Genomic DNA, 53,451 nt, shown 5'->3' with positions numbered 1-53,451 from the left:
TTTTATCATGAGGCCACTGGAAAGTTTTTTTGATATCTCTTTGAAACAGATGTCAGCAAAAGCTTCCAGCACAGATCAAGGGCAGGTTAAGGCCTTTGAGATGGGTCTGAATGTCCCTTTAACATCATTCAATCTAATACCCAAATACACCTCCAGTCATTACCCTGTTTTTATAAGAAGCTCTGAACCATATGTTGGGGAACTAATTAAGCATACAAATCAAGCCCCGGGATCAGGTGGCGCTCTGTTTAAATATCTTAACCTTTTATGATTATCTTAATTTAGAGAAAATTCAAAACACATTCAGAAGTCTTAGAAAATGAACTAACGAGGAGTTTACTGGCCGGCTTCTTTTCTTGATGTTGGGATCGTTTCTTTACGAGCCCAGCCTGGATTCCTGGGGAAGTCCTCGGAGCTCATGACTTCCGGGAAATGTAGACGTTTGCCGGCCTGGGAGGCTAAGAAGGGGCCACACCTGACTTTCCCTTCCCCTCGCAGCTTCTCCCGGCCTGCGGCCCCACCCTTCCCTACCTCCCAGCCCAGATGTCTCCCGTGGGCCAGAAAGAAGGGGAGGAAAAGAGTGGACTCTGTGCTTGGAAGTTTTATCTTCTTTTTAAATAAAACATAGTATGAAAAGGGTTGGTGGGAAATATTCCTGCAGCCCATGCTGTCATGGGGCGGGGGCTGAGATGTAAATTGCACAGACCTGGCTCCGTAGTGGCTGCAGGTGGCTGAGAGAAAGAGACGAGCACAAAATCAGCCTCCTTTTGTATTCCAGGTTTATTCTGGGATTGGGGAGCTTGGCTGGGGTAGTGGGTGGGATCTGTCTGCTCACCAACCTCAGGTAAGGGGGATGCTTGATCTGGAAGGCGTGTCTACACTGTGTACCCCTACCAAATTGAACTCACTCATGACAAGGTCCTATAGTCTTTTCACTGCTCAGTCAATACATCTTTGTTGAGCACCTACTATAGCCAGGTCTGTTCTAGGCACAGTCTTGACAAGGACATTCAACTGCTTCTGACACACGTGTTCAGTTTAGTGGACCAAGACTGGACTGGGTCTCAAAAACACTCTTTCTTAATGTTCTTAGGACCATTTAACCTTTAGAATAGGGTTTCCAGATAAACTACAGGCTGCCCAGTTAAATTTACATTGTAGATAAAGAACAAATCCTTGTTTACTATAAGTATGTCCCAAATATTGCATGGGACACATGCATCCTAAATAATTATTCATGGTTTATCTGAAGTTCACATTTAACTGGGTGTCCTGTATATTTGTTAAATCTTGCAATCTGACTTTAGAAACAGATATAAATCACTATGGGTGCTGTCTCAATCCTGTATGTTTAATACTGATTTTGGGTGAAGGCGACTAGAAAACACCCTTGTACCCGGCTCCTTTACCTATGTTATTTCATGTAGGCCTCAGAAGTAGGTTCTGTTATTGTCCTCATTTTGTCTATGGGTGAACTGAAGCTCAGAGAGGTTGAGTGACTTACCCAAGGTTGCCAGCTGGATCTTGAGCCCAGCTCTGCTGGCCTTCGAAGTCTGGACTCTATCCATGGCACTGCAGGGCCAAGCTGATGCTTATCTTCCCAGAGTCCTTATTTCCCTGGCTTGCCCTGGCTTCTCTCAACTTCTTCCCCTTTTTTTCCACAAACGATCAAGGAGAGATTCACTCCCGTCAGATCAATGTCACTGCCCTAATGAAAACCACCACCCAAGCCCACGAAGGAGGAGATCTGTGGAACCCTAATGAGAATGGTTCCGATTATGCAAAAAGCAACCTCATGGTTATTCTAATGTTACAAGTAAATATAAAACATTTAGAAATACTTGGCTTGGGCTTTTTTCAAGTACAGATGTCTGACTCCCTGCCAGTTTGTTATTAAAAATGCTACGGTGGTTTGGGTACAAAGATTGTTGTAAAAATAAAAGCTGATGCACTCAGAGCACTCGTTTTGACTGTGCGGGGAAGTCGGCAACGGGAAGGCCAGAGCAGATGGCGGCTAGTGACGGCTCACAAACGGGTACTCCAACACTCATAGCCAGTCACTGCCCTGCTTCAAACCTGGAGGGGCTTCCCTTTGCCCCTCAAATTCCCAGTCGGCTCCTGCCGGGTTCCAGCCCCATCTGTCCTCATTCCCCCTAGCTCTGTGGATTCTTCCAGCTCACCACGCGTTGGCACTGGCTGTGTCCACTGCTTGCGGGGCTTCTCCCCAGCTCTGCATCCCACTGGCTCCTTCTCCTCTCTGGTCTGCAGGCCCTCTCCGACCACCTTCTCTGTGTGGCCTCCCTGCCTGCAGTTGCCCTCTGTCATGTCTCTCTGCTTAATTCCTTTATTTTCCTTACAATTCTCTGAAATTATCTTGCTCACCTTTTGTGTTTCCCACCAGAAAGTCAACTCCATGAAAGCGAAGACCCTACCTGTTTTTTTTACACACGTCATCCCCAACACTTAGAGCAATATTAGGCACCTAGTAGTTGCTCAATAAATATTTGTTGAACAAAGGAATGAAGCTACCAAAGCACCTGAAGTCTTGCATTGGTTAGTCCCCGCTGGGGCCATGGGCCAGAGGGAAAGTGGCAGCTTCTACAATTTGTAATCAACTCATGGAAAACAATAAAACTTGGGAGAATCCTAAACCTCTGCTAGTGATGGTTTTGAGCCCAGCAGGAATTTCCAAGAACATGCTCCAAACCGTGGCAATGGAAAACGCTTAATTACTATAGCATTTGCCTAGGTGTAGAAGTATAAAAGAGAAAACTGAAGGAGTTCAAATGCAGCAACATAAATATTGTCCCTGTAATAATCTTCTTATTGTAGGCAAATGTGTTGATGTGACCAGAACAATTTTGGGGGCGTGGGAGGGGGAGCGCTCCTTAGAGGCTTTTCTCCTTGGCTTGGCATTCAAGGCTCCTCGCACACTTTCTTGGACATCCCTCCCCTGATTTCTTCTCCTGCCTCTCTTTACGCAGTCTGCCTTCCACTGGGCCTGAAGTGTCTGTCACACCCCCTCCCCTGCATGCTTTCCCATGTCTGCCCCTCTAGCCTGCTCTGTAGAATGCCCTGCCCCATGTGCATGTATCCAAAGCCTAGTCCCAGTGCCCTGGTTCAAAGATCATCTTCTCCTCAATCTTCTATCATTTCCAGCCCTACCTGGCAGCCACCTCTCCCTGCTATGAACTCTCTGGGAACTTTTTTTCTTTTCTTCATCACCTTCAATTCAATATCAAACCTGACTTCATGCTGCTCAAGGGCAGGAATGATGCCTCATTTCTGTGTCCTCCACTGCCCCGGCACAGTCATTGTTGTTGAGAATGAGTTAATGACGTTTCTTGGGACACACAGCCTCAAGTCATTAGCTCCAGGCAATAATGATGCAGTGTCAGGAAGCTATAACCAGTGGCCCCAAGACATGAAGGACAAGTGATGTGGTTCGCAGAGTGGGCCATCCCCGCCAGTATTAACATGAACCCACATGTCCAGATGAAAGGTCCAGTAGACCAAAGATCCAGAAAACAAAATGAACTTTCCCTCTTCCATTCAGATGTTTTCCTGTTGGGTGGCCCAAAGCCTGAAACAGCTGAATTCCTGGGCACTCTACAAACCTCTCTCATTCCCAACTTTCCCAAATGTTTTATTCCAAAACTCTGTCCAAACAAACAAACAAAGAAATCCCTCAAGAAACTCAAGTGCTAACACTGAACATATGAATCCAAGAACCAGAGATCCAAGTAGAAACAAATACCGTGTTTTTGCCAGGTAAACGTTGTCAGATACATGGACATGGAAATACATTTATCTCAAGTGGGTTATAAACAGAGCAAGCATCTCACACAGGGTCCAAAGCCACTTGCAAAAGATGGTAATCGGTTTTGGAGAATCTCACACATATTGAGCCAAGGATCCTCCCTTTCTGCACCATCTAGGAGATTTGGAAGTGCTCTGCGAGCAATGTGGTTTTAAAAGGAAGCCCAGTGCAGGCTTTTGATCTACATAGGATAGTATGCATTCATGTGCAACGCTGCTGCATCGACAGGCCACGTTCAAACACTCCCCTCACGTACACAATCTGGAGTTCTTATTTTTGTTTGGGGGCATATATATCTTTTGAGTTTCTACATCTGTGGCGTATGCAGAGGTGAGGTAGGAGCCCTTGGTGATCTTTCCAAGTGGGACGTTGGCTGCTTTGGGACTATTGTCATATTTTTGACAAGTGCTCGCTGTTAGAGAGCGAGCTGGTAAAAATGTCTCCCTGAACTCATCGTGGATTGCAACAGGAGGAAACACTCCATCACTGAAAAGTGACACTAATGCATTCTATTAGATTTGCTTATCATGTTAAAGAGCATATTAAAAGGAAATATTTGGGAAAGGGATGCCATAACTCGGTATGATGGATTGAGAATTCCTAATTTGGAAAAAATGTGCTAAGACAACATGATTGATGTGAGTGACCTACTTTATTTCATAAGAAAGTATGAGTCGCCTCAGGCCCATTGGTACACATATTTGGAAAAAGTTGTTTTTTTTCCACATTAAGTTTTTATTAACATTTTCAAAAGAGCAAAAATACCATAGAAGGATATAAGTTGCAACTTGTCAATGCAGATGTGTTTGTAGTCCTGTGCTGCTTAGAAAAACGTATCCCCTTGCTGGAAGGGTTTCTGAATTAGTTGAGTTCCTTGCCAAGCGAACACCTGATGGGGAGAAATATGACACTCTTTTCCCTGATAAAGAATGACAGGAAAGAGGAGTTTTTATTTAAAGCACAAACGAATCTTCTGCTACTTGTAGGTAGTGATCTCTTAGAATAGGACTAACATTTCACGGAGCCCCCACTGCCACCTTCCCAAGTGCAGGCGGCAAAGGATTGAGGCTGCATTAACCATTTCAGTTCTACCTTGGAAGATGGAGCCCCAGACTGAGGTTCCTTGGGCTGGAAGGCAGGAACTCTTAGGTTTATCCCAGGCAACAGAAGGGACTGCTGAGGGTTGGTGGCTGGCAAAACACTCCGTTACCGTTAAAACAATGTTGCCACTGAGTTCAAGAACTGATGAAATGTCTACGTGATAATGTTTACTGAAGAAAGTGGGATGTAAAGAAAAATGTATATTAATAAGTGGAGGTGGGAGAGTACATTGGCACATGCTTTCTGAAGGGCAATTTGTTAATTGGTCACAAAAGCTTAAGGTATTTGTATGTCTTTGGACCTAAAAATTCCAGTTCTAGAAATTTCTCCTAAAGAAATAATTATTAATATTCACAAAGATGTACCTAATCAGATGTTCACCACTAAACTATTTCTAATATTAAAATACTCAACCTAAATGTCTGAAGTTAGGGGATTGTGTAAATAAATTCATACAATTAGTGTAGCCATTAAAATGATAATATATGAGAATAATGTGGAAGAGGGTTTATAATATTTTACCAAGTAGGAAACGTGGCTTATAAAACATTATGCATATTATGTTGCTGTTTGCAAAGCTATATATACATATGTCTACTTAATTCTTAGACATTTACATAGGTCTACTTCAGTATAATATATATATTATGATACTTTTTTAACTGTATACATATATATTTGAGGGACATTTATCAAAATGTTAAGACTGATTATTTTTGAAGAGTAGGTTTTACAGGTACTTTCTGTCTCTTTCCTTGTGTATGTTTCCATTTTCTACACTAGCCATGCTTTACTTTGATATTAAGTAAAGCAGTTATTAAATGGAAAGTCCAAGAGACTCAACTGATTACTTAATAGAAACAATAAGAGAGTTGACAAGGATTCCCAGACCCAAACTAAATAGTTTTCTCACATAATAGTAATAACAAGTAAAAATATAAAATGAAAAATTATTCCATTCACTACAGCTAAACAAAACAAAACAAAGCATAAATCATCCACAAAACTAAAAACACAATAAATAATTCATGCAAGAAATATCTGAGACCTGTTTAGAAGCAAATAATGAAGTACATCAAAGAAAATCTAAATAGATTATTGTGTTTCTGGTTGAGATGACTAAATATTGTGAAGATTTCAATTCTTTCTCAAATTAGCTTATAAATTTTACACAATTCCAATAAAATTTCTGACTAAATTAACTGGCAAGTTGATTTTAAATATTATCTAGGAGAATAGATACATGGGAACAGAAAATTTCCTAAAAGACTAATGATGAGAGGAGGCTTGCCCTATTGGATTTTAAAATATATTACAAAGTCAGAGTAATCAAGCAATATGACAATGTTGTAGGAATATCAAATATGCTAATAAATAAAACAGAATGCAGAATAGAATAAATGGAAGAAAAGAGGTTAATGGACTAAAATATAGGAATCTAGTATGTGATAAAGATTGTATTTCCTATTAGTGGAGCAAGTCTAGATTTTTCTATAAATGGTGTTGAATAATTGGTTATTCATTTGAAGGGGGGAAAAATTGAATTTTCACCTCATACTACATTCACAGAAAAAAATTACAAATGTATTAAAGATGTACATTTTTTTAAATTATAAAAGTTATAAAAGAAAGTAAAGAATAATAATTCCATAATCTTGAGAATGAGAAAGGCCTTTCTTAAAAAGAGGTAAACCTCAGAATCCACAAAGGAAGAAACAAACAATTTTGCCTGCATAAATATTTAAGTCTTTGGGATGGGAAGCACATACTATACACAAAGGACAAACTAGGAAAAAGAATGTAACTTTTATGACAAGCAATAGATTAAGAGCTTTACTATATAAAGTGCTATTTTAAGATAAGAGAAAGACTATCACTCCAATAGAAAATCTGTGAGCAAGCTTTTTATAGAAAAAGCAATACAAATAACCACTAAACATGCAAAAAGATGCTCAACCTCACTAATAATCAAACAATTTAAAATTAGAGCAATAAAATATTATTTTCACTCACCATTGTCAAAGTTTTAAAAGGGAATGATAACATTCAACACATTGAGGGTATGGAAAAATACTTTGATCCTGTAATTTCATCTCAGGAAATTTACCCTGTGTAAAGATCCAGGAAGTGGTCCAGAGAGGCTGGAATATACTGTGTGGTTGACTGAACAAATGAGGCAGACCTGTACATTGTCAGAGGCAAAAAGCCCGTGGTGTATCGACAAGGAAAGAGAGCAAGCAGGAGAACAATACATCTTTGTGACCCCAATTTCTGTCTAAGGAGCATATATAGCTATTTGTATATTTAAAAGAATTTTTATAGCGGACTGTCAATGGTGGGTAGGATGTAGGGCACCTTTATTTTGACTCTTTCCTTTTCTGTCATATTTAAGGCTTTTTTGATCATGTATCAGTTTTATAATAAAACAATGCATATCTAACAAATCTGCCCAGAGAGGTGAGGGGACTTGCCTAAGGTTAACAGCACATGAGGACCACAAGGAGCTGAGTCTCCTGATACTCAGGCTCTTGGTGCCCGAAAGAGTCTCTTCTTTCTACTGAGGAGCCTGCAGGACCACAACATAGCCTCTCCCTGCAAAGAAGCCAACAAATGCCCTGAAAATGCCACTTACAGCCACCTGTGGGGCTGCAGATCACCCCATGCCCTGGGTACTCTTGGTTGGGAGCCGCCCACATACAAGGCATCGGTGTAGTGCATTTCAGGGTGGGACCTGCACCCTCAGCAGTGATGGGCTGCTCAGCCCATGTCAGTGGCAGCTCACCCGCTCACCTTGTATGGGACTCTGGGTGGATCCCTCCAGCCACAAGTGGTGAGCGGAGCTGGGATTCCTCCCCCCACCTCAACCCCCACACTGCTCCTGCACTCACTATGCTGGGAATCCTCACACCGATGACCTGGCAAGGGGTCGTCTTGGGGCAAGGGGTGAGGAGGGGAATGCAAGAAGATGCATCACCTCAAAGTGTACAACAGCATCAGCTTATATCTTAAACTGTTTTGTAATTCACTTTTCCACTCATTACCTTGTATCTTCAGAGTCATCCTCCGAGAAAAGAACAAGCATAATTGTTATTATTCCCATTTTATAGAAAAAGAAACTGAGGCTCAAGAGGTTGAGCCCTTTACCTGGTCACACAGCAAGGAAGTGTGGAGAGAGAGGGGGAGATGGGCCAACTTGGCATAAATTCTCTGCTCCTGCCATGTGGACTCTTCTCTTCTGGGTAAACACCAATCCACAGCCCATGGAAGCAAGTTCCCCTTGCTCCAGCTTGGCCTTGACCTAGGGCACTATGGAGCTTCCTACCACAGTATAGTTTGACTTCTGACCCCCAGCTCCTGACTCAGTGTCTGGTGCTCCTGGGCCTCCTCCAGCAGCTTTCTGATACGTGGGGGTCAAGACTGGTTGGGCTGATTATTCTCTGGGGCCCCCAGAGAAGGGCACAGATCTGATCATTCTTTGAGGGTATCGTCCTGCCCAGGAAGTTTCCACTCACTAATGCCCTGGTCTGTAAGCCCTGTGTTTGACTGACTCACACCTGTGCTCCTACAGTCTAGCAAGGTGCCTGGCATGCAGTAGGTGCTCAATAAAAGTTTGAGAAATGAGTGGACTGGCCAGAAGATCTCCAAGTCCCATCTCCAGTCCTTCTGGAACTTTTGTGACCTCAAGCCATTGCTGGCCCCATGCTGAGACTCTTTTCCCTACCCTAACATGGGTGTGGGTTAGTATCTAGGCCACCCAGCATGGCTAGAGGCTCTACCAGCTTTATGTTCAGAACTAAGGGGCTGGAGGAGGGCCGGTTTTTCCCAAGAGATCTACAGGCAGAGACTGCAGAGAAGTGGAGGAGGATCCCCCATGCTTCTATTTTGAGTCTAGTTCTGAGAAACTGGCAGAGTTTCCAGCAGATTCACCAGCTTCAATATCTTCAATAATCTGACTCCACCACGAGCAGCTCTTTAACACTGGGGACCTTGTCTCCTTGCGGCTCTGTCCCCAGCACACAGCAGGTGCATGTGAATGAATGTATGGAAGGTGGTCTCCTGTAACAACTTGCCATAATAGCAATTAGAAGTTTAGGACTGGAAATGACATTCTAGGCTATACAGTCCAATTCCCTCCATTAGAGACTCAGAAAGAGCAAAGACTTGCCCAAGGTCACAGAGAGAGACAACAGCAGAGATTCGGATTGGATACATTAAGCAGGTTTTCAGAGATCAGCCAGAGCTAAGGTCAGTGTGCTTGGTTTGGTTCAGAAACCAGGAGGACCCTGTTGGGAGCCACTCCTCACACACCAGGACCCCACAGTGGCTCCACCCAAAGCTCAATTACTGCTCGAAGAGGCCTGATGCTGTCATAATGAAGTCATATCTATCACAAAGATCCTTGAGGCTAACTTAACCGTGAAATAATTACATGTCCCTCAGAACTGGGAGATCAAGGATTTCTAGCCAACATCCCATGATGCTCTTAAAAAATGTTTCACTGTAAACTGCAGGTGGAGTGGGGAGAGGCAAGATTTCCATGCCAGGTTACCATGGTTTAATTCTATCTTTTCTGTTTTGGCATCATCCCATCTATGCATATATATCTCTCCATGGACATATTAAAGCAACATTAAAGGAGATTAAAAGAGTAACAGTTGTCATCCATAATCATATTGCAATAACTAAATTGTACCCACATGCTTGTTTAATTACAGAAGCAATACATGAATGCATTCTCATCATCAGAAATTAAACAATCAAGAAGTATACATGGTAGTTAGTAAAAGTGGTAAACATGCCCAGTTTACACAATTCCCCACTGGTTTTCCTCTCCTCTCCTGACGCAACATGGTTGTCAGCTTGATACCTTTCCAGAACTTTTCTCTGAGTTTACATCTAAGTATACACATGTAACCATATATTAGTGTTTGAATACACACACACACACACACACACACACACACACACACACACAAATAGAAACAAGCAGTGTTTATTATTATATATTGTTCTAGAACTTGCTTTTTTTCTCCCTTTAATAGGTCTTGGAGATACTACCAAGAGAGAGCTACTTCCATCTTTGCAATAGTTACAAGGTTTCTGTAGTATGGAAAGATCATAATATTTTTTTTTACCTGTCTCCATTTAGGTTGTTTCCAATTTTTCAATATCCTAAACAGTGCATATATATATATATATAGATTTGTTCAACCTTAAGTTCGCTGCCTCTCTCACGTGGCTGATCAATCTTTCTCTTCGTGCCAGTGGACTGTCCTGCTGCAGAATGTCAGCTCCAGGAGGTAAAGATTTTGTCTGCTTTTCCCCCTGCTGTATCCCCAGTGCCCAGAACAGAGCCTGGCTTACCACATGCACACAAGAAATATTTGTAGAATGAATAACTGACCAGAAGGGGAGGGCATAGCTGCAAACCATTTTAACAATTAATGCTTGTCTGATGCCTGCACTTTACAAAGGCATTTTGACTCCCTAATCGCACTCCATCTTCAGAACAACTGTGTGAGGTCAGTACCTTGCATTATTATTGCCCCCTGATGAGTTGTGGCTTGAAGTCAGGGCTTAGGAATCAGACAGACAAAAACATTTGAATCCTTGCTCTGTCACATTCTGTGTGTGTCTTTGGAGAATTTCCTTAACCCCTGTGAGCCCCAGTGTTTTAATCTGTAAAAGAGGGATACATATACCTCCCCTGGAAGGGTTTTATGGCAATTAAAATGTGCTAGTATATGTAAACTACCTGATACACAGTAAGCACTTAATAAATGGTTGTTCCGTTTTTGTCTCTTGCTCCATGTATTCTTTCTACCGGCCTAGGTTCAATCACACATCCCCCTCCTTGCCATGTCTTACTGCCTACCAGTTACTGAAATACCTTACTGTTTTTCCTAAAGAATCTCCTGGGATATTGGTCTTCCTCCACCCACAGGAGTTTCTTGGGAAGAAATACAGGAAATATTTCCTTGTCCTGTGTCAGCATCTTTTTCCTGAGTATTTTATGTTTGGGCACTTATCATATTAAATAATAACTAGCTGTCTAGTTTCCCAACTAGTTCTTAAGGGTAAGCACCAACCCTGTTAATTACACGTCAATTGCAGATTTCCTTATATATGTTAAATGCTCAATATTGGTAGAATGAAAAAGTGATCTGAAAATGCTATAAATACCTGATTTTAAGTGGTCCCATACTTCCCTACTTCTGAGGGCACAGCGGCTCCTAAGCCACTCTGTTCTCACGGTAGAGACAGCACCTAAGCCACCCTGAGCCAGCTTCACCCTCCGTGGCTGGTGTGGGGAACTTGGCCTTTCCTTTCTTCTCCAGTGCTGGGGTTTTTGCTTTTTCCTCCTTCACTACTCAGTCAATCCATTTCTGGCAATCCTTCTCCTAAGTTTGCATACCTTTCCTTTTCCCTTTGGAATTGTAAATTTTGCCCACTTCTACTCCCTTCAAATAATTTGAAAGTCAAGAACAATCAACCCACCTCAATAGTGGCTGAGAAGTTAAACTGGGATGCTGTCACAGAAAAAGAAAGACATATATTTGGAGGTAGAATCACCTTCAGGGCCATTGCCTTTCAAAGTGCCCATGACCCCTTAGAGTCTCTCTAAAGGTCTTCATCTAATTCCTACCCCCTCAACCCTCCCTGCTCAAACATTTGTTTTCCCTTGCCAACCAACATTCTCTTCTATTTGTCTCTTATGTTTAATTATGACGACCTTTATCACAACATGTATAAGATTTTACTGCACTTACGTATTTACAAGATAGTCTTCCTCCACTAGAGCGTGAGTTTCTTGAAGGCTTTTGAATCCCAAATGCCAACACAGTGCCTGGCAGGTAGGTATATATTTGGAAAAAAATGGATATTGTTTTCCTCTCTTTTTTTTTTTTCATGGCATGCAACCACTATCACTCAATACACTAAAGGTCACACAAAGTTGAAAATTCTATATTTTTGAGAGTAAGCATATAATAGGTTTTTTTGGTGGAATTTTGACCACCATTGATAACATTATTTTTATGAGGGATAATGTTCTGAGCCCAACACAATGACTAAGAAAAAAACTTTTGGAATCTGTTTGAAAGTTAAAGCCTTCTGTCTTCTTTCCTGACTCAAGTATGGATTCCTGTTAGGCTCCAAAGGAGCCCTGCCTATCAGGAAACACAGTGCCTCACTAGGTCAGGACAGGGTAATAGCATTAAAGCAGAGGGACTCTGGCTAAGATGGGCCCCAGCAGGATCTTAAGATTGCATTGCCCTTTTAAGGAACCAGCCTTCCTGGATTTAACAAAGGAGAGCCCTGGGGAGAGGCTGGAATGAAGGTAACCCCCCCCCCCCCACCACCAAAAGCTCTGGATGTCCTGTGGCTGGTCTTAGCTCAACATCTCATGATTTTTAGCTCAGTCTTTTGCTACAACATTTGTTCAAGATTTTTTTCCTTTCTTTGTTTTTCTTTACTAACGTATAATGATTTACAGTAAAATACTTAAAAATCTTAAGTTTGATGAGTTTTGGCAAGTGTATACATCCGTGTTACCGTCACCCAAAGCAAGTTCTAGAACATTTCTAGCACCCCAGAAAGTTCCCTGTGCCTTTCCCCAGTCAACCCCTGCCAGAGGCGAACACCACTCTGAATTCCATATCCAGAGATTAGTTTTGCCTGTTACTTTATATAAACAGAATCACATAGTCTGCTTCCTTCTTTTATTCACTGAAACAACAATAACAAAAATGTGTAGACATAATCTAATTTCTTTTCGTTTCCAAGATGTCAAAAGTCAACATCCCAAAATGTATAGCATTGGTGGCCTCTGGGTAGGGGGAATTTGCATGATGGTTACTGACTTCTTCACACTTTCTGGTATGATATAAAAATATACATATATATACTTTTATAATAATGAGGGAAAAAAGCTTCTTTATGGGGTTAGAGGGGCATGGCTCTTGTGGGGTTGTGAATAAATGAGATTCAGAATAAGCCTGGTGAGGGGCCTCTGGTTGTCTGAAGGCTGAGAACATCCCTCCCTGGCAGGCTCTTGCTAGTGTCTGGGGACTTGGTACTTTACCTTGAGGTCAGAGACCCCTTAAGCCACTTCCTGTCTGGATTCTTGGTTATCTCTTTGAATGTAGAACCATTTGACCAAGGGATCATTTCTACCTTAAACTCTTCCCCTTGGATCTTAGCAAAGAGAAAACATTATCTAAAGTAAGGGTTAAAAATACTATGAAAGTCATGAAAAAAAATACACACACACATAATTGGAAACTCTTGATCACACATTTGAGTTTCAATGACACATGTAAGGCAAAGGGTCATAGGGCAGAATATACAATTACAGATAAAACGTATACACCATGGTCTCTGAATATCACCTGACCACAGGTAAGGGGCAACTCCTTGTTCTGTTTCCTTGGTGGCTCTGCAATACAGATGGGTGTACACATGGAGAGGAAATGAGTGTAAGCGAGGCATAAATGCAGAGAAAGTTTGGATCCTGAAATAGAATTTGCAGGAACAGTTAAAACACAAAAAAGAGAAAACCTAGCAATTTCACAACAGAATGCAAGGCCTAACTTCATTGGTTAAATGGTCCCATATGTGGTAATCTACAAAGCTGGGAGGCTTGGAATGGGCTGGCCTGGGTGGTGCCAGGGTTCTGCACAGACTGGCTGGGCAGTGAGCGAGCGAGTTGTGCAACCTCACAGAGCCCATTTCTGCCTCCCTAAAATGGGGTGATAGTGACAGTGTCCACCTCACAGGGCTGGTGAGAGAGGTGACTGAAGTGGGTGTGATCAGGCTCTTTGTAAACCACACATGCTATCCCAGCATCAACTGTCTATTATCTCTTCTGAACCTGGAATGAATGCTGGAAAGGGGGTGGGGGATCCAGGTTCTGTAGCTGATGGTCGTTGATTTTTTGGAGGACAAAAGAGCCAAGTGTTATCTCTTTCCTCGCCCCTGTGAGCCTTGACTTCCTCATTGGGGAAAAGCGGGCATTTTGAGTGAAGAGGGAGGAAAAGATGTTGGAATCCAGACTCCCTCATTTATTAGCTGTGCATGTGACCTTGTGTGAGCCTCAGTTTTCTCACATGGAAAATGGGAATAGACTTTAATGGATTAAATGCATTGCTGCAAGGACTGGATGAGACAAGTCCTTGTAATAGGAGCTTAGCACAGCACATGGGGTAGGTGCCATCTGTGATAGAAGTAAATTATCTCTCACTTGAGGTGCACTGGCAGCAGGTGAGAAAGGAAATAGACCCTATCTTGCTTTCAGCACACATGAGCAGCTGCCCTGTAAACTAGGATCATGAGGGCTCAGAGAAGGGGGAAGAAATATGGAACGCTGATGCTTGCACCATTAGAATAAAGTTTTCCATCACACAGGGTTGGGCAAGATGGATCACCTGGGTGAAGAAAATGCTGCAGATGGGCCAGATGTGCCCAAGCCCATCTGGAGAAATCCAATCCACATGGTTGGCATCATGATGCACTCCTCATCTGTGCAGCCAGGCCTTGGGACTGCAGCCATCCCGGTGGGGGGAGTAGGTTGTTTTATTTTTAGCAACAAGACATTCTGTTTCCTCCTACCTGGGCTCCCACTCTACCGTCCCCAGCTCGTCCCAGCAGGTACCTGGGAACCCCTTCTGGGACAGAGCAGGGAGGTACAGCCTGCACTTCTCTACATCCACAACAACCTTCCCCCAAGGCTGGGGACTGGACCAGATCCCAGGCAGGCTCTGGGCCTCTCTGAACTCCCAAGTTTTGCTGGAAGTGGGGAGCCCAAGCGCCTGCTCTGAGTTTTAGCCATGTTTCACTGTTGTGTCCTACAAGATGTTTACCCAATAACCACTTTGGGGGGGGATTGCTTTTGAGAAATAAACAGCCCACAGCATGGCACCCTGACAGTATCTGCCTCCTCTTTCTCCTTTGCTGGATCTACCCCCACCCCTCCCCATTTTCCTTTCCAACTCCCAGGCCTCTGAATTAGCAGCCTCCAGTTTATTTGGCTGTAAAGTTAGGACGTTTCTCATCTCTTACATTTTAGTTGACTATACCTGACTTCTACTTCTTTTAAAAATTTCTTTGCTACTTCAACTGAATTCCTTGAGCGGTGCTTGCCTTTTGTAGGGGCGATAAGGCGCCAGGGACATCTGAAATCCTGACTTTATTTTTCTCCTGCATGCCTGGCCCCTGCCCTCCTATGGGAACTCCCGACTGCCTGCTTATTTTAGCCCTTAATTGATATTAAAAGCGGGCTGCACGTGGGACCATCTGATCTGAAAGCGGTCCAAGCCCGGGACAGCTTTTCTTAGCTTGGGGTCCGGGCGGTGGCCAGCGGGGCGGGCTCCTGCGGGAGCCCGCACGCTCCTCCGCTGGTCCTCTCGCTCGCTCGCTCGCGGGTCCCCTTGCTCGTCAGCGTCAGCGAAGCCGGCGTCGGCAGCGAGGCTGGAGCCCCGAACACGAGGTGCAAGGCCTCCGCTGCTCTCCCAGATGCCTCAGCTGAGCCTATGTTGCACTCCTCAAATTCATTTTTAATTCATGACATCAGTTTAGGGACCATCGATGCCTCTAAATGGCCTCTCTCAAAACCAAAAGCATCTCCACAACACAAGCGAAAAGAGGCAGCGTCCAGAGCATCTCCTCTGTTCCCAGGGAATGGACAGTTGGAAAACACCTTTCCAGAGGGGACCTGCTGTCCCTGCCCCTCCTTTTCCTGGAGCCGAAATTGGACACCGGAGTATTTGTTCTAAAGACATAGCTGGTCTCAAAGTGGTTTCCATTAGTACTCTACAAAGTTACATTAAAATGATCAAATATGTACTTCCAGGGAGCCTAAAGGCTCCCTCAAATACCTTTACACACACAAATAAATATAACCTATATATACAAGATACATTATATAATGTACAATATAACATTAGATGTTAAATAAGTAATACAATAATGTAATATAGGAACTAGATGTTAAATATATATTAAGCAACATATAATACGATGAAACCATATAATACATATTGTGTGTCAACCAGTTTTCAATACAAAGGGACCATATATGTTATAGGTCGTATATAGGACACAGAATGTCCTCTGAAGTATCCGAGGTGCTGTGCTGGAGCTCCTTGTCGAGAGCGCCAGCTCAGTACAGGGCGCCAGAGAGGACCGAGGGACGCACACCATGGTCTCAGACGCTGCCACCCCAGCCCTCGCCCTATCCCAGCTCCCGGCACGCCCACGTGTCTTGGGGTGGATGCAAAGATCCCAAATGGCCAGCTCCTTATTGAGGGTAACGGAGTCAACGGATTATCTCTTATAGAGGTCAGACTGCAAATTGGGGGGAGGGCACAAATTTTGTAAATGACACCCCAGGGCACACTCACTAGGTTCATTGCAAGCCCTGTGCATTTGGCATTTGGTCCCCAGAGCATAAACCTAAAGTATTCTGTCTCCAACATGTAAAACAACTTAAAGTGTCATTTTCCAATGTAGGCATTTAGAGGCAATTTGGAAATTGAAACGAATCTTTATGTGCAAGACTGGAGCGTTGCAGAGGCCCTTTAAAACTGCGGTTAGCAAGGCAGTTAGAGGACCCAGTGCTGGGCTGCAAGGAGGCGATTCAAAGCACAGCCAAATGCACAGTTAGAATTTGATATTACCCACGCACTCGCAAGTAATGCAGTTTAATGATAATTGCTGCGTGTGTTTCCCTTCTCAGGCTAGGGAAATAGGAGAAATACTTTGACAGAAAAGTTACCCGAAAGAGTTACACCGTTTAAAGGCAGAAAGTAGCTCAGTGGCCAATTTTGACTTACTAGCAACGTAAAAGTGTGTTGCACGAATTAGTTTGTCTCCAGAATTACTTAGAAGAGAAACCTCAAAATCAATCGTCTGGAAGATGGCAGCGTGTGTCAAACGAGGGCTGTTTTCGATGGGAACGCGCAGTGCCCCTCCTTAGAGCAGCCTCGGGACCCCGAGACCCTCCCACGACCCTTAGTTCCCGGGTCCGAGGTTCTGGGCGCACGCAGTGGCCAGCGCCCCACTTCGGGGACCGTGGGCGGCCCCGCGGCGCGCTGCACCGGGAGCGGCTTTTATTTGCAGTCTCTTTAACTCTCTGCTTCTGGTTCTCTTCCCTCTGAGCGCCCTGCAGCGGAGTGTTACACAAGCTCTCGTCTGTGGGCTCTCACCTCAGAGTCAATATTATCTCAGATGGGCACAATAGACTGGAATGAAAAGCTAATATTGAACCACTGTGGTCCCTGCCCGCGCCGCCGCGATGCCACCCTTTGTTGCGCAGCCCCAGCAAGCCACTAGCGGCCGGGCTAAGCGGAGGGCGGCTGTAGTCTGGCCTCTGCCGTCCCGGCTGGGGGTCGAGGGGACACTTCGGGCCCAGCATGGAGCCCTCGGAGGCCCAAGCGGGCTTTGGCTGCTGCAGGCTCCCTCGGGCCCCACTCGCGGCCTCTCCTTCAGCAGCCAGGGCTGGCGGCGAAGCGGAGGGCTCTGAGTAGCCGCGGGGAAAGCGGGGCACACGCGAGTCCCCAAGCCCAGACGCCAGGGCGATGCACACAAGGGAGCGGGGCCTGGTGTGGACAATTTCCAGGCTCCAGGGGCCCCAGAATGTGAATGTGTTGGGAGTGGGGTTGGGGGAGATGCGGGGGCCAGAACCAGAGGATTCCTTCTGCCTCCCCCGAGGAGCTGGGACCTAGCGAGATGCCAAAGAGGACACCTGTAATTAATGGCCTCCAGGGTTGGCCTGGGTGTGGCTACTCCGGGAAGAGTGGGGCCTTAGCGGGGCACGACGGGAGACAGGGAGCTGGCCGTGATCAGACCCTCTGTGGGCATCTTTGAATACTCCCAGGCCCTGTCCGCTCCTCTGTCCGCCGGCTCACTCTTCGCAGGCGGCAGAGCTAGGGAGGCAGAAGACACCGGACCAGGAGCCTTGGGGTCGCCTTGTTGGCTGCGATGGGAGCTCGGCCCTCGCCCTGGTTTTCCCGCCAGCGGGCGCAGGCGCTGCTCTGTGGCCACCAGCAGAGGTTTCAGGGTAGCTTTGAGCAGGCCACGTCAGCAACTTGGGGCACCGAGTCTCGGCCGCCGCTCCTCCTCCCCCGCAGGGCTGCATTTCCAGCCCTGGGCGCGGCAAGGACATCCACCGCCCTCCAGTCCTAAACCCGGGGCTTGAGTCCGCAGGAGACAAACGGGAAAGAAAGAGGGCGTGGGGCGAGGCTGAGGCCAGGGAAAGTGGCCTGGAGGACAGCGGTGGGCGAGTGCATACGAGGCGAGCTTACGAGGCAAGCGTCCGAGTTACACTAAGTGAGGAGGCCTGGACCGGCCTCGCTGCGGGCGAGCTTTCGGGTGCCCCAGTCCACCTGCGGGAGACTCTTCCCCGCCTTTTCTCCCGGCTTGAGTGCGGGCGTCTGACGACTCTGGGCGGGAAGAAGAGGCATGCCCTCCTGTCTCCTCCCGGAGTGAGCACAGCACCGGTGACCAGGAAGTGTGCAACCCCTCTGAGCCTTAGTTTTCTCATCTGAAAGATGGGTATCCTGACTCCTTCCCAAACCTACCGCACCAGATGGTGAGGTTCGCTGAGATCATGGGTATAACCTTCTTTTTTTAAACTATAAAACTCGACACAAGTGGGAGGAATTGTTAGTGTTCTCGGTCTTCCCTGAATCCTCCCCAAGTTTCAAGGAGTTCAAAGGAAAAAGCCTCAAGTTTCCTTTTTCCTCAAACGGCATGATGCCACCCCTTCTAAGCCCCAGCCCAGTCCCAGAGTCCAGAAAACAGGGGAGGTACTGACAGAAGGGTTAAGTCCCCTTGAGAAGGGCTCCGCGGAGGCCAGCGTGTCAGAAGCGGCTCGAAGGTGGATTGACGCTGAGAAGCCCAAAGAGTCCCTTATATTGCCGGCGAGGACCAGACTCCAAGATAAGAAGCCATCGGTGGTGGACAGTCTCAGACACGAAGATGCCAGGGAGCCCAGTAGAGCTGTCCACAGGTGCACCCCGCTTCGCACTCTGGTCCCAATGGAGATGCGCTGTGGGGGCAAAGGGATGGGGGACACCCCCGCCCACCCATCGTCCCAGGAGCATGCGGGAAGACAAAACTGTCTTCATCCCTAGCCGGTGCACTCTGAGCAAGAGTGCCCCTGTTCCCGGCATCCCTGCGTCTGTCTGTCCCTTGCCTGTCCTTGCTTGGTCTTAGGCTTTCATTTGAAGGCAGCTGAGGGAGAAAGAAACGGGGAGTCCCTTTGATTCTGTTTCCTAGCTTTCAGTAGTGAATCGGGACAACGTATGTGCTGAGGGATCAACGCGAGCGTCACCGTGATGGAGATAAAACCTGACGGCCGGGTCCCGAATGTGGCTCCGGGCGCCAGCGCGGGAGTTTCTAAGTCTGAAACGTCGCATCTTAAAACAGATGGCTCTCGGGAGACGCTGACGCTCGTAGGGCTCCCGCCGACGTCTGGAGAAGGGCAGCGCCTCTGCAGCCTCCCGGCGCAGCAGACGCCAGGACCAGGGTGGAAACCCTTCCGAGGGCTCGGCGCTCCGAGCGGTTATGCCGAGGGCGCCGCTCCGGGTCGCCTTCATATCTCACGGGTTTCCAGTGAAGCCCAAGCCGTTCTCACCAGAGAAGCCAGGCTGCCCCGGGACCGATGGGGTCCGCGCGCTCCAGGAGGAAGGGGCGAGTCACCAGAGCCGCACCGCAGCGGCCCAACGGTGCGCTGTTCCGAGAGTGTGATGGGTAATCAGCTGTCATCTCCTCAAGAACCAAGGACCCCCCCCCTGGCTCGGGGCGTCCTCGGCCCGCCGCGAGGGGGCGCGAATCTCGGAGAACCGCACCCTGCGATTCCACCCCAGGCGGGGCCGCGCAGGCCGTCGCAGGTCGGTTCCCCGAGCCACGGCGGTCGGGCGGGGAGATCTGGGACCTCAGGCATGGAGTTGTGAGCGCATTTGCGCAGTGACTGGCCATCTCCCTGGCACAGGTGATCACGGCGGCCGCCTAGTCCTTCTTAGAGCACAGTCTGTCCCGCCCCTGTCCCCCCCCCCCCCCGGAAGGGAGCCGGACTCCTAGAGAAGCTGGAATTCGAGCGTGGATGGTGAACTCTGAAGCTGGAGCTGATGGAGGGAACAGCATTTCCAAGTCGCCCGCTCTCCCCTGTAGCCAGTGAGCCTCTTTAGATCTCCTTCCCTGGCCTGGATTGCGGTCTCGGCGAGACCCTGGCAGCGGGGCGCAGCCCCAGCGCTCCTCAGCGCACTGGCTGCGGGACTCCGCGGGAACCGCGCCCGCGCCGCGCCCTCGCCACTAGGCGCCGCTGCGCGCACGCCGATCGGGGCCCCGGGCCGGCGCCGCACGGACCTGGCGAGAGGCCTCTGGGGAGGCCGCCAGAAAGAGATTTCTCGTAATAATTTTATAAAAACGTTTTTAAGATATTAATTCTACTTTTCGTTTTCCTACGCCCTACACTTTCGGAGAGGCCAGAGTGCCTGGGAATTACTGTGGGTTGGTGCAATTCTTAACTGGCCCGAGGCCGCCCCAGCTCAGGTCGCCTTTCGCGTGCCTTGGGCGGGGGAAAGGGCGCACCCTGCACTGGCGTTAGCGCTTCCCGCCCTGAGCCGCGGGCGCACGGTGCGGGCTCGCGGTACCGGCTCACTGCGAGGGTCCAAACTGCGGCGACCTGGACGTGTTCAAGTGTAGTGGGTGGGCAGGACCCCAGAAGGCCATGACCTAACAATAACAAAATTTGATGAACGTTAACAGTGTGCTAAGCATTAGCTCACTCACTGCTCTCAACAACCGGTAAGATATCGGTATTTCCTTTTCAATGAAGAGATAACCAAGGCTCAGGAAGGTGAAAGTCACACAGGTAATGACCCCAGGCAGCCCCTGAGTACCTCTTCTGAGTTGCAAGAGACCGTGCACCCACCCTAGATACCTCACAGGCCTAGCACGGAGCCATAAGAGGGTAAGGCACCGCCATTTGTGCCTTTGAAGCACAGGGTGCTTGCAGGAAACTCGGAGCAGATGGTTATCAGAGATCCCCGGGAATTCCTGCCCTTTGATGCCTCCCAGGAGCCAGAAATCCAGGCCTCGCTCAGCCCAACATCTCCCTAGGGAAGTATGAGGCCTTTGGGGGAGGACGAAGGAGCGTGGCAGGAATGTGAGACCAGCATCAGCTCATGTTTGTATAACTTTATTGTTCGGTGCCTGGAGCCCAGCAACAAGCCCTGGATGGGGTAAGTAGTAACAACAATAACATCAAGGACAGGAGCACTTATTGTAGTTCAGTATGTGCCAGACGGACAGTCTAAGCACTTTGCTTATCTCACTGAACAATCCCAAGGGCCAAGGTACTACTATTTATTCCCATTTCAAAGAAGAGAAAATAGAGGTGTGGAGACGTTAGGTAACTTGCCCAAGGTCACGCAGTTAAGCTGTAAATGCAAGCCTCTCGTATTGGTATGTGTGTGTGTGGAGGAGCAGATTTATTAAGGTATCATTACATACAGTAAAATTCACCCTTTGTAGTGTACAGTTCTATGAGTTTTGAAAAACATATACAGTCATGTAAGTACTACCACAATCAGGAAGTAGAACTGTTCTATTGCTTGCCCAAAACAAGCCATACTGATGTCCTCCACTGCCTCCCAGGCAGCATTGGCTGCATTTTTACATACGACAAAATGAGGGCTGGAGGGGTTTCAGTGTTGTCCGAAGTCATTCAGTAAGTGACAGATCTGAGATTAGAACCTTCAGATGAGTCTGCTAGTCCAGCTGCCTGCAGAGTATAGACTCCTGAGCCTACAGAGCCCAATAGGCAGCCGTGCCTTGGGGAACACATGGGGCAGAGGGAGGAAGCCCTTTCTCTAAACTGGAGTCTCAGAAATTCTCCCACCTCTCACTGCACACCTGGTACTTAACTAAACACCCACTCCTTGGGCGGCTAAGGAACAAACGGGGTCTGCGTCCTGCAAGGCCCAAAGCTACGAGTAAAGTGAGCAGCAGCCATGGAGTCTAAGAGTTCAGGGTCTGAGTCCAGACCAGAGTGCCCAGTGCCTTGGTGCGCCTGCACTGGCCACTATAGTTAATGAGTTACTATCCTAGTTAATTCCCCGGCACATCGGGCCAGACAGCACAAACCTTCCTGGGCTCCTTAGGTCCGGGCCCATCAATTAGCATAGATTACCCCCCTTCCTGGGCTTCTGCACTGCCCCGGACTCACCGGAAACCCGGAAACCCGTTGCTCCTTCAAGAGGGCTGGAATGCCACTTGGGGCAATGGCTCTTGGGTCAGAGGAACTGTCATGCCCTTCTCCCTTGAGGAAGGCGGTACCAGACCTTGCTGCTTCCTCACCCTCCCCCACCTGCCAGATGGCCAGCCAGAGCCCCTGGGACAAAGCAGGCCATAGGTGGGGGAGTTTGTAAAAGTTGGTGGCTTGCAGAGGATGGCTCCACCTGTTAGACCTGGGAGCAGTCAGGTCTTCTGCTCCAGACAAATGTTCCCCACCTCAGGCAGGAAGCAAAGGAGTCCTGTCTCCAGGCTGTCACTCTGTCACTTGCTCCTTTAGGAGATTCTCCCAACACCAACTGGTGGAAGGGGGGAAGGGTTAAGGGAGTATGGACTATATTTCAGCACTCACAGCTGAAAGTTTTAAGAGAGGGGGAGCACCTAACACCCTTCTATATCACGAACCATGAGAGGGTTCTCACCCTATCTCCCAGACATAGACTGAATTCCCCTTGCCCTCAAGGTCAACAACTTTTATCCCCCAGCCAAGATCAGTACTGCTAACTGTGCAGTAAACAGCCATTCTCTGCCCTGAAGTGAAGCTAGAGCTTTTAGTGGTCTCACTTTGCAACCCCGACATCTCAGGCCCGGTTGGAGGGCCTGGCCTGAGGGTGCTTTCAGAGCCTTGCCCTCCAGTCCTCTTTCAGAGGTTCGTGGGAAGGTGCTCTCTTCTGCTTGCCAGGACGTGGGATCCATGGCCTGCTTAAATTGGGTATTTGTTTCCAGCTTCAGAAATTGGAGGGCCGACCTCTAGCTCCCCTCTGGGCTTGCTGGCTGGACTCATCCAAAAGACCTCCACCCTTCAGGCTTCCTGTCAGCCCAGAGGAGATGGGGCCTCTGTCCCCACAGTCTAGTTGAGGGAGGGATATCCAAGCCTGAGAAAATATTTTGGGAGAGAGTGGTTCAGGCTCAAAGGAGGTGCGTCTGTCTTCCAGTGCACCCCCACCCCAAGGAGCTGAATCTAATGCCCAGAATCTTTGGGCCTGGAAAAAGGAAGGGGGCAAAGCAAGGACACTTGGAACCAACTCAATGTCAATACCAGGCCAGGACCCCAGCCCAAAGTTGTTGTCACAGAGGTCCAAAGCCTAAAGGACAGAAAGGTTTTTCACACTGTGAAGACAAAGCTGAGGCTCACACTTGTCTGGTGTGTGAATATGTGCATCTGTGTGCCCTGGGAAGGTTGGGGGGCAGAGAAGATGATCTCTATCCTCTTCCCACTAATCTGTGTGGCACCCTGACAACCCCAGAAAACACTGCTCCCAACTCCTCTCTTGCTTTAAAGGGTTTCCCAGAAGAGGTATTTGGACCCTCTCTCCCGGCCAGCACTATATCTGGAATTAAGTAGAGAAATGGACACAGAAATACACAGCAGATGAAATCAAGGGAGGAAAAGAGTAGCTGGGGAAGCCTGGAGCATGTCCTAAGTCCCGGACCCTGGCTGTTGGGTCTGGTGGCCTTGCAGCCTTGCTCACTGTGAACTTCGCTCTTCTTCCCCCTCCCGATCCACTTCTCACGGCAACCTAGTCACCAAACACAGGCATTTCTTCCTCCTTAAGAGAAATAACATGGGCCTGGGAGTAATAGATTTAAAGGACGCTAGATTTTTTATCATTAATTGTAAACGTGCAAAATACCTGCTGGTACTTTACTTTAGAAGATTGTAATTGGCAAAAAGAAAAAAAAGAAAGAAAAAGAGAGGCGGCTGATGAATAGATAATAGATCTTTAACCACCAATAAACAGAGAGCAGAGCCAGCAGCCTGGGGGATGTGATCATAATTATGCCGCCGCGTGAGCCAATGGGGACGAGGGAACTCGGCCCTAAAATCATCCCAAAACCGAGGGCGAGCTCGAAAATGCGGACACGGCTCAGGACCGGAGACTCAATCCGCAGTCCCTGGTTGCGAGCCCTGGGTTTGCTCAGCAACTCGTCCCTAGGACAACAGATGGCAGAATAATAATAGAAATAATAATAATAGCAACAATAATAATAATGACAACACTATCCAAAATAACTGCAACGGAACCATAATAGTAGAGTAGCACTACATTGGGCTCTCCCCTGACCTTGGACTCCCGGTCCCAGATATTCCAGAAGGAACTGTTTTGGGGAAGGAGGCGAGCACCCTCCCAGACGGAAAAAGCGAAAGACTGTGGGGCGAGAGCGGGCGCGAGTTGGAAGTCCACCGCTCCGGCAGGGTTGGCGGCTCCGTCTCGACTTGCAAACGAACGAGCGGGGTCACGGATCGCGAAAGCACAGACCCTGGGACCTGGAGGCTACGCGCGGTTGGAGGCGTGGAAGGACCCCCACCCCCACCCGAGGCTCCCTCTTCGCCTAGGAAAACGCTGGGAGTTTTGCTGAGTGTGGGAATTGGTACAACCGGACAGTACCTTTAGTCCACGCCGGGAACCAGCCCCCGCCCGCTTACCCTCGAGGTGCTTCCCGGGGCGATCCCAGTTCCCCCGACGCGGGGCTGCGGGTGGCAGCAGCCGTGGAGCGCTAGGCGCGAGGAATCTGTCCGTCCGTCTGTCCTATCAGCTTGGGCGCTGCAGGCTCGGGATCCAGGGGGCCGCAGCGGAGGCGGCGCCGACCCGGGACTCTGCAGGGACCCGGGTGCCCCGGAGGGAGTGGTAGTGGTGTTGGAGGAGGAGGCAGTGGCTGAGGGGGAGGAGGTGGGGAAAGAGGAGGAGGAAGAAGAGGAGGAGGAGGAGGAGAAGGAAGAGGAGGAGGAGGAGAAGAAACCGGAGGAAGAGGAGGAGGCGAAAGAGGAGGAGGAGAAGCCGCAGCGGGCGCCGCGGGAGCGAGTGAGCTGGGAGCGCGGGGCGCGGGCGCGGAGAGGCCGGGCGGCCTGGCGGGCGGCGGGAGGCACGGCCGAGGCTGCGGCGCCGACTCCGTTCCACCTGGGCCCGGATCCAGGCCTCCGGGTTCCCAGGCGCTCGCGTCCCTCTGACGCACTTTAAAGAGTCTCCCCCCTTCCACCTCAGGGCGAGTAATAGCGACCAATCATCAAGCCATTTACCAGGCTTCGGAGGAAGCTGTTTATGTGATCCCCGCACTAATTAGGCTCATGAACTAACAAATCGTTTGCACAACTTGTGAAGAAGCGAACACTTCCATGGATTGTCCTTGGACTTAGGGCGCCCTGCCCGCCTTTTGCAGAGGAGAAAAAACTTTTTTTTTTGCCTCCCCCGAGAAACTTTGCCCCCCTCTCCTCCCTGCCTCTAACTCTGATCCCCCCACGACATCTCTCCAAAAAAAATATTACCCCAATCCACGCCTGCAAATTCTTCTGGAAGGATTTTTCCCCCCTCTCTCCAGGTTGGGTGCGTTTGGTGCAAGATTCTCGGGATCCTTGGCTTTCCCTCTCCCTCTCCCTCCCCCCTCCTTTCCCTTTTCCTTTCCTTTCCTTTCTTTCTTCCTTTCCTCCCCCCCATCCCCCGCCCCCGCCCCCACCCCCACCCCAAACAAACGAGTCCCCAATTCTCTACCGTCCTCGCCGCGGGCAGCGGGCGGCGGAGGCAACGTGCCGCGGTCGCCGGGAGCTGGGAGCCCAGGGCGCCCACTCCTCGGCGCAGCATGTTCCAGCCGGCGCCCAAGCGCTGCTTCACCATCGAGTCGCTAGTGGCCAAGGACAGTCCCCTGCCCGCCTCTCGCTCCGAGGACCCCATCCGTCCCGCGGCGCTCAGCTACGCAAACTCCAGCCCCATAAATCCGTTCCTCAACGGCTTCCACTCGGCTGCCGCCGCCGCCGCCGGTCGGGGCGTCTACTCCAACCCGGACTTGGTGTTCGCCGAGGCGGTCTCGCACCCGCCCAACCCCGCCGTGCCAGTGCACCCGGTGCCGCCGCCGCACGCCCTGGCCGCCCACCCCCTGCCCTCCTCGCACTCGCCACACCCCCTCTTCGCCTCGCAGCAGCGGGACCCGTCCACCTTCTACCCCTGGCTCATCCACCGCTACCGATATCTGGGTCATCGCTTCCAAGGTACGTGCCACGTCGCGGGACTGCAGCGCGCCGCTCCCGCCGAATCCTTCACTGCCCCCGGCCTGCTCCAGGTGGGCGCTTGGCAAGGCCTGCACCGAGGTTGCTCCGGCTCGCGGGCCCGCGCGCCGGGTTCGGGGCAGGGCGTGGTGTCGATCCTCAGTCTCCGAAGCTGTGGCCGGTTTGGAGTGCTGGCCTGCGGGCCGCTTGACCCTTGGGGAAGGGGTGTGGACGGAGAAGTTGTCCCCGAATGCGTTCGGGTCGGGGCAGGCTGTGACAGCCTGCTCTGCGTGCCCGCCCGCCAGGAAGCCCAGAGCCCCCAGAGTCCCCAGGCTCCAGGTCTCCTGGAGATGCCCCCAAGCCTTTCTAGCTCCAAGGGGCACGGACAGGGCCAGGCCGCCAGGTTTGCCTTCTACTGCGTTCGATCCTGTTCGCCACCCACTTCACGCCCCTTCAACCCAGACCCGCGACTTCTTGGTCTTCCACCCTGTTCCAGAGGCCAGGGACCCTCGTGCCCCCGGAGCAAAGTATAGGGGTTTATTCTTTTCCTGCTTTTCTGAGACCCAGGGAGGGGCGGGAACCCGCGCGGGTGGAAAGCTCCGGGGCTCGGCGCTCTCGCCGAGAACTGCTTAACTGGGGCGCCGAGCCGCCGCGGCGGGAAGGCAGGTTCGGTCTGGTTTTTGTTTTTCTTTCTTTTAAGAGAAATGAAACGGGTCTAGAGACAGGCTGGGAGGGAAAGATGTTTGGGTGTTTTCATTTCTTGCGATATTTTTGATTTGTTTGTTTTTCCCTGGGTGGGGAGTGGGAGGAAAGTTAAAACTTCAGAAAAAGGGATAGTTTACCGATGTGAGTCGGTAGAAGATCTTTCTCTGGCGGCAGCCGATCAATACTCAGCGGCTTGTCCGTTCATTAACCCTTTGCGTTCTTGCCAGAGCCTGGAGTCGGGTAGATGTCACCCCCCTTCCCACAATTAAAAAAAAAACAAACCAAAAAAACAAAACAAAACAAAAAAAACCTTTCACCCTTACTCCTGAACTGGATTTGTCTCCATTCCTGCCTGGACTGTCGGTTTGTTTTTCTTTGTTTGGGTTTTCAGTGAATCGATTTCCTACTCTAACGCGTAAATCCGAGACTCTCTGGCTTTGCTCGAAAACTTTAGGGCTCCCTTTCCTCATTCTCTGCCAACCACACTCTTGGTCCCCCCACCGGATCCGGAGCACCCGGGATCTTGCGGGGCCGCAGACAGTCCCCGCGGTGCCTGCCGATCGGGAGCCCCCGGGTTTCGATCCCTTCGCTCGCGTCTCTCTTCTAGTTCTCTGGAGCGGGGCAGCAGCGGGAGAAGCCGGGCATGCACCCGGGAGAGATTTTTGTAGCGGTCGGGCTGCAACTACTCGCCCGGCCTCTGTAATTTCCCGGAGGGGTAACAAGACAATTTTTAAACAAAACTCTGGATAGCAGGCCGCCGCCTCTCCACTCTGGGTCAAAGTTCCCCGAGAGGTTAGAAAGAAGAGAAAGCCATTTCTTTGGGTCGTGGGCGCCAATCCCAGAGCCGGGCCCTGCGGCTCCCTCCCCTGCCCCCGGCACCGGGCGCGGAGGTGGCGAGGCCCGCGGCGCCAGCGCGGCTGCGGAGCCCGCAGAGGTCAGAGCCTGAGCACTGGCCCAGCCGGGGCAGCTGCTGGTTGGGTGCCGTACAGGTGGAGCCCTGGAGGTCCAGGCCGGGCAGCTGGGCCGGCGTACCGTTCGTGCGCCTCGGGAGGATCACCGGCTCCCGCAGGTCGAGCAGCACGGGCTATGCGGAGTTCCTGAGCGCTGTGCCCGGCCAGCCCGGCTCGGGAGAAGCGAACGGCTCCGGCTAGAGTGGCCCCCCTAATGGAACTTCTGCTGTGCCCCCTGCAGGGAACGACACTAGCCCTGAGAGTTTCCTTTTGCACAATGCGCTGGCCAGAAAGCCGAAGCGGATTCGAACCGCCTTCTCCCCGTCCCAGCTTCTAAGGCTGGAACACGCCTTCGAGAAGAATCACTACGTGGTGGGCGCGGAAAGGAAGCAGCTGGCACACAGCCTCAGCCTCACGGAAACTCAGGTGAGTGTGGCCCAGGCACCAGAGACCCTTCCAGGCGTGGGCCCGCACCGAATCCGACACCCAGCACTGGTAAGTGCGGAGCTCTGAGAGGGCCTTTGGTGAAGGTCCTGGTAGCTGGTTCCACGCTTGGGCTCAGGATTTAGGTTTCAAGGTGCCTGGCTTTGTTGGACTCCAGCAAGGGGCTGTAAGAGCCGACCCACTGCAACTTCTGGGGGGATGTGCTGAGTTGTTTCCTCCGTCCGGCTGGGCATGCTTTGTAGCTCCTGGCTAAGACATCTCCGCACTTTTGGTGAGACTTTTGGTGAGATTGCGGGACCCTGCTGGGGTCCAAGAAGAAGGATATCACAGTGGGGTGTCCAGGTGTTTGGGGCTCAAGACTGGAGAGGGCACGATGTGGGTTAAGGGAGAGTTCTGAGCCACTGCGGGCCCATGGCTCACACCGTGGGCTCCAGTTACTTCCCTTAAGGGGTTGGGAGAGTCAGAAGGTGGAGGCCAGGCATGATGGGTGCAACCTAAATTAGAGAAATAAAACTGGAAGGCTGCAGAGAGGGTCTGGCTCAGGGGACCGGCCTTCTGCGCAGCAGGGTCTCAAGGCAGGCCTGGCTTGGGCTTGTCCCAGGGTGGGGAGGAGGCTCAGGGCTACAGTAGGCGCTACTGTACATGGAGCCGCAGGACAGGGTCAAAGTTCCCAGTAAACAGTAACGTTTTCGGGGCAGATTAACTTGTAACACTTTTTCTGGGCAGTGCAAGAAGGTCGAGGCTTTTGTTTTAAAATGTCCCTCCACCCCCAAAACTGAGGAGGGCCTCGCGGGTTTGTGCCGGGCGGCACAAGGCGCGGCCGGGCTGATTTCTCCCGGACAGCCGAGGCTGCGGTGGTCTTTGTCCGCCTCGCTGCCCACGCTGCCTGGAGTCTTTGTGTGCGTGTCAAGCCCCGAGCGCACTGACGCGCGCCTTGGGCGAGCGCCGGGGAGAAATGAACCATCCTCCCCCTCAATTAGCAAACTCAAAGCAAATTAAATTCAGCCTTGTTCCCGCTCGGCTTTTTCATGGGGCACTTTGGGGGACTGGGGCATTCGGGGAGAGCAAGTCGGGACTGGCTGGCTTCTCAAAGGAGGTAGTGGAGAGTACCTCAGGGGCTCAGGGATCGGGACTGGGCCGGGCTATTGCTATCTATATAGGATTGGCTGTGCGTATGGGAGGTGCAGTGACCACCATCTCCCTCATCCGTACCCCAGTGCTGAGAAGCTTGGACAACGTTACTGTCTGGTCTGAGAATGGGGACCCCCACCCAGCTTTCCCAAGGGGCCATGGGATGGCAGCCGACTCCAACCTCATTGCGCCACAGACCTCTAGCAGCTGCTCTGGAGAGGCCAGGCCGCCAGCCCCACCCTAGTGGGAAGTGATGTGACCAGTTTTGAGGTCAACTCTGGCCAGTTCTAGGGCCAGTTCAGAGGAGGGAAGAGAAGGCTCACTCTGGTCTCACTTCGTCATTCTGTTTCTCTCTTACTTTCCATCTAGCCCACGATCTTTCAGAAGCTTTCACTTTTGAACCCCTTTTCCTAGCTAGAAAGGTACATTTGGGTTGGTCCAGAGGCCTGTACATACTCCACTGTCCTTCCTGGCTTCCTCCATCCCCACCTCCCTCCAGCTCACCTGTAAGAGTCCCCACCAAGGAGGACGCAGCTCAGACAAACCCTGATCGTCTACCCAGGAGCCCGGCCTCGCATAGGAGGCGCTATATTTAGGAAACGCCGCCTAGACCAAGAGAAAATAGAAAGCACATTGGGCCCTGAGGGACGCTGTAGCAGCTGACGACCGGGTCTTTCTTGCAGCACGCTTGCCGGAGGGAGTTAGGGATATATCTCCTTTTATTTTTCATTGTTTATTTTTTATAAGTGTTTCCGATGCTTTGGAAAGCCTTTGCTCTCAGTATGGTATGGATGGTGCCCTGTGTAGGGCCGGGTGAGAAGCTCAGTGCACTCTGGGCCATGGGACCCCGGGAATGGCTCCCAGGAGGGTTCAGAAGGGCAGGTAGCCAGGTCTCCTACCCGCCCAGCAGTAGGGGCCCTGCTCCAGAGAGGAAGCCAGGGGGAGGGCAGACCTTAGGAAATGCAACAGGGGGGCTGAGCCTTTGCAGAGTCTGGGATGGGTGTCAGGGCTCCAGGAAGGGATGGAGCACTTGGTAGGAGGGCGCTGTGAAAGAACTAACGCGCCCCATCGGCCTCTCCCCTGCAGGTAAAAGTATGGTTTCAGAACCGAAGAACAAAGTTCAAAAGGCAGAAGCTGGAGGAAGAAGGCTCAGATTCACAACAAAAGAAAAAAGGGACGCACCATATTAACCGGTGGAGAATCGCCACCAAGCAGGCGAGTCCGGAGGAAATAGACGTGACCTCAGACGATTAAAAACACAAACCTAACCCCACAGACACGGACAACACGAAGCAAAACAGAGATAGGGAGAGCAGGAGAAGAAAAAGAAAGAAACCCCTACAAAACAAAAACAAACCGCACACACATTCACCGAGAAAGGGAGAGGCAATTGAGGGAGCAGCGGCGCGCAGCGAAGACTTTGGGCAGCGGGGGCACAGGGTCCCGATCAGCCGCACTGAGATGGCAGAGGACGGAGACTCCTTCATCAACATGCAACCCTCGTCTAAAGAGGCAGCTGAGTGAGTGAGTGAGAGAGACAGAGAGAAGGGGGGGAGAGAAAGAGAGAGAGAGAGAGAGAGAGAGAGAGAGAGATCGAGATCGAGAGAGATCTATCCGAATGTGGCAAACCTGTACGTGCGGTCTGACAAGGGGAGCTGTCAGTCAAACACCAAACTAGCTAGACAAGATGATTGGCAGGTATTCCGTTTATCACAGTCCACTTAAAAAATGATAATAGTGATGATAAAAAACAAACAACCCAACCAGACACAGGACTTTTTATTTTGCACTTCACAGTGTTTTCCCCCAATCTTTAAAAATAATTAGTAATTACAAATGAAAATTCCATATCTAGCCCCATCCCACACCTGTTTCAAAATCTTGAATTGCATGTAGCAGTTTTTGGGCAAATGGTGTCTAAAGACCGAAAATGAATTGTAATTTTCTTTTCCTTTTTAAGACAGGTTCTGTGTGCTTTCCATTTTGATTTATTTTCTGAGAAATGTGCAGTCTGTAAACACTTTTTGATACCTTCTGATTCAAAGTGATTGTGAAAGCTAAATGAAGTAGGCTCAGCGATAGTGGTCCTCTTACAGAGAAATGGGGAGCAGGACGGGGGGCTGGGGGTGGTGGGGGAGGGTGCCCACAAGAAGAGTCAGGACTTGTACTGGAAAAAATGCTAAATTAATTATATTTCTTGGACATTCCCTTTCCTAACATCCTGAGGCTTAAAACCACGAAGTAAACTTCTCCTTTTAGTGGTTGGAGAAATTGGCTGAGTTCAACCATTCATTGTAATGGCCATTCCAAACTTTAAATCTATCTGTTGCAAAAACTGAAGGACTGTAGTTAGCGGGGACGATGTTAAGTGTGGCCAAGCACACAGCGGCAAGTTTTCAAGCACTGAGTTTCTATTCCAAGATCATAGACTTACTAAAGAGAGTGACAAATGCTTCCTTAATGTCTTCTATACCAGAATGTAAATATTTTTGTGTTTTGTGTTAATTTGTTAGAATTCTAACACACTATATACTTCCAAGAAGTATGTCAATGTCAATATTTTGTCAATAAAGATTTATCAATATGCCCTCAGAGTAGTTGTCTTGGAAAATTGAAGTGGATCTTTAAAAATGTATCTCAATAATTTGAGTGTGGTCCTTCTCCAACTAGGCTCAAGAAACCCAGGCTCCCCACCCACAAAAGGGCCAGGCTGATGGATTCTTAGGGATTTTAAGGAAGGATGAACGTTGGAGAAGGGAGAAGATTAGGAAAACTTAAGTCCTTCAGAAAAGGGATGTGAGAAAAGTTTTTCCAACCAGACCTTTCCCCGTTGCATGCCCTACTGAGGGAGTTTAAACTTTAGGTTAAAAGTGCTTACTTCTCTTAACCTGTTGTTTTTTTTTTTAAATCTGGATATATAGTTATGCATTGAAGAATATTCCCCCAGGATTAGGGAAAACACTTAGCAGAATCAGAATCGTGGGACTTCTAAACTTTGTTTCTGACTTCAACCTCCAAAGTACAAGTCTCTCTCTTCCTTCCTTCCTTTCTTTCCTCTCTCCCTGGCCCCACACTGCCAAAGGTGATGGGACGAGCCCAAGGGCCTCAGCAGCCTTATAAGGCAAGCATTCTGAAAAACCTTCAACTCTTAATTTTAACATTAAAGAAAAAGTTGTAATCAGTCTTGGAGGAAACTTAGCTTTTTTCCCCTCCCTCCTTCCCCCTTCTGGGGGTACGAGGTTGTTTTTGCATGCTTCATTTGCTTCTTATCCTGATAGGCTGCATTAATCAGTTTTATTTCCATTGATAGAGAAACCTCGTCTGTTCTGTTCGAGCTACAAAGCGTCCTGCGAGCTTTTGTGAAAGTGCAAATCAGTTTAAGCAATTATCATACCAGGAATATGAAGGGGAAAGAGGAGGCCTTGCCCAGTGGTCTCCTTTAATCTCTTAATCCACAGATCCAGGGGGGCTGCCTGGACATAATTTAGGACAATCTCCCCACCCTTTACACTGTGATAAGGCCAAGTTACAATGCAGGGCAAAAATACAAGCTTTGTTAACATCCTGCCTTGAAAAGTTAAGATTAGACATTCCGTGCACGTGTGGGGACTATAGGGCACTATGGAAATTTTTTCTTTCTTTTTTCTCTCCCCTTCTCCAAAGTAGAATCCATTCTTGGTCTCCCTCTCTCTCTTTTCCCCCCTCTATTTCTGCCCGTCTCCCCTTGTTTTGCCATGTCTGTCCCTCTGTGGAATCCAGGCTGCTCATAGTGCATTTTCACACAGACCCCTCTTGGAAAGTGTGCCTTACCCGGGAGACTCTACTTCAGGGAGATGTCCGGCCGGAGGGGGTGGCCTCCGGAGACCTCCTTTCCCAGGGACAGGTGCAACCTGGGTTTCCTGGAAACCCAAGGGGGCTTTGAGCTGCTTGGGCAGGGCGAACCTCAGTGACCACTAGCTGTCCCGAGAGCTTTGCAGACAGCGTTATGGCACCGCATCCCTTTCTCCTAAAGAAGTACAAGTTACCTTTTCCTTCCATCCACCTTCCCAAACTCCGAATGCCTCAAACACCGCACATAGTCCCGTTAAAATTCAGACTTGCCTTTTCAGAAAACATTTTCCCGTCTTGATAAAAGGCTCATTTCTGCGGGAACCATATACTTGATTTTTTTTTTAAGTATAAGAAAAGGGGGTTGGTGGTGAAGATTTTTTCTGTAAACGTCCTATGTAGTGTAACAGCAATAAAATCATCAGAGAATACTATTAGCTTTGAAAAAAAAAACTAAAAGCTTTATTACAAACCAAGCTTTGAAAATAGGGGGGATTAGGCGGCTGAAAGGGTCCCACAATGGTAAGAAGAAAAGGTTTCATGCTAATGAGGTTAATGCCCTTTGTATCTCAGGCCTCCACATCTTCATTACGCGCTATCTCCGGCTGCACGGAGCGGCTCAGAGAGCCGCAATCCACTCCAACGCCCCCCTTCCCGGCCCAAAGAAGGATTTGATAGCAGCTCTGTTCAAACTAGATAATTATATCTTTTCAAGTCGGAATTAAGATAAAGAAAGTGAAGCAGAGGCGGCTCGCCTTGATCCACTGCAAACAAATTTGGCGCACTTTCGAGTCCTTCCCCCGCCTCAAAAAGGCAGGACAGTCAGCTTATTAGCCGCTCGTTTGCTTTATTAATTCATCTATTTAAAGTGGCAGGATTAGAGCGTCTAATGTGGACGCGGGCTGCCGTGGCGCTGAGGAATATAAATATTTGCGAGATGCCATCCCACGATGACTATCTGGGCGTGGGGCTCAGGGCAGGGTGCGCGGGGCGCGTGTGCCCCGCCGCTGCGTCCCCTTCGCAGTGCGCGTGCTGGGCTGGAGCCCACTGGGCAGGGGTGTGTGGGATCCGTGTGCCCCAGGTCTGTGTGCCCCTCGAGCCATAGAGGCAGGGCTCTATGGGCCTCGCGGGTCGGGTTCTGTGTTCCTCCTAGCATACAGCGAACTGTATGCATGTTGCCATGTGTCCTGCTTGTGACTCCAAATGGTGACGTAGGTTACAAGTTTGATCCACGACCTGTTCCCTCGTTGATTATTCGTGGGCCTTCCCTGTGCGTCCCCTTGTGCCCAGTGGATGTTCGGGAGAGGCACGGGTTCTCAGTTTGCGTTGACCTGAGAGGGTCAAACGGAATATGCAACTCATGTGCTGTGGCTACCTTCTTCTGCGAGGTACACATGGGCTCCGTGTGCGTTTCTTGCTCCGGATCCTGTTCCTCCGCGAAGGAACCAAAACTCCTGGGGCGATAGAAGCCTTGGACCTCCGGACAGCTACTTCTCCGTGGCTCTAGTTCTGGGTGTCCGGTGCTCTCAGCTCCCTCTGGCTCTGCTCGTAGCAGGCGAGCAGAGCCGGAGCGGGAGCGTTGGCTGCCGCCCGGAACCTGCCGGGCCACTTTTGTGCGAGGGGCGGATTGTGCCAGCCGGAGAGCCGCGCCAAGCCGGCCGGGCAGAAAGGGGACTCGGGCCTGCGCGCGGCTTTGGAAACCTCGGCTCCTCCCCGTCCCCGCCTCAAGTCGCAGGAAACAAAGTCCCGGACGCGCAGGCCGGTTGGGGAGGGACTCTGGCGGCTCAGAGGCCTGGCCCGGGGCCCCGCTCCGTGGCGGGGGGTTTAAGGGCTGGGTTACCCACACGTGGGCAGCTGCAAGTCGGTGTTAGGGTGACTTAGGGTGGGGATCTGTGATTGTGTGTTTGTATAGGGCGAGTGTACTAGTCTGTGATACAGTTGTGTCTGTGGATTGGGCAGATATAATTATGTGTCTTAGCCAGGACTTTGGTCACTCTGTATCGCTGCTAATAGAATGAGTTAGAGGCTGGAGAGGCCAGTGCTACTTGAGTGATTGTCAAGATGTCTGGCTGTCCTTGTGCATCTAGATTGTTATGAGTTAGGGCAAGCACGTGCACTTGTGGGGCTGTAGAGTGCCCATAAGGTGTGGAAATGCAGTTTGTTGAATTTGTGTGCCAGAGACTGGTCACAAAATGAGTGTCTGAGTTCATCGGGAGTTGTGCATCTCAGAGGATGGGGCTGGCCTCAGTGCATGTGACTGGCGGGGACATTTCTCCGTTTTTGGGTGGGGGTCCCTGTGATGGACGTCCATGCCCAGCACTAGGGCAGCATTTGTATGTCTGGGACCTAGGCGTTGTGTATTTAATGAGCAGGCTTGTGTTGGGGTGCTGTTCCCGCAGCGCACCATCAGCTCCGGAGTTTGGCAAACAACAGCCTTTTTTTTTTTTTTAACTGCATTTTTCTAGACCTGCCTTTATGATTCTAGCAACCAGCGTTTTATTTACTTCGGTGCTGCGTCCGAGCAGCCGCGGGCGGGGCGGCAGAGGATACTGGCCTGCAGCGCTGGGGTACGGCGCCCTCAAACAGAGAGAGCTGCGGGGCCGCTCAGCGCGCCTAGCCCTCAGCTCCTGACCCGTGCCTGCAGCTCGGCCGCCTGATTTTCTTCCCCTAACCAGTCCGTAGCAAGAGAAAAGTGGGAGTTTTGAGAACCCTCTGGCCCCAGGCATGACCCCGATCCGGGAGGCAACTTCTCCCGGGCGTGACCGGGTGCGCCAGGAAACTCCAGGCGGTGCCACGCACTAAAGCGAAAGTCCATTCATCAGCCGCGCCCCAGCGACTAATTGGCCTTTTGTTCATTAGTGCCTGTTGCCCGGCGGGGGGGCTTGGGAAGGCCTAGGGGCTGCAAGTCCGGGTGCCCGGCGCGGACTGAGAGCCAGCGCCCCGTGCTGGGGTCTGGACCGAGTAAAGGCGCGTCGCACTCCTTGGAGGGGGCGCCAGAGCGCGCCAAAGATCACGCCCACGTGCTAAGCTGCACGCCTAGAGGCTGGTCTCCACGCTTTGGGGCCTGGTCCTCCCGGCTGCTGAGAACCTGCCCCCACCTCCACCTGCAGACCCAGCCCTCCTCTTCTGTCCTCACCCTCCAGATTTCAGACTCGCCTTCCTGCCTCTCCCAAGTTCCCGGCCCAGGCATTGGCCTCGGGACTGGGTTGGGCTCGCGTCCCGCGGTGTCCCATTGGTCTTCGTTCTTAGTACTTTGAGTTCGTTCGCCCGTGGCCCCGCCGCTTACTTACCCCAGAAAGACTCTGGGTTTCCTTCCTAGGCACCAACCCCGCACTGTCATGGAGCCATCACCGTGCTTCGCTGGGTCGGGGGGATTGAGAGAATTGTTTTTGGCACGGTAGGGATTACATGGAGAGGAAGCCCACGTCCCCACCACTCAAAATTCCACCTGCCTCTCCAAGTCAAACCCCACCTTTCTGATCTCTATCTCCCACCCAATCTCCGAATCAAGCCTCGCCATCCCCCTCTGTACCCCACACTTACTGCCCCTCCGCACACCCTCCGGAGGAGCCCGAGAGAGAAAGCGCAGGGCTAAGGTCTCCTTTTCCAGCACAGGCACAAAGGCCAGGAAGCACCTGAGGGGCCCTCGAGGTGCCTGGAGCCTGGGATGGGGTGGGGCTGCGTTTGGAAAATGATGCTACAGAGGATCAGCTTTGCTGGCAGTGGCCTGGCTGCCGGCAACCTCCCGGATCGCCTGGCTTCAGCCTGGCCCCAGGCCGCCCCTGCTACCTTCCAGCATCAGGCCCTATATATAGCGCGGGTCTCTATAGCCCTGGCTGGACCCTGACGTCAGAAAGAACTTGATCTTGCCTGCTTCGCTCCTGCTTCTGAAACTGATCCTTGAAATGAGAGAACAGACTCTACACAATTCCCATGGCCTTGACATAAGGTACAGCGATAAATATACACCACTAATGAGCAATTACCATATAATCACCTTCCAATTAGCTCGCATAATGATGAATTAAACATTCTAGCAGGCGGGATTAGGTTTCTTACTTTGTATATTATTTACGAAGGCTATAGCTTCTGCAAGGAACCAAATATCAAATTAGATAGGGAATTTTCACTTGGGGGTAATTATGCATTCAGGCCAGCGGCTGTGTTCTGGTCACTTGTCAATTGAGGCCTCCTGCAAGGTACTGACCAGTTCGTTTGGGCTTTTATTTTTCCTTTTCCTTTTTCTCTCTTTAGGTTGCAATTGCCTTTCCTCTTCCCTGTTGCCACCCTGGCCCTCGCTGGGTGGGTGGGGGATTGTGGGGAGGGTCTGCACTCTCCTGCGGAGGATGCCCTACAGGCATTACATCCCTCCCAGCCTCTGTCCTTCAGGCCCTGCCCTCCCTGTCCCCTACCCTGGTCCCGTTTCTCTCTAGCCCAGGAAGGACACCCGAGCAGTTCGCTCTGCCCTGCCGGCTGCTGGTCCACTCCCACCGGGGCAGTGCTGCCCTACCTCCCCAGGCCCTCGTGGGACCTCAGTGTGGTCTATTCCGACTTTTACCCCCACTCTCACCCCAGGAACAGGGAGAGAAAGGGTGAGCGGAATACAGAAGCCCACAACAAAACTCCACCCACTGCAGCCACCTCTCTTGTTCGGAAATGAATTTTGGCAAGAGATTAGTTCCTAATCTGATCTAACGCTGCTGACATTTGGGAAGAAGATGAAAATGGCAGCTCAATTTCATTCTGAAACGGGGTCACTTCTCAGGGCTCTGCTCCCCAGAGAATGTGGTGCCCCTCCCCCCCAAGCAGAGGAGCTGCGTGGAGCTGGAGGGGCAGGCATGGCCTGGACCGCCCACCCCCAGGTCAGCGGCTGCCCTGAGGCTTGACCCGCAACCTGCCCCTAACCCTGTTTGAATGGTGGGGGTGGAAGGAGGCTGTCTGGGCTGGGGCTACTTCCTGGGTCCTCCCCTACCTGCCTTCAGGGCACCGTGCTCGGGCAGAGGTGACAGGGGTCCTGGGCCCCCATCAAGGACTCTAGGCTAGAGAGCCTCTTTCTTGTAGAAAGTTTCAGGAGTCACACTAGACAGTGAGGCAATCAAAGCGAGGTGTCCCCAAGGCCTGCTAGGTGCTTTCCCTTGTGCTCCCTTGGGCAAGTAAAAGCACACCTCACCTCGAGGCTGGGTGGTTGGTCTCGGCTGAGGGTCTGGCTTATGTAGAAGCCACAGATCTGGAGATAGCCTCTCTGGCACTTGGCCTGGCCCTGTGAAGCTGCAAAGTCCTGGTACGTAGGAGCCAGGACTTCCCTTCTTCCCCAGACACCTGCACACCCCCTGCAGACTTAAAGAGGTGGTGGGCCAGTGCCCAGCCCTCAGCTGGGACTGCCCTGGCAGTGGCCTCATCCTGGGTCAGGTAAGAGAGGGCAGGTGGAGTCAGGTGTTAGGGAACATGTCTGGTCACTGGATTCTGTTCTTGAGGGATCAGGCACTTCTGAGGCCCTGCCCATGGCGTACAGGCCTGGGATGGGGGTTGAAGGCACCATCATCGTCAACCCAAGCTAAGGCTGAGCAGAAGCGTCTGTGCCTGGGTTCCTGGGAGTGAGCGTGCTAATGAAGAGAGTTCTGTGCTTGCGTTTGGCCTTGGACCTTGCATGCTGGTGGCTGCATGTGCATGAGCAGCTGTACGTGAATGTGCTTATACAGCCTGCACCTTTGAGCATGTAGATCACATACGTGTTTGTGGAAGTGTGGACACGGCCATGGAGGGCAGGGCTACTGGAGCCCACACTGTGTCTTTGTGCAGCTTAGAAAAAGGTATCCCTTCTTCTGGGTGGATGGTTGCCCTGTTCACCTGGTGAGTGAAATGTGAGCTGGATTTCAGCAAAGCACTCCTGCCCCCCATCCCCGTGGCCAGACTTCTTGTCACAGAAGTGCAAAATCTGTAGTCCATAAGTTGGAACTGTGGTGGAGATGTCTGCTGGGCGTGATGTCATTGACGGTGCCTGTATCACTGAGGATCAGCTACATTCGGAGCAGTCCCTCCTTCACTGGTGTGCAGCCCCTCCCACAGTGTTGGCATCTGAATAGCATCAGCCACCAGCCACCGCCATCTGCCACCTTCAGAGTTCCTGTGCATCGTCGTGCAAAGGTGAGCACAGGTCTGTTTGCACTTGTGAGTGGGTTGGAGTGACACTTTGGCAGTGTGAGTGCGTGTGAACATTTGTGTGTGTGTGTGTGGGGGTGGGTATAGGTGTGACCCTGGGGGAGGGCATGACTGAGCACATTTGTGGGAGCCACAGTAAGGGGTGTAGCAGGGGGCTTGCGACTGGCTTTTCTGTTCTGGTTCCCCAAGCCTAACATGGGCACAGCCTGCCTCACCCAAGGTGGTCTGCCTCCTGAAGGGCTCACCACCATCCCTTCTCTGCTCTCCTCGACTCACACTCTAAATGACTTCGGTTACATCCTGTGAAAACCAGAAGTGCTATCCACTACTGTAGATCACTTCAAGAGGAAGGCCGCTGCTTTGGTGAATAGACGAGGCCATGTTGATGCAGGTGTTGTTTTCCGTACTTGCTGTCTAGGGGCAGCACAGAGGGGCTTATGCAGCTTCAGGGACCCTGGGGTGTGTGCGTCATGCTGAGGTTTATGAAAAACCAGAGCACTTTAAAGACCCCTCTTCTCTGTCCACACCCCTGGAACCCCACAATCTGTTCTCCAAATTTCGTTTTCATAGCAGTAAAGGAGGTTCATTTAGGATATGCTACAGGCCAGACCCACTCGTCAGCCTCAGGCAGCCTGAGGACCAGAACATGCATGGAACTGTGTGCACACACGTGCAGTGTGTGCATGGACCGATGGCATGCGTCCACAGCTGTCTGTGTAGACCTTGGGAAGAGCAGTCTAGGGGGGTCACTGGGTTCCTGGCCCCAGGAAGGGAACAGGTGGGCCAGGAGTCTCCGGAGTCTAGCATCCAGACTGATGTTGATCCCAGACACTCTCTCCCTGCCTTTGGCCCTGGGTCAGATGTAGGCCAACCTGTGGGCAGGGGTGAACAGCCATTGCTGCTGCTACAGGCACCTTCTGTGTCAGCATTTCACAAACATTATAGCGGTCTGTCCCCACCCCACACACACGGGTCAGTTCCTTGTTACCTGCCCTCCCTGGCTTCTCTTTCTAGTATAGACCAGTGGGTGATGGAAGGGACTTTGGGAGGGAGAGGCCTTGTGCTTGCCCCTTCCTGGCCCCTTGACTTGCTCTCTTCTACCAGTGAGAGGGACCAAGCCAGTGGCTGCGGAGTGTCACTATAAAGAGATAGGACCCAATGCACCTGCACCTTGAGCCTGTGCCTTCCTCCTGCCTGTCTGACTGTGATTGTCACCCATGTTTCCAGGTCTGTACCTTGCTTGCTTGGGGCCAGGGAGGCAGCTGTGCCAAGGAAGGGCGGAAAGTCTTTCCCTGGTGCCCCACACCTTCTCAGGCATCTCCTCCTCATCTCCTTATTTCTTTCCTTCCTTCCTGCCATAATATTTATTTATTTAACTTAGTATAACTATAGATATACTCATTCATATGTGAAGTGACACATGTATGAAATTAATTATTAAGTGTTGTTAGCTATAGGGAAATATTTGAAGCAATCCAAATGTCCATTGGTAGGAGATTGTTAAAGTAATTTTCCCTAGGATGGGGTGTTATGCAGTAGTTAAAAAGAATGAGGAATAATTTGTGTTCTAAAATGGGAGGTTTTCTAAGATATATAAATGTTAATTGATAAAAGCAAAACTAGTGTGCATGGAATATCATTAGTGTAAAAGAAATGCATATAAGGTGTGTGTATTTGTTGAAACTTGCTTGTGATCTTCCTAGGAGGATGCAAAAGAAACTGGTAAAAGTGGATTCCGTAGTATTTTTTTAATTCTGTGGCATGATTTCTAGTTCTTCCAGCACCTGGACACTCCTCTGCAGATGCAACTCTGTACCTCTTGGATGCCTAATGTCCCCTTTGCAATGGGGTTTCCAGAATGGAGCACCAAAATCCAGGTGGTCCCCTCCAGTTCCGAGTAGAACAGGACTCTGCTATCCCTTGCTCTAGCCCACTGTACTTCTGTTAATGAAGTCCAAGATGGCATTGGCTTTTTTGGCAGCCAAGGGTCGTACAAAGTTACAGAAGCTGGCCAGTCCAGCTTCACCCATCATGGAGGAATCTCACAGAAGGCCCCACTCGTGGTCCTGCAGCCTACATTTGGATGTTTCCAGTGCTGGGAAGCTTACTGTCTCCCCAAGTTGCCTTGTGTCTTCTGAAACAGTTTTGAATTTTAGGGTTTTCCTTGAGCTCTGAAGAACAAGTCTTATCTCTCTGGAGTTTAACTGGAGTCTAACCAGTTGTTTGAAGTACTCCCCCCTTGGCTGCTCCCTCCCCCATTATTATGGGAAAAATGCAAACTTATACAACAGAAGAATGAACAGTGTAATGCATTCATCTCTCGTCTTCAGTAATTATGGGTTGAAGTGTGTCCTTCTCCCATCCAAATTCATATGTTGAAATACTACCCTCTAGGACCTCAGAATGTGACCTTATTTGGAGATAGGTCTTTACAGAGGTGATCAAATTAAAAGGAGGTAGAGTGGGCCTTAATTAATTATGACTGGTGACCTTGCAAGAAGAGGAAGTTTGGACACAGACAGGCACAGAGGGAAGATGACTTGAAGGCTCAAGGGGAAGACGGCCATCTATAAACCCAGGCCTGGAATAGTGCCCTTCATCTAGGATTTCCAGCCTCCAGAACTGTGAGACAGTGAGTTTCTATTGTTTAGATCACGCAGTGTGTGGTGCTTTGTTACAGCAGCCTAGCAAGCTCATACAGATGATCAAATCAAGGTCAATCTGGTTCCATCTATTCTTCCTAGGATCTCCCCATTCCAGGCTATTTTGAAGGAAATTCCAGACGTTATATCTTTTCCCCAATAACAATTTTAGGATGTATCTCTAAAAGGATTCTTTTAAAAGTTCAATCACAATACCACGATTCTTTACTAATTCTGTCCATGAGGTGATGGACCATGAGGTGAGTAGACACACGTGTGGTGACTCATGCCTGGGCAGCCTGGGCTCTGGGCTCTGGGCTCTGCTCAGAATCCAGCCTCCACTGTCCCTGAATACGAGATCCTTGTCAGATCCAGGTAGACTGGACGTTCCAGCTATAGACCTGGGAACGAGGCTCTTCCACTGGGTGGAGCTTGGTGGGGCCACCCACTTCTAACCGTCCCACCCTGCCCAGCTCCCTCGACCAGGTACAAGGCAGGAACACTTGTAGGGCCTGTGGGTCTCATTTAACCCAATGTTCTCAGAAACTTCCAGAAACATTCCTAAAAGCAGCACATGCTTAGTAGACCTAAAAATACATATGCAATCCTTCTAGGGGCCAGGAGGGGTGAGGACATGGGAAAAACCAACCAGACCCAGATGGAAGATCTGTTACACCTGCCTGGAAACCTCTAAAATAGAAAGAACTGAATCAAAATGAATGAATAACATGAATGAATAAAAACCATTTTAAGAGCTTCGTGTATTGAGTGACTCTTGTGTGCCATGTACTTTTCAAGCATTGTAGTGATTTCTTACATCAGTACTATAAATTAAATGCCATAAAATTATCCCCATTTTGCAGATAAGGAAATAGACCAGTTAAGTTTCTTGCCCAAGGTCTCTGTGCTGGCAAGTGGCTGAGACAGTACTTGATTTGAGGTGAGTTGACTTCAAGGCTCGCTCTGTCTCGTTTTTTTAAAGGACATACTCAAGTGACTCCTATGGCCCATGATCTGAGCTGAGTGCTTGCTTTATGTGCATTGTTTTACTAGATCCTCATGCCAGCTCCATACACCCATTTTACAGATGAGGTTACCAAGGCTCCCGAGGTGAAGTGGTGGCCTCAGGTGTCCCAGGTTGGAAGTGGCAGAATTGGGACTGGATCCCATGTTTGTCTGACTCTAGCATCAGGATTTTTAACGCTGAATCATTGATTTCTAACATTTCATACTTCAACTAAATCTACTAAATCTACTTACTGTGATTTGGAGACTTTCTGGTGACATCAGGAGACAGTGTTACAGTTATGGGCCTGCATGTACCCACCTCCGCCTCTAACCCCGGGTGTGAATCCCCCAAGGTGTGACCAAGGAGCCAGCCTGGATACAGGGTGAGCCCATCAGCAAACATGAAACTCCTTCCCCCACGAAGAAGGAAGACGTTTGGACGTTGGTCCCCTTCTTGAGAGAGTGAGGACTTCCTTTCCAAGAAGGTACGTGTGTGTGTGTGTGTGTGTGTGTTTTGGGGGGAAACCTGGGCACTTCCTCCTTTGTAGGAATGGTGAATCTTGATATTGCCAGTCTGGTCACCTGTGGACGTCAGCAGGGTGCCAAGAGGTCTCAGGAGGGGGCCTCTGCTCTCTTACCTGGGGCCTTGGGTGTCTGTGCTCGTGCCCCTGTCCCCCTTGGGTGCCAGCAGCTTTAGCCACGACCTCCCTACTGTGCCCAGCACGGATTGCCTGTGGGAACCAGGCTCCAGCGGGGGCTGCTGGCCCAGGACAACCAGGATAGTGAGGCAGAGCCTGGGCAGAGCTGCTCACACCTTCCAGCCACCTCCTCAGGGAGGGCCCTCGGGGGAGGGATCCACCAGGAGGATTAGCCCAGCAGCATCAGTCACCCTCTGAGCACCTCGGGGTGGACCTCTCTAAGGCTCCCTGTACACAGGTTGCTTGCAGGAAGCAGCTGGGCCAGGGCCGCCTGCCTCTGTTCTGGGCTGCTGGGGTCCGTGGCCCTGGAAACCACAGCTATGGGGCTGTCGTCTCTCTGAGCAGAGCCAAGTAAGGCTCCCAGTTTCCTCTGGCGGTGGCAGCATTGTTAAGTAGTGTACAAGTAATTACACCCACAGCAGCTCAGTTGCACCCTAAGCAAATTAGGTGCTGATCTGAAGGTGTAATTAAGCAATAGTGAGTGCAATTTAGCAATTGCAATTGCCTTTCCTGACTGGTGCAGCAATCACAGGCCGAAAAGCCGATTCAAAGACCTGTTAGAGGCCCATTTTGTTTCTGCGACCTTGCCGTGCTAAGCCTAGGCAAAGAGAGACCTGGAAGCCAACTTCTGTTTGATTTCAAAATATTGGGGGAGAACCTCTGGATGTGTCAGGGTGCTAAACCTAATTAACATTCTTTAGAAACAAAATACACAACAAGCCTGCTATTGTTTTTTTTAATTATATGTCTACTGATATAAAACAATCCCTTGGTGTTGGTGATGTGTTGATTAATTATCCCAAACAGTTCCTTTTGAAAGTTAGGAAATGTGTCTCTTGACCTTGTTTTCCATTTCAAGGAAGCCAACCTATGGAGCTTCCTCAAGAAATGTTTGTGCTGGAAAGGTGGAGGGAGAAATGGAGGTCTCTAGGCAGCGGTGGGGCCAGGCTGGCTTTTGGGGGCTTTGCAGGCCTCAGGGCGAGGGTGCTGGGGACTTTCGAGGCAGACCCAGGGAGCCAGGTTTGCAGCCCTCACGTGTGCCCCAGACAGGCAGCCCAGTGGGGAGGGGTGAGTGCTGGCCTTGCCTGGTGGGTGACAGTGGCATTTGTCTGGAGTCTCTGGACCCTTCACTCAGGTTGTCCTAGTGACTCAGTGGACAATCTCTCCCACCAGCACTCCCAGTGGACCACTCCTCACTTTCTACCTCCCTCTTCCGTGTTTCCAAGTGCTCCCACAAACCCCCAAGGTCACAAGGCCTGGCCTGAGAGAGAGCACAAGGCTGTGGCAGGGAAGGGCCCAGAGCTTTGTCAGGCATGTGCGGGTCACATTGTGGGTGCTAAAGGGAGAGTCCCTCCAAAGAGCCACGGAGGGGGGCATGTGTGTGTGTGTGTCCATGTGTGTATATGGACGTATGGGTATGTGTGTGGGTATTGTGTGTGCGTGAGTGTCTATGCGTGTGGGTGTGTATGGGTATATGCATACGGGGTTGTGTGTGGTGGGGAGATGAGTGAGGGTGAGTTTTCCTGGTGGGGTTTCCTCTTAAGTGCCTGCTCTCAGCTGTTGCTTCGGGCTGGAAGTGCGTGTCCCTGAGCCCTCCTAGGGCAGGCTCCAGGCCCTCAGCCCCCAGGATGTGTTCTGGGGCCTCTCCCCACACAAGCCCGTCCTGCTGCCGCAGTGGTTACCTCTCTCCCAGTGGGCAAACCCAGTCTCCCCACGTGCCGTGTGATGGTTTGCGAGCAGGGCTGCTCCTGTCCCTCTCAGCTGCATTTTGGTGCCTGGTTCCGGCCAGAGCCACTCAGTCTCTCCTCCCCTGCCACCATCCGCTGCCCTCTCCTCCCTGTCCCCTCGCTTGGCCCTGCCTTTCTGCATCTTTCTGTCCCCATCACTCCTGCCTGCCTCTGTGTCTCTCTGAATATCTGCCTTTCTGCCTTGTTACAAAAAATATCAGAGGTAGCCCATGGGGAATGCAATTATAAACTTTATTAATGATACACGTGAGGTATAAACACATACAATGTAAAAATAAAACAGTAAAAAAATTGATACGGGGACAACATAAGTTAACACAGCCAAGACTGGGAAATGTTAGATGGTGAATGTGCTGTGAGATCCTGTTCCCGTCTGTGTCTCAGCAGGGACAGTGGTTGTGGCCAACAGTTAGCGAATGTGCTCTGTGCAAGGCTCTGAACTTGGTGCATTACCTCATTCAATCCTCTTGGTAGTAGACACACGGACTCTCTCTAACCTCATTTTATAAATGAGGACGTTCGGCTCAGAGTGGTTCAGAGTCTTGCCCAAGGTCACACAGCGGTACATGACAGAGTGGGTTTGGGCGGAGGTGCTGTGTGGCTTCTGGACCAGCAGCTCACGGGGACAGCAGCGGTCAGGGGAGCCTTTGGAGAGTGGGATGCTGTGCTGAGTGGGGAGGAGGGAGGATGGAGGGAGGATGGAGGGAGGATGGAGGAAAGATGCAGGGAGGATGGAGGGCCACCCAGCCCCCCCCAGGGATGTGGGAGGTAGTGAGGAGCCATAGGGGAGACAGGAGAGCAAACAAACCCAGCCGGAGGGGCTTGGAGCTGAGCTCCGCACCCCGAGGGCGGCCGGCAGCCTGACAGCAGGCAGCAGAGCCCCTGACACCCCGTCCCCATGGTGGCCTCTCTGGGAGAGGGAACACAGGCTTGTCTCAGGCACGCCTGGCCGGCTCACCGGCCGCGTTGGATTTCAGGAGCGCCAGAGAACATGCTGGGGGCAGTCCCCTGGGGAGGGGCCTGGGAACACGGTTCTCTGCCCATATCCAGTCCCCTTAACTGGCCACCAACCAAAAAACTACTTACTCTCCCGAAAGCAAGTGAGTGAACAGTACACCTGTGTGGTGCCGGGCTGGGCTGACACAGCAGAAAGGTGGGGCGGGTAGGTGGGGTGTGGGGTGCACAGGGAGAGCCATTCAGAGGGAAAGGAGAGAGAGTGTCTGGTCTCCAGGGGAGAGGTGAAAGGCAGGGTTTACAAGGCAGCAACATGATCACTCATGCCCCTTGTCCAGGGCATCCGTCTTAGAAAATCTCTTAGTGAGGTGAGTTTAAAAATCTTAGCTGTAATTGATGACTTGGGCAAGAGGAGGAGTGGCTGGGAGATACACCTGCCCTTGGCTTGGAGAAGGAGGGTTCCTGGTGATTAAATGATGGCTCATTTTAATGGACCCCCCACTCACAGCCAAAGAACCCAGGTTATGCAGCGAGAGGAAGCCGGCTTCCTACCCTGGCGCATAGTGTGCGTCTGCAAAAAGTGGCCACTCTCCTTACAACTGTCTGACTTGGGCCAAATTCTTCAGCTTCAGTTCCTTCATCCATAAACGAGGGCAATAATAAAACTTACAGCAGGGGAGTGTTGTAGACATTAAATGAGCCTAGTATGCAGTATGTGCTAAATAAATGTACGACTGTAATTATTTCTGCAGATTGGGGAGCAAATGACTGCCATTGAACTCGCAGGAGTTCAACTTTGTCTTGACCACGCCCTGCTATCAGAAAGAGTCAATTTGAGCCATAGGCGAGCCCTGGACTGGAACCTCGATTCCAGTTCCGGCTCTTTCTCTGAGGGCTGTGTGACGTTGGGCAAGTCCTTTTCCCTCTCTGGCCTTCAATTCTCTCACCTGGGCAGTAAAGGAGTTGGACCACCAGACCTTCTCAGCTTGATGGGTCTGTGATGTTCCTTGAATACCTTGTACAGTGGCCCCTCCTAGGCCCCCAAGGTAGGCTTGGCAGGATGGATCCTTAGCTATAAGGAAAGGGCCCAATGGGAAATGTGACTGAAAAATCTTTCTCTCCCCTTAGCGTGACTCGGCCAGACCTTGGTGCATCAGAGGGCTGACATTTTTATTTGCTAAATCTGGCAGTGCTACCCCAGGGTCCAGGTGTTCTTATACCACCAACCATACCACACTCTGGCAGGGACGGGGTGGGGTGACGTATACACACACTATGGAAGCAGCTCTGTGCATGTGTGTGCGTGCACGTGTGTATATGCATGTGCTATGTGTCCATTATAAGCATGCCTCTATGCCCACTGGGAGTGTGCACTGGCATGAGCCTCTTTGGGGTGTGGGAATGAGCCATCTCTACTCAGCTCAGAACAAAGCCTGCAGGATGGGGGCCAGCCTGCAGCGGCTCACCCTCCATTGGCCTGTTGTTTGGGAGCAGCGGTCTGGGTGCTGCTGCTGTTCCAGGATGGAACTGACTTAGGGAAACAAAGAACAGACAGTGGGAAAGATCCAGCTCAGACCCCGTCCCCAACCCCCACAGGTGCCCAAGCTAGGATCAGCCCTCTGGATGGGCAGGGACCCTCCCCACTAGGCAGATGGGCAAACTGAGTCTCAGGGAGAGTCTGTCTGGGCCTCTAGGATGTTTGCTATGGTACTAGAAAGAGGCTGCTAACCCCCAGCTAAGCCCCAGCTGGACTGGCTTCTGCTGGCAGGTGGGGCTTGAGCCTCCCCAGGAGGGATGGGAGCCGCAGATAGTGGGCACCTTGGCACAGGAGACTGAGCGAGCGGTGTGGCAGAGCTGACGCTTGGGGAGGGTGAGATAATGCAGGTGAAACACCTTGCCCAGAGCCCACACAGCATATGGGGGGAGATGATCATTATTGCTGTATTAATGCTTATCAAAGTGATGCTCTAGCTATATTCTTTCCAGGCACTATGCTAGGGGCCAAAGGACTTCTCAGAGCAAGTATCTAGTGCTGCTTGTCCCCCAGGAACTGCTGACAGTCTGGGTGAGGATCTACACAGGCCACACAAGACATACTGAGTGAGCAGGGCAAGGTGATGGTAAAGCCATGTGGCTTGGCCTTAAAGTGTAGTAAGACTTTGAAGGCAGCAGCTGTGGTGGTCAGGGAAGGCTTCCCAGAGGAGGTGAGGTTCAGGCTCTGGTCCTGGCCTACTCCCAGCCCAGTCCTGCTCAGTGCCCTGGGCTTTCAGGCAAACCACACAGGGGTGTGCACTCAGTGAGTGGCCTGCCCAAGGGCTGGACAGAGGATCCCAGCAGGGAGAAGAGGGGCCTGAGTGTCACGACCTGGTCAGAGTTTTGAAGGGCTGAGACCCAGAGCAGAAGAGACAGGTAAGACTCAGGTGTTGATGTGGCCCTAGCTGGGAGGCTGCTCTGCTGGGAACATGACAGCCCCTCCCCACCCGCAGTGACCCTAGGTGCCACCATAGCCTTTGTCCTACTGCACAGGGATGGAAAGACCCCTCTTCTCAGCTCAGGGATTCCATCTGGTTTTTATTTTCGTGTGTAGCACTGACAAATGTTGCTACAAAAACAGAAAAAGGCAAGAGAACCATACCTCCTCCCGCACGGGACGTTTCAGTGCATCGTGCCTGCGCTGCCTGGAGTTGCACATTCCGAGCTCATTAGCTCAGGAGTCGCTTACAGAGAGAAGCTTGTGCTGGGAGATGGCAAAGGGCTTTTAGCTTTGGCGTCAGTGAGAAATTTGGCGTCCAGGGAGAAGCTGTCCACGGGACTCACTCCTCAGGCCAAGGCTGCCCCTTCCACCCAGCCCAGGCCTGGAGAAGATGCCAGCTGGGGGCCAACCTTCCCCTCCCGTCTTCCAGATCAAGACACTTGATTATGAGTTGGAAGAGCAAGTCCGACTCCAACAATTTGCAAGTTGGGAAACTGAGGCCCAGAGAGCAGAGGGACTTGCCCAAAGTCACCCAGCACGTCAGCAAAGGAGGGTTGTAGATAAATGTGGGTTCTGGAGGCAGAAAGACATGGCTTTGAAGCCTGCTTCTGCTTGTTGCTGGCTGCATGAGCCTGGACAGTGACTACCCTCATCTCGGATTACTGCAAGGAGATTAATAACTCTCCTTAATATTTTGTAATAAAAAAAGATAATATATCTAGAGAACCTAGCACAGTGCCTGGCAAAGACTGAGGGCTCAACTATTGTTAAACCCAGACCTCCTGATGTGCAGTGTGGCCTAGTAGTTCACGGTGAGGCCTTTCCTCTGCCTTCATGAGTTGCCCAGTGAAAGTCAAACAGTAAAAGCAGCGTGAGGACTGCAGGGGCAGCTTTGCTCTGGCTTTGTCCTCTGGTCTGGAGCTAAATAGTGAGGGCTCTCGAGACTGGGCTGCAGGGAGGTAGAGCTTCAGTAGGAAGGGAGATGTCCCCATGGGCAGCAACGTGTGTCACTATCTGTCATCACCCAGCACCCAGCAGAGTTGGACCCTGGAATACCCTTAATGAATGAATGAATAAATGACGCAATGTTTGTCTATTGTTGATTTTTCCAGACCTGGGCCTACCCTCGGATACTCTCCCGTAAGGCAGGAAGAGCATGGGTTTTGCATCCAGCTGGCCTGGTTTTTCATCTGCAAAAGAGGTAATATCTATCTCATGGGACTCAAGAAGACGACGTGTGCAAAGCATTTGGTGCACAACAGTTGATCCCAAAATAGAAGATGCTGCTAAGCCTATTCTACCTCCACCTGCACAGACAAGCTCCTGCTTTGAGGTCACCTCTCCTTTCATCGTGTTCCTCAGGACCCTTTTGGACAGGCAGGAGAAGGACTACTATGCCCAGTGTGCAGGTCCAGGAAGCTGAGGCTCCAAGGGGGTCAGTGACTTGCCCAAGAAGCCATCAGCAAGGCCCTGACCTCAGGCCAAACCTCCTGGCTCTCAGGCCAGTACTCGTGCTGCTATGGTGCTCCTGGTACTGCAGGCTGACAAAAACACAGACGAAATTAAACAAGTCAGCAATTTCCCAGCCCTTCTCCTCACCTGCCCTGGGGGATCAGCTGAGCTTTCCTCTTCCAAGACATAAACAGTCCCCTTGGGTTGAGGGTGTGTTGGGTTTCCACCCCGTGGATTGGGGTCATGCTTCAAGGAGGAGTCCAGGAAAAAGGGAAGGGGTCCTCAGCTATAGGATGGATAACGTGGGCAGGGGGCTGAGACCCCAGGGTGGGGGTCCTTCCCAGGCCGGCTCCTGCGGCAGACATGCCTGTGTGTAGTTTCCTCCAGAGCGCCCTGCACAAACAGCCCTCCCCACCTGGCTCAGAGTCCCGGTGATTAGGATTTAATGAGCTGGCTGCAGAGAGCTCAGCGGGCTGGGGTCAGTCTTCTAGGCCTGTGGAATGCACCTCCGAGGTGGCTGGGGCTCTGAGTTTTGTGTTTTGGGCCAACCTGATCCTCGTATATCTATTTGGAACCAGCAAGTCCCCCCAGAGCATTTTATCAGGTTATTTTGAGTTAGGAGCTTAATAGACATAGAAGCCTTTAAGGAGCGAGAGTAAATGAAGTTGGCAAGGGGGAGTGTGCAGGGGAGAAGGGAGGAAATCCCAAGCTCAGCTTTGGAACAGGGCTTGATGATGTTGGTGACAGCAGGCTGCATCTTCCAGGACAGGAATTCCCCTGTGGTTTACAAAACACTTCCCCTCGCACAATTCTATTTAAATCACACAACAAGCCAGAGACGTGGAGATGGTTTGTTTGCCTTATTATCTTGATTGTGTAGCTAGTGAAATTGAGGCTCAAAGAGGTGCTGAGACTTGATCAAGATCACACAGCAGAGAACAGAACTTCTTCCAGCTGAGGGAAAGTTCTGGAGAAGAACTCAGCTGTGAGGGATCTGGGACGTACAGCAACAAGGTTCTACAGACCCTTGTTGACTATCTGTTGGAGTGTTCCCACTTGGCATTTTCTTGTCACTGGTTCACCCAAGCTTTGGGTCTACCCATTGTAGAAAGGAAGGAAACATGCCTGCTTTCAACTGCATGTGAGTCAGTGTGGATTTCCTGAGGGCTTCCTATATGCTGGGCTCTTTTAGGCACTGTGGAAGCCTGAGACGTGAAAAGAAGATCTCAGTTCTTGATGGCTACAGAGTATTTTAGCTTCATTTCACAGATGGCTTCCCTGGCTTTCCTATAAGCTAGTACGTGGTCAAAATGGAATTTATAACTTGAACATTCTGTCTCCAAAGCCTCAGCTCTGAAGAGCTACTCTCTACTGTCTGTGTAGGAACTGAGAGGATGATGGAGTTTTTTTTGTTGTTTGTTTGTTTTGTTTTGTTTTTTGCAGTGTGCGGTGAGGAGTATCAAGGAGTATCAAGTATCAAGGTGGCACTGGGTCTGATATCAGAGCATGCCAGGGGAGTGGAGTTTGCACCAGTGCTACACAGAGAGAAGCCAATTGCTCATAGTATAATTGATTTTTATGATACGTTCTCTCCTGGGAGAAGTCTGCCTAGATTAATCAGAAGTTGAATGGTTCCCCCACTCCTGAGTGGAGGACATTTTCTGTCTTCTCTTTTCAACTTTTGCAGTGGCATCTGCATCTCAACAATTACATCCTCTCTGCTGTATCCTGACTTGTAGTGTTTGCCAATTTCTATGGTGTAAATATTAATGCTTCCACCATGGCTGATTCAAGAGACTAACATGATATCATTGGGGGCAGAGTTGGGAAGAGATGCACACAACTGGCTCTAGGACCACTGCAAGTTACTTCTTATGTCTCTAACATCTGTTTCCAGAGTTGGATTCTAAGGCTCAGGTCCCGACTTTTACAATGTCCAGGAAGAGAAATGATTCCTTGGGTCGGGTTGGCTCTGGTTCAATGGGTGATGTCTCGCATCCTCATATTGACAAGTTGAGGACATAAATTTCACTGTGAAAGTCAACTATTCCTGCAGAGCAGACATGTTTCCCCACCCACCCTGGGACATCACACCCTTCCTCCTTCCTCTGTGTCTGATGCTTGGTGGTCTGGGATCTGCCCAGGGCCCACTTCACCTGTGATGCCTTGATAACCCTTCACACGGGGAGAGCACTTTACAAAGAACTTTCCACAGCCGTCTTATATCATCCTCCGAACAACCTGTGGGGTCAGCTGAACAGGTGTGATTCCCAGCTCTTCACAGATAAATAATCCAAGCAAGGTTCGGGGAGGTTCAAAGATTCATTTAAGATCACACTGGTTTGTAAACGGTGGTAGAGCCGAGCCTAAACTCTATGGCCTCCAAAGCCCAGTCTGGAACATTTTCTTCTGTTTTGGGCAGATTGAGCACCGTAAATATTCCAGAGTACTTCACAAATGAGAAGCTGTGTTAAAAGCCACATGCCTGGACTTCTTTTAATTTAGGAATATTAACTTTAAAAATTCTGTCAACTTATACCCCAATTTTTTTTCATTGCTCCCTTGTTGGTTTTCTGTAGTAGTTGGAAACCAGGAGTTTTGGGGGTGGAAATGGAACTTTTCACAGGTGATTCGGTCCCTCCGTGGCCCGTTCATCCTCTCCTCAGCCTCCCTCGAACCCGAACACTGCGATGGCCCCAGTGACTACGGAGAGGTAGGCAGAGGTAATATTTCAGCCCAAGGTGTTTCAGATCAACAACTTCTTTAGTCGAGATGACAAAGTATTTATTACAGGAAATCCCTGGCAAGGATGCTCTAATGCTTCTCAGAGAGACAGCAATAAAGGCAAACTTTCGCCTGGAGCATCGGACTTCTGAGGCTGAGCTGCCAATACCTGACTGAGGAGCATTAACATTCCTGCAGGAGGTGGAATCTGCTCTTCTGATTAGGAAGTGGTGAACAGCGCACACTCATCGGTGTCTGCCTCCGAGGGCAGGAAGATTTATACCTGCGCCTTCTCTTGCAACCTGCTGGCCTCCCAACTCGAGGATGGAACAGCTGCTGT

At 50.5% G+C, this 53,451-nt stretch overlaps 2 protein-coding genes and 2 long non-coding RNA genes across 6 annotated transcripts; 3 read left to right on the top strand and 1 right to left on the bottom strand.

Annotated features, from left to right (window-relative positions):
• Positions 1 to 4,477: 4,477 nt before the first annotated feature.
• On the bottom strand, positions 4,478 to 25,794 carry LOC123649716 (putative protein TPRXL). The gene is made up of 3 exons (XM_045567898.1): positions 25,705 to 25,794; positions 24,645 to 25,064; positions 4,478 to 4,709 (listed from the first exon to the last, which is right to left on the bottom strand). The coding sequence occupies exons 1-3, from the start codon at positions 25,792 to 25,794 to the stop codon at positions 4,644 to 4,646; spliced, it is 576 nt and encodes a 191-aa protein (XP_045423854.1). The 3' UTR covers positions 4,478 to 4,643.
• EMX2 (empty spiracles homeobox 2) lies at positions 25,006 to 32,019 on the top strand. Of its 3 annotated transcripts, XM_045568148.1 has the most exons (4): positions 25,006 to 25,020; positions 25,201 to 26,198; positions 28,092 to 28,276; positions 30,512 to 32,019. In XM_045568148.1, the coding sequence occupies exons 2-4, from the start codon at positions 25,793 to 25,795 to the stop codon at positions 30,677 to 30,679; spliced, it is 759 nt and encodes a 252-aa protein (XP_045424104.1). In that variant the 5' UTR covers positions 25,006 to 25,020; positions 25,201 to 25,792; the 3' UTR covers positions 30,680 to 32,019. The 3 variants fall into 3 exon arrangements, with proteins under 3 accessions (XP_045424104.1, XP_045424105.1, XP_045424103.1); XM_045568147.1 differs by lacking the exon at positions 25,006 to 25,020 and having other exon boundaries at positions 25,074 to 26,198; XM_045568149.1 differs by lacking the exons at positions 25,006 to 25,020; positions 28,092 to 28,276 and having other exon boundaries at positions 25,069 to 26,198; positions 30,512 to 30,615.
• A 5,564-nt stretch (positions 32,020 to 37,583) lies between these two features.
• LOC123649764 lies at positions 37,584 to 42,808 on the top strand. Its single transcript, XR_006739126.1, has 2 exons — positions 37,584 to 39,397; positions 41,185 to 42,808. It is a non-coding gene; the product is annotated as an uncharacterized LOC123649764 (long non-coding RNA).
• A 153-nt stretch (positions 42,809 to 42,961) lies between these two features.
• Positions 42,962 to 50,544, top strand: LOC123649766. Its single transcript, XR_006739127.1, has 3 exons — positions 42,962 to 42,994; positions 43,416 to 43,547; positions 50,048 to 50,544. It is a non-coding gene; the product is annotated as an uncharacterized LOC123649766 (long non-coding RNA).
• Positions 50,545 to 53,451: the final 2,907 nt, after the last annotated feature.

Source organism: Lemur catta, chromosome 14, assembly GCF_020740605.2.
Source record: "Lemur catta isolate mLemCat1 chromosome 14, mLemCat1.pri, whole genome shotgun sequence".
NCBI classification, from domain to species: domain Eukaryota; kingdom Metazoa; phylum Chordata; class Mammalia; order Primates; family Lemuridae; genus Lemur; species Lemur catta.
This window is presented reverse-complemented; position numbering and strand designations above follow the sequence as displayed.

Excerpts from the sequence above, each read along its gene's own strand:
- EMX2 (XM_045568148.1), top strand. The coding sequence starts at position 25,793 with ATGTTCCAGCCGGCGCCCAAGCGCTGCTTCACCATCGAGTCGCTAGTG. Across the intron at positions 26,199-28,091 it reads TCTGGGTCATCGCTTCCAAG|GGAACGACACTAGCCCTGAG; the intron begins GTACGTGCCACG and ends TGCCCCCTGCAG. Across the intron at positions 28,277-30,511 it reads TCAGCCTCACGGAAACTCAG|GTAAAAGTATGGTTTCAGAA; the intron begins GTGAGTGTGGCC and ends TCTCCCCTGCAG.
- LOC123649716 (XM_045567898.1), bottom strand. The coding sequence starts at position 25,794 with ATGCTGCGCCGAGGAGTGGGCGCCCTGGGCTCCCAGCTCCCGGCGACC. Across the intron at positions 25,065-25,704 it reads CGCTGCCCGCGGCGAGGACG|GCCGCCCGGCCTCTCCGCGC; the intron begins GTAGAGAATTGG and ends GCCGCCCGCCAG. Across the intron at positions 4,710-24,644 it reads CCCCGGGAAGCACCTCGAGG|GTGTTCGCTTGGCAAGGAAC; the intron begins GTAAGCGGGCGG and ends TCTCCCCATCAG.